Raw genomic sequence first — 72089 nt, 5'->3', positions numbered from 1 at the left:
AGAGAGAGAGAGAGAGAGAGAGAGAGAGGATGCAGATACTAAGCCACTGTTTGTGTAGGGAAAAAAAAAGATATCCTTGTTTGATATCCATTATTTTCAAAATATGTTTTTTCTTACTCTTTTCAACCACACATTCTTCAATTAAATAATATTACACACAAATCAAATTTTTTCTTTTTTCTTTTTTAAGTACACATTTTTCATCAATATACTATTCCAAATGTATTCTTCAATAAAAATGGGGTTCAAATAAGCTCAAATTTCGATAAAAGTTAATCAAAATGTTTAGTTGAAAAATAGTGGATCTCATAAAATATGTGATTAAATTTAATTATTAATCTTGACTTAAATTTTAATTAAGTATTTAAGCTACACCATGTTGGGAATCTACTTAACATGCGTAGCGAAAATTAAAGCAAATTTCGATTCCCATTAGAAATTGCCTTTACGTTTAGATAAAAACTGTGATGGAGGTTGCACATTTTCTAGATCTGTAAACTCTTTTGTCTTATCTTTGTTCCAGCAACTTGGATATGTCTCCCATAGCTATCCAATTGCTCAATCTCCAATGGTGATTCACACTGAGAACAAGATTGCACAATTATGGTTTTCTCCTCTTGTGCTAGCAAGAATGAACTCTCTACAAAATTATAAACCCTAATCAGTTATTTATATAAACCCAAACGGGTTTGATCTGATTCGGTCAAATATTTAATTAATTCATGTCTATAAATAACTAACCCAATTAATTAATTCATCCAACGATTGTTAAATTAATTAATTGACAAAATGCAATCTTCCAATTTTGTTTTGTGTGTGACTCATTAGGTTCTAATCACGATCCTAACGACGTGAAATATTATTTTGATCTAATCAAAATTAAGAAACTAAAACACCATTTTAATTTATCACAAATTCACACTCGCCGTCCCAGATTGACATCTAGCAATATGTCAAGACAATACATGAAACGAAAAATGTCACATGATTTGACAAAATCAAATTCGTTCGTTTACCATAAAACTATAATCCCTTCATAAATATGATTCGATCAATTACGAGATATGAAAGTGTGTCAATCCAAATTATCGATTATATCTTTCACTTCACTATTAAGTCAATATAAGTTGAAAACTCCTTTTCGACTTATGTATACACATTGGCCAAGGATTTCGTTATCGACTTAACTGAATAAAACACAGATCATAATTTCTTACTAAAAATGACGAATTCTCTATTGGTCAATCACAACCTTCATACGATTCTTGACATACCCAAACGATGTCGTATTATGGCCATTGATAGAGCAACATTCAACATCACCAAAACATGACTGTCATCATATAAGATACTATGACGACCTCAAGTCAAAGGACCAATCCCATTACCGAACATTGGAGATTAACCACCGATACTCAAATAGTTATCCATGTGGAATCTCTAGGCGGGTCTCCAATGTTTTATTGAACAAAACATCCACGTGTTCATTCAAGTGTTACCACATTTTAGTTTGTGAGATAAGTTACTTACTTCACAAGTAAGAAATACCACACATGATGATCTATCCGTAATAACGATACATGTATCTTATTATTACTTACGACCATTGACGATTTAAGATTTAATCATATGTAATTTGTATCTCACAATCACAACTCCTTGTGATTAACGAATTACGAATATTTAAATCTACGAACTCTATTATTTAATTTAATTGTCTATAAATAAAATAATAGATCTGTCATTAAATTGTATTAATTATATATCAAAAGTACTTATGTCCAAAGTTAATTGGATTTAGGGCATAACACTTACACACCATACAGGGTTAAACCCTATAGTTAATTAAAAGGAGTTTTAATTCGATTCTAAGTGCTTGCTTGAAAGTTTTTTTTTTTCACTAATTTTGGCTGTTTTCTCATTTTTGGATGACCCTGTTTACGGGAGGTTTGGAAATCAATTGAGACCAGTGTTGTGTAATTTGGGGTGTATTTCTCTACCTATAAAATCAATGATTTGTCTATTTATTAAATTTTCTTCCAATTTTATCTTCTTTAAAACAATTATTTCCAAAACCATTCTAAAAAGGAATGAAGATTGGATAAAAAAAAATAGAAACTAATCTTCAAATAAATCTTCACAATTATATTCGTTTTTCTTCATCTTATAATGCAATGGTAAATGCTAATCTGCAAGAGTTTATTCAAAGTAATAATAATTACTCCATGAATACACAATAGTAAATGACTATATTGAACCGTAAAGAGTAACATATACATTTACTCCATATTGTTTAAACATACCTACATTTATTATATATGGACATATACGTAATTTTAACCTTTTAAAAAAATTTCAAAACCACAAGAAATTAAATTTTGAGCATGGATTTGACTTTTTAAAAAATCCCTACTAAAAAAACTAACCAAAATTATCCCCTCATAAACATTCAAAATCAATACTGTTATAAAAACTCACAACCGGTACCCCAAAATTCCCTAGTAGACCCTAAGGACCCAATGCATGTATCTTCTCTGGGGCTTTCGATTTTCAAAAAGAGAAGTAGAGAAAAATATAGAGAGATTACACATGAAAATTGGCCTTGGAATTTTCTCAGTAGAATTCCTTGAAAGAAAAAGCTCAAAGGAGTATATAGCGTGAATATCTCGGAGGCAAAATGACTAGATTGCTGAAGTGAGGTCAGAAAATTTTAGGTTCGCTAAAGTTCAAGATTTCTGCATGAGCGGTCTTGGTAAGATTTAATTCTGCTAGCTATCAGCCGTATTTCTACCAACACGCAAATTCATAAATTTTGTTACTTTGAATAACTCGTACATCGATCCATCCGTTCATGCTTGTCATCGTTGAACCCAGGGTTGGCCCTAGGACCAAGCCACCTAGGTAATTTGTCTAGGGCCTCCAAAAATGTGGCTTGGGCCCAGGGTCTCAAAATTCATAATAATACCAGTAGTCCATGTTCAAGTCCAGCAGAAACTTAAGCTGTTCAGAAAATTGAACGGACACTGCAGGAAGGAAATTAAAGGGACTGGAAGGAAATTGAATCTGCGTCAGTGACTTAGTGGTCTGCCCAAAAGTTTTCTGTTTTCCTCCAACTGGTGTCCTATAGCTCTTGCTCATCTCGACATCTTCATCCCTGCTCAAGTGCTTATCTATTTAAGTATTAACTATTAAGTATAATTAGTTTATCATATAATAATTTAATCAATAGCAGTCGCCAGAGAGCTCTTTTTGAAATTCTGTCCTTGGATTTTTGGATTTTAGAATGATGATTATGGGTAGATTTATAGATGAGGAAAGAATTACTGAATTTGCCATTTAGAGGGTGTGATGATTTGTGACTAAAGTTGCGTTAAAGACTTAAAGTTGCTAAACCATTAGCAGACAGAGAAAGAATAACAGAATTTTTGTTGGAGCCTGGAAGAATATTGAAATAATGAAATTTATTAATAATCAATCTTTGGTTATCTAATAATTTTTAGTTTTATGATATGTGATTTGTCAAAACCTCATGTACAGTACTGTTGCCCTTTTTTTTAATTTTTGTATGAAAATTGACTTGCAAAATAATTTATTTGAAAGAAGGTTTTGATTCTTTTGAATGTTGTGTTTGATTTTATTGCTCAAGTTCATCATTTATGTTGGTATTGCTCAAGTACTAAATGTTATTTGGTTATTTCTTGCAGGTTGATTATTGGATTCCTTCACTCGGCGATATTTGATAAGCTGGGATATTTTTAATTTTACCTCATCAATTAGGTTCTAACGTTTTAATTTCTTATAATTATGTCCACTAGAAAATTTGAATATGGATATTCTAAAAGAAAACGGAATAAAAAGGTTCAACAATTGATTAAATCTCAAGAGGGAGCCTTTGATAAAAATTTTAGTGGCAGTAAATGGAAACATAATGAAGGCGTGGTTACTGAAGGATAATCCAATAAGAACGATATCAATGATAATACAATTGAAAAACATCATTGTTTGGTGAATGAAGAGGTATCTATTGGGGATGATGTTTGGATGAAAGAAACATTAATGAAAATTATAAACTGGATAGTGAATCATTTTTCCTTGACATTAGTGATCCAGCAAATTGGGAAAATATGAATCGGAATTTAAGAGACTTAATTGTAATGAAAGGTCCAGTATGAGACAATGATGTAATTTTTCCAAAAGATGTAGCTAATCTACACTTCTCCTCTATTCATTACATTGAACGATTACCTAATGGAGAGAAGCATGATAAAAAATGGTTGATATATTCAAAAAGTCTGGCTAAAATATTTTGCTTTTTTTGTAAGCTATTCAAGAATGATGAGATTAGAACCAATTAGCACATGATGGTGCAAATGATTGGAAAAATATTGGTGGAAAACTAAAAATGCATGAAACGAGTTATGACCATATCACAAACCTAGAAATAAGATTTGAAAATAATCAAACAATTGATAAAAGCGTGCAGAAACAAATCAATAGAGATAGAGAACATTGGAAATAAATATTATTGAGAATAACATGTATGGTTAGAACTCTTGCAGACAATAATTTAGCATTTCATGGAGATAATAAGAAGATTTATCAAGGAAATAATGGTATCTTCTTAAACCTAATTCAAAATAACTAGTGAATTTGATTCTGTCATCCAAGAGCATATTCGTCGAATTCAAAATAAAGATATTCATTATCATTACCTTGGATAAAAAATTTAGAATGAGTTGATACTTATGCTAACGGGTGAAATCAAGAAAATAATCATCGAGAAACTCAAAGAATCCAAGTACTTTTTTGTTATACTTTATTGCACTCCAGATTTAGGTTATGAAGAGCAAATGTCTATAGTATTGAGGTGCGTTGATATTTCAGCAAGTCCAATAAAGGTAAAAGAATTCTTTTTAGGATTTCAATTGATGAATGATATATCTGGAAAGGGACATTTCAATGAACTAGTAAATTCGTTGAATAATCTAGAATTTGATATTGATAATATAAGGGGTCAATGATATAATAATAGTGCTAATATAAAAGGAAAATATAAAAGGGGTACAGAACAAACTACTACAAGTAAATCCTAGAGCATTCTATACTCCTTGTGGGTGTTATAGTCTCAATTTTGTACTTTGTGATATGGCCACTTGCTGCACAAAAGTAAAATCTCTTTGGAGTGGTGCAACATACATATACTTTGTTTTCATCATCTACTAAAAGATGGAAAATTTTTAAAGATAATGTAAATGGCCTTACCCTTAAGCCTTTGTCATAAACACGTTGGGAAAAGTCATGTTGAAAGTTTTAGAGCAATAAGATTTCAATCTCCACAGATAAAAAATGCTCTACTTAAATTGGCAATCGTTGATGATCCTGAGACAAAAAGTGAGGCGGAGTGTTTGGCAACATACGAAATAGAAAATTTTGAATTCTTACTTGGGATGGTTTTTTGGTACAAAGTGTTGAATAATGTTAATAAAGTAAGCAAACATTTGCAAACAGAAGACATCTGTATTGATGTTGCTATAGACCATTTAAAAGGGCTCATTTCATTTTTCAAAAGTTATAGAGAAACTAGGTTTGAATTGGCCATGATTGATGCTAAAGAGATTGCAAGTGAATTAGACATTGAACCTATATTTCGTGAAAAAAAGAGTTATATATAGAAAAAAGCATTTTGATGAGATTTCTTGTGAAGAAATAACAGAAACAGTTGAAGAATCTTTCGAGGTCAATTATTTCTTATATATAGTAGATCAAGCTCTATCATCGCAAATGTTTTAAGGGAAGCAATACCTTCAGAAACTAATGGAGCAACTAATGTGTTAGATTACATTAAGAGAATGAATTGTTGTTTTGCAAATGTTTGGGTTGCTTACAAGATATTACTAACTATTCTAGTCACTATTGCATCAGTTGAAAGAAGTTTTTCAAAATTGAAATTGATTAAGTCTTATCTTCGATCAATCATGTCACACAAGAGAGGTTAAATGGATTAACTATGACTTTTATTGAAAAAAAAAAAACATGTTGGAAAAACTTGATTTGAGTTGTTTGATTACTAATTTTGTATCTCAAAACGTGAGAAGACTAAATATGATGCTAGCCTAATTTCTCGGGTTGTAAGTGATATTTTATTTTGCAATTCTATCTTTTAGATTGTACGAAATTTTCATTTCAATATAGATATATCTTTTTATTAAAATATTGTTATATGTGTAAAGACAATATAGGGACTCAAAATAATTTATCACTTAGGGCCTCCAAATTTTCAGGGCCTGCACTACAACCAATCCTTTGCTTCCAATGGATCTATACCAGCCTCAAAGGTTGGGAGTTGTTGTTTCCTGAAAAGTTCTACCATAATAGCAATAGTATTCCTGGTGTCCTCTGTCACCATTGGTGCTGGTGATGGTAGTGGTGGTGGTGCTTGTTGCGACATCTTCGTCTCTTGGACGAATGTGCAAATCATAGTGAGAAATTGTTGGGCAAATTGTGGGTCAATGCCATTAGGTTGGTGTTACAGGGGCAGTTGAGATTGTTTGCTCTCCTACCTCAGGATGTCATACCCTTAACAAACAATATTGCAATAAGTAATAGGCTGAAAGGAAAAACTAGGGTATTTTATTCATAGAATTTTCATAATTTCATAAAGGTACGTAGGGTATGCCCAATGTCCAAGCAAAAGGAAAATCTACTAGGAAAAAAGATCACAAAATATACCAAGCGTCCATGCAAACATAGAAAATCATATACTAGAGCAAGAATCTAAACATAAGACTATAATCTAGTATTTTTCCCAGTGCTCTCATCAAGGCTTGGTTTTGGGTCCTCCAAAGCGTCTTCTTCCTTCCTAGGGTCTTTGGGCACATACTCTGTTATGTTGCCCTCACTGTCTACCTCTGATATTTCCTCATGACTGCTCCCATTAGGCATGATATGTAATACTACGAAATTTTATGCTCGTTTAAATTTCTTTGGGATAGAGATTTAACTTTCAACACTATTTTTGGCCATAAGGTAAAAGGGGACACCACCTTTGTAGTGGTTAATGTTAGAGGTAGTTAATGAATGTAGGCATGAAGAGTCAAAGGTTGTGTATACATGAAGTGATTAATAATTAGTCGAAACTTAAGGCAAGTTTGGATTTAAATGAAGTGGATTATTTTGTTAGGGCTTCAATTGACCAAATGATTAAATTATTTTACAATCTACAATTTTTGAATATGTAAGTTGGGTACAAGTTTAAATTTGGGGTACACTTTGTTAACAATGAAAGTTAGCGGGTTTAGATTATATTAGTTGAAAAAAATGAGAGGTTTCCTTTGTAAATCTAGGTTTTAAGGCCACTTATTACCCTATAATCAACCCACTTGTCATCCATCATCACCATACACTTAGATAATAGACTAAACATGTGTACAAGTAAGAAAAAAAATGTAAAGAAAGAGAGGTGAGGCGGTGGAGATGGAAGAGGGAGGAAAAAAATATCAACCATTTATCCTTATCTTTATATATATATAAATACATCCATATCCATTGCCATAGAAAGATTTCCTTCATTTTACAAAACACTTATACACTTAAAAAGAGAGCAAAAACCGAAAATAAGAAAGGAAAGGGAAGGAAGTAAGACTAGCACTTCTAATTTACATCTCAACCGAAGATCTTCAAGTTTTACGGTAAGATACTTTCCATGCTTAAGAGTTATGATTTTCATGGTAATATTTATGCTTAAGCTATGAATGAAAAACCATAATATGATTATGGTGGACAAGTCCACAAAGTTAGATATCTATTTATGCTTTAGAACAAGTCCGAAGGGCACCGGCAAGTCGGAATATGCAAGTATGAGTTTGATTGTATTCTTTTGTGTGGTATTATCATGATAAAAATCCAAGCATGGTATCTTACTGAGTATTTCTTATACTCATAGTATGTTATGCTAAATTTTCAGATCCATGATCGTTTGGATTGATGGAAATTAGTTGGCTTAAGCGATGATGGATTAAGGACAATGAAGTTTTGTACCGAAAGTTTTCTTTTGTGTGTTTTGTTCGATGACAGTTTTTCCATCTATTTTTCTTATGGTATTATGCAAAAATATGTACATGACATGATGAAATATGGTATTAATAGTAAATTTTTTAATTATATCTTTCATGTTATGTTAAGAGACATTTTTGTAGTTTATTTTTCTTACAAGAGACAAAAGGCAGAAACGGGACAGTTTCTGGAGTCAATTTCAAAACGATGTTTCTAACTCTATAAACGTCCATTTGAGATTCTAAAAATATGTCTGTTTTTTTCTTTGAGTTTTCTAAATATGGCCATAGGAATCATTCAATTTTTATATCTATGGCCTGATTTATCAAGGTTTTAACGTCTAAAGGTCAATCTGGATTTCCTGTGTAATACTTCACTGTTTTCAGTAAAACGTCTATATCATATGATCTTGGAAAATTTTCATATTTTAACCTAGAAAACTACTTGAAATTATCTTTCTAATGCCGCAAATTTCATAGAAAACGGAGTTGGGATGAATCTTATAAAAATTGTCAAACTTGCTGCCTCAACTAATCTTGACAGTGCCGAGGCCGTATATGTAAAGCATAATTCCTTGTCGACATGCACTTCTATCGGCCATCAAATTTTATAAGAATTATTTTACCAAGTTGAAAATAAGTTTTTCACATGTAATACTTCTATTTAAGAGTATTTACATGTACCAAAGGTAGAAGCTATTATGTTTAGTACGTGACCCTCGAAGCGTAAGTTCGGGGCGTCACATGATACGAGGCTAACGCGTACCCTTCAGGCCTCTCAATAAATTTATAATCCTCACTATCGATCTTCCATCTTTCTCTATAGCTCTTAATAAGGTGTTTATCGGTCATACATTTCATCGAGTCATTCCGCGAAGTCTTTTCAATATCTGGTAAGGGTTCTAAGTAGAGGAAAAAATGCCTCATCTATGCTAAACTCGTGTCCATTTAGTTGAGGCCCTCGGTAAATGGACTCAATACTTCCAAACTTACTCAATTTAGAAGTTTTGAAGTTTTCTTTGGGCTTGGGCTTCATGTATAAAACCTAACGAGGTTGTGGCTTGGGCTCCATGTATAAAACCTAAGGAGGTGCAAGAGCCTTTATCGATTCTGTTTCTTAATCATCTCTCTTCTTGTCTGGGTTGGACCTCTAGTCATCTACGAAAGGCACAAAAGTCTTACTTAATATCAATATTTGTATTCAGGATTTCAAGGGAATAAATTTACTCAATTTAGAAGTTTTGAAGTTCTCCTAAAATGGAAGTTTCTAAAAATGTATATATATTTGACGGGTTTTTTAACAATAGGAGTTTCATAAGATAGGAATTTCTTGAAACATATGATTTTTAAAGTGGAATGTTTTCAAGAGTTTCTGAAAATAAGTTTTATAAAGATGGAGTTGTAATATTATTTTTCATTCTATTAATTTAAAATATCGCTTAAATGAATGGCTTCCAAGGAAGGAGGAGAGTCACAACGGACCACTTAAATTTCAAGCTTGTCTTAGACAGTTTTGGTCTTTTGTACAAAGCCCTTTAATTTTTATGAATACCCAAACCAAGAAAACTCAAACGATAAAATGGATGGAAGTAATTAAAGGCAATTATTATTATTATTATTATTATTATTATTATTATTATTATTATTCAAGAGATATTCTAAGGTCAACTATTCTCATGGGTTGAAAACTTTTCTAACAAAATCATTAGTCTAAAATCATATAATATCATAAAATTTTCAATTTCTTAACTTTCAATATTAAAAAGAAACATATATTTATAAATTTACAATTTTCTTATCCATGCTTTGCTATATTATTATATGTTCTTTGCTATGCAAAGAACATATACTTATTCATTCATGATAATCACATAAATTCTTAACAATTTAGCAAGACATTTAGGCCCCATTTGATTAGATAAATTTTCCATGGAAAATGAAATTTTTTTTCCACTTTCCAACTTTTTTCATGTTTGATTAGCAAGATTTTCCTGGCAATTCGTTTTTTACATTTATCCTCACATGTAGGGATGGCAATTCGAACTGTCAAAACCGAAAATCGTGGTTAACCGAATCGAATGGGGCGAAAAAAACCGAACCGATGGTGCAATGGGGCGGGTATGGTATTTACACCTTTGCCCCGAAACCGAACCGATTACCCGTAAAAAAAAATTAATAATAATTATTGGATTTCCACTATTTTTATCCAGCCCAAAATAAAATTCTGCCCAGCCCAATACATTCACTATACCAGTCGTCCAGCCCAACTCCCCACAGCCCAGTTACCATAACCCATAAGAAATTATAGAATCGGGTTCGGCCTATATGACTTATGAGAGTGTGATTGTAACCCTACTCCTTACCCTTACTTCACAAATCAGTGAAATCAAACAGACAAACACAAACCACACTCACGCAGCCGGCAACCACAGCTCTAGCCTCCACGCCTGACGCCTCACTGCCTCCAGAGTCCAGACAGTTAACTACTTAACTTCACGACATCACCGGTTCAACGCACACAGCCACGAGCTTCATTGCTCCTGCCTCCGACAGTCCGACAGTCCGACAGTCCGACCACTATTTGAGGTAAATGAAATACCGAATCATCTTCTTCTGCTTTCGCTGTATTTGAGTTTTTCTATATTTGAAGGAACTAAAGTGCACGCCCATGTTGAAGTATGGATTTAATTCATTGCATTAGTATTATGGGACATTAGGGAAAATGGGTTTTGCAAAGAAAGTGTTTGATGAAATGATTGAAAGAAGTTAGGCTTTGTTTTCTAAGTAGTTAACTAGTTTCTGTTGCATTTTATCTATGTAATTTTAGCCATTATATCATTTGGTTGAAAAGTCAGAAATGCTTTTGTTAATGTAGACAAAGGCATTGCAACTTTGGACTGATTAAAGAATTAAGGCAACTATATGTTCCTGACATTCAAGATTTAATTAATATGTCACGAATTCAATCCTTATTCCCCTAATTCTGCATGTATTTTTGCCTTGTAATGCAATTGAATTCTTAATAATATTGGATATAAACACACACACGCACAGACGCACACACGAAAAATGGGACAAGTCATTTACATGCTCATTTAAATAGATGTCCTCTTCGAGGTCAGAAGGATGTCAAACAGATGTTTTTGAATCAATTTAAAGAACCTAGTGGTAGGATTGCAATGGGAGCATTTGATTTTGATCAAGAGAAAGGTAGGACAGAACTTGCAAATATGATCATCCTACACGAATATCCTCTGTCAATGGTTGAGCATACTGGGTTTAGAAAGTTTTGTAATACAATTCAACCATTATTTAAAGTTGTTTCTCGTAATACCATCAAGGCTGATATCTTGAAAGTTTATGATTATGAGAGAACAAAAGTAATGGGCTTGTTAGAGAGGACCAATAGTAGAATAGCAGTCACCACTGATATGTGGACATCCAATCAAAAGAAGGGATTTATGGCTATCACTGCACATTACATAGATGATTCTTGGAGGCTTCAGAGCCGAATTTTGAGGTACAATAGTTTTATAAAATAGACTTTAAGCTACTATCGTATTTTCTGAAATTTTAAGTTATCTTACGAACTTTTTTTCATATCCATACAGATTTATATATGTCCCTTGTCCCCACACTGCTGAGTCACTGTCTACTGTGTTAATGGATTGTCTATTTGATTGGAATATTGATCAGAAATTGTCCACATTGACTGCTGATAATTGCACCATGAATTACGCTATGATAAACATTATGTTAGATAAGATTTCTCTTGGTTCTTTGCTGTTGAATGGTGAATTTTTCCACTTGCAGTGTTGTACACACATATCGAACCTGATAGTAAAGGATGGTTTGGATGTCATTAGCCCGAGTGTTGAGAGAATTCGCGATAGTGTTTCATATTGGTCAGCAACACCAAAAAGAGTTGAAACTTTTGAGGCAGTTGCACGACAAATGAAAATCCCTTGTGGAAAAAAGTTATTATTAGATTGCAAGACTCGATGGAACTCTACGTATCTAATGATTCATACTGCTTTGCTTTACAAAGAACTTTTTAATGTGTGCTCGAGATTGGCTTTGGTCTGATATTCATGGTAGGATGTATTGTTTTATGTTTGTTATTTATGCACTTTCTTTTATTGCTAATTTTTTCCTCTTTTGTGTGTAGAAAATTCTGGTCCTTCATCATATTCCGGAGCTTGTGCAAAGTTTGATGACGAGGATGTTGACGAATATTTTTTTGTTTAAATATTTAGTTAAAAACATTATGGATTATTGATTTATTACTCTACTTACATTTCTTATATACTATATAGGAATCGACTTTGAGTTTTGACGGATGCCAGTAAGAGTTGTGGAGACGAATGAAGATTGAATATGAATTGAAGTTGAAGCTTTTTGAGTTATTGAATATTGTTTGTTAAATTTGGATTTTGTGTTTGAGAATTGGGATTTTTTTGCATTTTCATTTGGGATGTATTGTTGTTCGTTACATTAACTTAGCATCATGTTTTTGTTTTCATTTTAATTCGACGGATGGACCAATTAAAAATAATTTATTTTCGTGGTTATTAACGACCCGAACCGAGCCGAACCGAGATACGAATCGAAACCGAACCGAACCGACTTTCGTGGTTATGGTGCGGTTATGGTATGACCAAAAAATTGATGGTTCGATGATGGTTTTGGACGAACCGACCCCGAACCGAACCGTTGCCATCCCTACTCACATGACCAGGTTTTCCATCTTTTTAAGGAATTGCAATTCCCATGGTTTAAGGGGAAATACATGGAAATAGCTTTTAGAAAATGGCCACTTTTCCAAAATGACCTTTGGATAGTTTACATACCAAAAATGCCCTCCATTCAGATATTACATAATAAGACACTATAATATAGAAATCCTCTATTTTTAGTCCTTAAAATTAAATATTTGTTGAAATTTGATAGTTTTTATTTGATTTATTTGATTAATACTTTTAATTTGATTTATTTGATTTTTGTTCGCTCTAAGTAGCCACGCCCTATTGGTATTAGAGCAATAGAGATCATGAGAAAACCTATAAAAAAAATATATTACTTGAAGAAGTAAAAATTTTAGATTTAGATTAACACTTAGATTTTATATAAGTTTAATAAATAACAGATTAACTATTAGAAAATTAAAGGAATATTTAGATTATACATCTTTAAAATAATAATTAATTATAGTACACAAATATTCACATCTTGATAAAAGCATAGAGATCATGGAAATTAAAATAAGAAAAATAGATAATTATTGGCGTTTAGAAGAAGAGAGAGGTAGTTATATATTTTTAAAACCTATTCATAATGGATTAAAAATAATGGCACTAACAATAATTAAAGAGTTACCTGGAGAAATAAAGGAACAAATATTAGAAAAATTAATAATAGAAAAAATAAATGATATATATACATATGAAAAAATTATTAATATTTATGAAGATGAAGAAAATAATTTATATTACAAAGAAAAGTATTAGTGCAAGTGATAATACACATTTAAAATTGAATAAATTACTTATAAAAATGGAAAAAATACAAGAGGAAATACGAAATATAATGTTAATACCAAAAAGAATGAGAATATCAAATAATAGACAATTAATAAAATTAAAATGTGAAAGATTAATACTTGAGAGTAGATATTTTACTATAGTAAAAGAAGAATTAGTAGATCCAGATACAGTTGAGATAAGATTTGGAAAAATAATAGATAAAAAGGAAGATAAAAGATGAAAATTAACCTATGAATTAGAAATAAGAAAAAATTAAGATGTTAATAAGTGAATATATGGAAGAATTAAAATCATTAATAAAAATGTTAATAAATGATGTACAAGATTTAAGAAATGAAGTAAAAGAAATAAGAAATGATATAAATATATTAAAAATTGAAATTAGAGAATTAAAAAATAATAATAAAAATAAAGATAAGAAAATAAATTTTAAAAAATTTATAGAAAAAGAAATGACTCAAATAGGAAAGAGACATATAGAAAAAGAGAATATAGTAATAGAAACAAGAAGTATGGATGATGAATTTAGAAAGAATATATTACCAAAAATATTAAAAGATGAAGAAGAATCTAGAGAAAAATTATTAGGAAAATTAAAAGTAAAAGAAAAAGAAGATAAAAATGAATGAAGAATTAGATTTTTACTAATAGAAAATTTTGATCAATTAAGTTTAACTGATATAAGTGAATACCAAGTTTTAATGAATACTAGAGGAGGACCTAATCCAGCAGGAACTTCTAAACAGGAATTACATGATACGGATGAAAGTTATGCACTTATATATAATAAAACATATGAACAATTCTATGATAAAGTAAGAGATAGACAACTATCTAAAGGAAATAAATATAAAGATAGGTTTGAATTAAATGATAATTATGATAAACCAATTAATTATGGAGGAACAAAATTAGATTTAAATTGTAAAATAGATACTAAAAAAACCCTTATTAACTTAGATAGATTCAATGATATTATTCTTTTTATATAATAAAAATGACACATGGAAAAATACTGAAAGAATAATAAATTTATTAATAGCATCCTTTGAAAGAGATGTTAGAAATTGGTGGGAAGGAATAAGCAATGATATAAAAACATTAATAAAAAGAAATGTACAAATAGAAATAATAAATTCAGATAGAGAAGTTAGTAGAATATATTTCAGATGAATTTTTAGGAGAAAATTGGATAAGAAATGCTGAAAGAGAATCAATAAGAGAAAAAAATAATGCTAGAATAAAATTAATAAATTTAATAATATGTGATATGTGTGAAATTAAAGAATATAATTGCAAATTTAAAAATTACAGTTTTGTTCAATTTTATAGTAATGAAAATGAAAAAGTATACCAAGACATATACTATGATAAGTTACCAGGTTCATGGGGATTATATTTTAAAATAGAATTTGAAAAATATGTTAAAGATAATATTGGAATACCTAGACCTTTAGGTTTAAGAATTAATTTTTTATTTGAAAGACTTGCATATATATGTCAACAAAGACAATTAATAAAAAAATCAGGAAAATTAACTAAAATATATTGTGAAAATATGGAAACCCATGTGCAATGGGGATGTAATCCTGAAAGAAGAATTAATAAAAGAGAGTATAAAAATAAAATATTTAAAAATTTTAGGAATTTTAATAAAAAAATATAAAATCTAGAAGAAGATATTACAAATGAAAAAATAACTCATATAATCAACAGAAGAATAAAAAGAAAAATAAAAGCCAATGTTAATGTTGGAATTGTGGAGAAAAGATTATATAAGCCCTGATTGTGATAAAAAAAAGTTAGAATATTACAAAAAGAATATTTAGAAATAAAAGATAAATTAAGTGAAGTATTATATATTGAAGAATACTATAATCAAAAAGTATATATAAGTGAAATAGAGAATCATGATCTGAATAGAGAAATTGAAGAAATAGAATGTAATAATATAAATATACAAGAATATGAAGGAATAGAAAGATATGGATTAAAAGTCACTTTTGATAATAATAAGTTTAGAAAATTGCAAAAATTATCTTTAGACTTAAAAATAGGAAAATGGAAAGTTTTTGATAGAATTTAGAAAAGAGAAAGAATAGCAATAAATGAATATCACAAAATAGAAAAAATCATAGATATAAGAACAACTTATAGGCAACATAAATTAAATCTTTTAACAAAAAATACAGTTGAAAAACTACTAATAAAGATAAGTAAAAAAACAAAGTGAAAAATCCAATATATTTATTTAGCAGGAATACAAATAATATTTAAATTACTATTCAGAGAAGGGATAGACTCACCTTTAACTATAACTTTACATGATGGAAGAATAATAAATTTAAAAGATAGTCATATAGGAATAATAGAAGGAAATTTAGCATATCAAAAAATTATGTTTATATGTTATCCAAAATATTGTGTATCATTAAAAGATATAAACTTTAATGAAGTTTTAGGACTACATTTTAAGTTTCATAGAGATGACATCATGCAATCAGGTGATCAAATCATGACTATAGAATATAGAGTTTTATATACATTTACTAATTCTAGTTATGAGAATATTTATTCCAATAAACCATATATTGAAGTTCATAAAGAATGTAAAGATATTAATAAAATAATAGAACCAAATAAACAAATAAACTTAATTTCAGAAGAATATGAATTTAGCGTAACAAGAAATAAGCCTGAAATAACAGAATTAAATGAAAGAGAATGTTCTAAAAATATAATATTTAAGGATAGAAAATTAATTAAAAGATCAAAAAGTTTTAAAATACCTAATAAAAACCAGTTAGAAGAAATCAACAAAATAAAAGAAGTAAAATTATATAGAAATGCTGGAAATATGAAAATAGAAGGAGAATATAGTTTCGATTAGAAATAAAGGTTTAGTAACTCATAAAACTGAGCCATATAAGTGTGTAAATTTTGATGGACAAGTACACATTACAGATTTAGAAGTTAAGGTACTAATAAAAATAGGAGAAATAAATCTTTTAGTATCATGTTACATAGATAATAGTATGGATATAAACCCCCCATATACTTTTAGAAATGAGTTTTCTAAATGGATTAGAAAATTATGGTATAAAAAGAAAATAATTATATATTGTTCATAATGAACAAACTATATTATGTAAAAAGAATTAGATGAATAATCAGATAAGTTTTTCATTAGCTGTGTATATACAATTTACTATTGTAGAAACAAATATAACAACTCGTGCTTTAATAGATACAGGAAGTAATATAACAATATTTAAAAGTTTTTTAATAAAATCATGGAATAATAATAGTAACATAAAGATAACTGGAGTCACAGAAAAGAGCATTTAAATAATTAATAGTGCTGATAAAGTTAATATAATTCTTGGAAGTAAACAAGTTATAATAAATAAAGTATATAAAAATGATAAATTAGAATGTGATATATTATTAGGAAATGATTTTATATAACAATTTCAATATTATAAACAAAATAATTATATGATAATGCTACAAACACCTTGTAGACACTTATTAAAAATCCCTAGAGAATTTAAATCTTATAGAGTTCGGCCAATACAGCGTGGTGATAAATGGGAGATAAAACCAATCATATATAATGAAATAAAAAATAAATCAATATTGTATAAAAAGTTCTAAAAACAGGAATAAAAATAAATATAGAAAAAATAATTGAACAACTAGAAAAAAGTTTATGGAGAAAATCCATTATTATTTTGGAAATCACATCACCCAAAAGCTAAAATAGAATTAACAGAAAATGTTATAATAAGAGTTAGACTAATGATGTATACTATAGAAGATACACAATAATTTAAAAATCAGATAAAAGAATTGTTAAAACAAAAACTTATTAAACCCAATAACGGACCTCATAATAGTCCAGCCTTTATGGTTATGAAACATTCTGAACAAGTTAGAGGAAAAGTTAGGAATGGTCATAAATTATAAAGAATTAAACAAATATACTAAATTTGAATGTTACTTTCCACCAAATAAAGAAGTGTTAATAAATCTTGCAAGAGGAAAATAATATTATTCTAAATTTGATTGTAAATCAAGATTTTGGCAAATAAAAATAGAACAAGATAGCATACAATATACTGCATTTAGCACATCTCAAGGAAAATATGAATGGTTAGTTATGTCATTTGGCTTTAAAAATGCACCACAAATATGTCAAAGAAAGATGGATAATATATTTAAAAAGTTTAATGAATTTCTAATTGTTTATATAGATTATATATTAATATATTCTAATAGTAAAGAAGACCATAGAAATCACTTAATCCAATTTATTAACGAATGTAAAAAAGAAGGAATTGTACTATCTAAAAAGAAATCTATAATAGAAAAATAAGATATAGACTTTCTTGGATTATCTATATAAAAGAAGAATAAAATTACAGACTCATATATCTAAAAAGATGAAAAGTTTTCCATATGAATTAGAATCAAATAACAAATACAAAATTTTTTAAGATATTTAAATTATGCAGAAAGATTTATTGAAAATCTTTCTAAGAAAAGATATAAAATCCAAGTATTACTTAGAAAAATAAATACTAGATGATGGAATGAAGAATATACAGAAATAATTAAATTATTAAAAAAAGAATGCAAAAATTTACCAAAATTAAGGTTACCAGATGAAAAAGATAATTTGATTATTAATACAGATGTTTCAGATAAATATTGGATAGCAATGTTAAAAACAGATCCAAATGAAATTTGTAGATATTCAAGTGGAAACTTTAAACAAACAGAAATAAATTATACTACTCATGAGAAAGAATTACTAGCAATTATTAGAGGAATAAAAAAGTTCTCATTATTTTTATTATCCAAGAAATTTATTGTTGAGACTGATAATTTTTAAGTTGCAGGATTAGTCAGGAATAAACTACCATCAGAACCTCAATACTTCTGGCTCCATAGATGACAAGTTTATTTAGCATTTTATAACTTTGATATTGTCCATATTAAAGAAGTTAATAATTTTCTTTCAAATTTTTTCAACAGAAATATAGAATTTGCTAATGGATAAAGTCAAAATCACGGAATTATACCAATCTATCCTACATATACAAAAAATGACGGATTTTCTTCAAGAAGAATCCAAAGATATAAACTCTGGAGCAATTCAGATCTCAAAGATATTCAACTCAAATATAAAATATTACTGAATATCACTACTGAGCATCATAAATATGCCATAAAACTCAAAAATCAAGTTAATACTATTGCAACATAACTAAAAGATATACTGTCTAAGACAGATATACTAAAGAGCTCAGAAATAAGTTTTCCAAACCAATACCAAATAAGGACAGTTGGAAGCAGTAGCGGACCCAGACGTGACAATATACCAACTGATAATAAAGGAGATTCCATTTCAGTATCATCAATAAAAAAAGTTATGATACATGGAGATAAAAGAGATATCAAAACAATCAGCATCACAGACCAAGAATATAAAAGCCCTTTAGATCTAAAAGAATAAAAATATGTTGAAATAGTCAAAATTGCTTATGAAATAAAAATGAGTGATTCATATTTCATTTCTCCGGGAAATAGTGTTTATTCTAGAATAATAGCCATGGAAGGAGGAGACCCTTCACTTATAAAAATTATGGCAGAGTATGGATTCATGGATTTGATATATCCAGGAAAAGATTTGATTGACATTTCGAAATTTGATGACATATTCATAAAAGAAGTATCCAAATTTGCTAAGGAACAAAAAATATATTTGAAATTCTATTCAATAAGTCCAGAATATGATGTAGTTGTTTACTGTCCAATTGAACACATAATTTCAATTGGATATGTTGCAGTCAATTTTCAAATAGATGTTACATAAAAATAATAAAAAAAGTTCCGACAGTGACAAAATCATGGATTAAACATAGGAGAGCACTTTGAATTGAAGTCATCTACAACATAGTCAAAAATTTGTTTGATAAAAAATTCCTATGCTTGTGCCAATATGAAAATTGGATACTGGTATCCAATGGAGGATATGAAAAATCAGAAATTTGAAAGGACTATATTACAAGATTCGATATACATCAATTTTCAGGATATCTTACCACTATAAAAGAATCCTGCTAGTTAAGGGAGTGCCCTAACTGCATGTGAAGATATAAAGGAAGAGGACAATAATAGAGCACCTTTGACAAAAGTATATGGAGAACAAGAATACAGCTGCATGTAAAGACATTGAAGAAAAAGAGCAATAATAGAAAAAGATACTATTTGGATAAAAAGTTGAAGCGGGATGTGAAGATGTAGGCCCAATAAGGAAAATAATAGAGAGGCAAGTGTACCTTTACTGATGTACTCAATGATGTAATAGAGTCTCATCAACTTGTATAAATAGAAACATTGTCATAGATAGAGGACATCTCATTTTATCTTGAAATCTCGAGTTGTAAGCAATAGTTACTCTTAAAACCATTCCCAGTATGAAAAATCAGTTTTTCTGAAAATCACTTTGTACTAAATAGAAGTTTTGTATAAATAGAAATAAAACTCCAATATTTTGATATCAATATGAGTTTCTAAATATTTATTCTCATAGATTCTTGAAAGATTTAATAAAAAGTAGTCTTCTTATTTTAGCAAAAAGAAAATTTTTCTTTAACAGAAGTTTAGAATTTTATTCTTTAAAAATTAATACAGTGAGAACAAGTAGCTAAAATAGTAACATTTTCGTGAAGGTAGGAGCCCGTTAAAGGAAGCAATTTACATATTCAGAGCTCGAAGGTCACTCGGTTCTAATAATAAAAGTCCAGATCAAATCAAAGGTAAAACTATTAAACTTTTGCTAAAATTAGAATGAATCTTTTTAAAATCTTAAAGAATCGTAGGGATTAATCGATAATTATTTGTATAAATAAATGTCAGGATATACAATTGAAGGATTAGATAATCTATTATAAAGAATATTAGAAAAAATAAAGAATATTATTTCTCAATTAGAAAATATAAATTTACCATTTGAATAATATAATATTTTAATTAGAAAATATGAAATATATGTTGCAGATTATTCTTATTTATTAGATTATAGAATGGATTTATATTCAAATATTCAAAATAGAAGATAAAATGTTTAAAAGATTATGATATATGTTGCAATATAGAAAGAAACATTTCATTAAGGGTAATATAAACCCTTCAATAAAAAGGAATAGTGATAGGCCAAACAGAAAAATCTCCCTTATTTAGGTGGGAAAATGGGTTTTTCAGCCCCCTTTTTTTTATTTTTTATTTTTGGATAATGGAAACAAAGTATATTCACAATTGTAACAAACTTTATCCTTTTAATTGAGAATTTTCATAGAAAACAAAGTCAAATGAGTACCAAAATTTTCAAAATTTCAACATTTTTCAGGTGAAAAATTATACCAATCAAATACATTTAATTGACAATTTCCAGTAAAATAAGTTTTAGAAAATTCAATTTCCCGGAATTCATTTTCTTTCCATCCAAATTTCATTCTTGCAATCAAAAGGACCCTTAATGTAAATAGCTAAATAAATTACGCATATTTTTCTACCTGATTGGGAGACTGAAGTTTAGATGATTGTCGTTGCTCGTGGTGAACTTTTTAAACTTGTAACCAATGAATCTTTATCTTAATATTAGTTATTTTAATGCAATAACTAAAATAATAACTTATTTGTTAAAAATAATAAATATAACTTAAAAATAATTTTTTTCATTTATTTAATAATATATTTTTTTGATAAACAGTGATCGTGTTACTATTCATTGATCGAGCTATGGGAACTTAGCTAAAATTTAGTATGACTTTTCATCCCCAAACAGATGATCAGTCCGAGCGAACGATTCAAACGCTTGAGGATATGCTTCGAACATATATCCTCGAGTTTGTGGGACATTGGGAGAAACATTTACCCTTGATGAGTTTGCATACAACAACAGCTATCACGTCTCTATTAACATGGCACCATATGAGGTATTGTATGGGAGGCAGTGTAGATCACCAATTCATTGGGATGAGGTCGGAGAGTGAAAAATCTTAAGGACAGAGGTCATTAAATAGGCAGCGCAGGCTATTGAGAAAATTCGAGCTAGCATGAAAATGGCTCAGGATAGACAGAAGAGTTATGCAGATAGAAGAAGAAAATATTTAGAATTTATAATAGGTGACAAGGTATTCCTTAAGGTTGCACTAATAAAAGAAGCGTTACATTTTGGCAAGAAGGGTAAGCTCAGACCAAGGTACATTGGTACGTTCTAAATTTTAAAGCGAATTGAAAATGTTGCGTACCAATTAGCTTTGCCACTAGAGCTTTTAGCGGTACACGATGTCTTTCATGTATCAATGCCCAGAAAGTATGTTCATGACCTAACTCATGTGATCAGACACCAACCATTAGATATTCAGCCGGATTTGAGTTACAAAGAAGTACCAATATGCATCATGGCTCAAAAAGTACAAAAGTTTCGTAGCAAAGAAATACCACTAGTTAAAGTGTTATGGCAACACCATTCAGTAGAATAAGCCACTTGGGAATGTGAAGGGGAAATACGATCCAAGTATCCCCAACTTTTTGCCGACGACAATTGAGGTAAATTTCAAGGACAAAATTTATTATAAGGAGGGTAGATTGTGGCCCCTCATACCTCAAATTAGTCATTATATTAAAATGTAGGGCCTCTTCATATAGAAAGTATAGTCTAGGGACCTAATTAATTAATGTCTAATATTTTAGGGATTAAGCACAAATATTTGAATTTCAAAGTGATAGAATCTTTTTGTGATAATTTTAAATAAATAAATTTGATTAGATGTTATGATTATTTTTAAATATTTAACATTTTCACAGATTTTGTTATATGTTATGATTATTTTCAAGTATTCAACATTATCTAAATTTTATTAGATATTATGGTTGTCTTTAATTATTCAACATTATCACAAATTATGCTGGATATTATGATTATTTTTAATTATTCAACATTATCAAAAATTTTGTCGGAAATTAAGATTATCTTTAAGTATTTAAATTTATTCAAATAAATTATGAGATTTATCTCATGCATCATCAGTATACTATAAATACGTGCATGATTTTCAAGAAATTCACACTTCACTTTTTCTCTTCTCTCTCACAACCCGTCTTACACATAAACATATTTCACATTACAAAAATCTTTAGTACTCAGACTATTTAAGAGACTTTGGAGTGGAAACCAAGCAAGCCAGTTTCTTTGATTGCCTTTATTTTCTCAACACAACAGTAAGTATATATGTGTTGTTATGCTGCACTTTTGGAAATATATTTATGAGTCCATATGTATGTTCTAAGTTTCGGACCGGAGTTCTAGTAGTGCTACGCCTGTAAAACTCATACCACCTAAGTTCGATATAATTTCGTGTTTCCTTTATGCAAGTTCTATGATTCTAAAAGTTATATGATTAGAAACTTATGAATGCATATATGCTTATTGAGATTTTCTCACTCTTATGTTATTCCCCTTTCAGGTAACAAAGCAATGGGAAGATTGGAGCTTGGACTTGGTCGTCTTGGTGGAAATAAATTTTGAAGTTTTATGAATTTTCCTTGCAAATTGATTATTTTAAGTATCGTGAATAAGTTGTTGTTGTTGTTGTTGTTATTATTATTATTATTATTATTATTATTATTATTATTATTATTATTATTATTTATTTTTTTATTTTTTTTGAAAGTTGACTTTCTCAATTTATGAAATGAAATTTAAATAAGTTTTCTTTTATGTATTATCTTTTATGGCCCTCGGGATTTAGGACTCGGGTGTCACATATAAAGTCGTTCTTTTCTCAGGAGTAATGATACGGGATTGAAATAAATTTAGATAATTTTGAGTATTCTTAAGAATATAAATCTAAAATTATATTTTTTCAAAAAATTATTATCTTCGAATCAATTTAAAAATTGCAATAGTTTTCATAATAATTTCTCACAAATAAATTGTTTGATCTTAATCTTAACCATTGGATTTAAAGATCAATGAGTTGTGAACATGCTATCCAAATTTCACTACGATCGGATTAGGGATTCCTGAGATATCACTGTTTGATCACAAACTGCTGATGCAACTGTCCAAATTCTGTGAATTTTCTTTTATTTGTTGATTTCAAATTAATAGTACAATTCTTCCATAACATATACAGTCACATCTTTACACGAGTATCAATCCAATATTTTTCTAGAATATTGATTCATATTTTTATTTAGAAAGCAACAATATTCTTTAACAATTAAGATTGGTGAACAAAGTTTTTTTTGACATTTAAAATATAATATGTTCAAAGATTATAATTTTTCAATAATAAAATACAAAATTAGTTTAAATATTATACGTGTGAATTGGTGCTTCTTCAGAAGAATTAAAATAATAAAAATATATAATTTCTTTTCAAGTAATATAACAACATTCTTCTGAATTACTAATTTGGATTGTTTCTTATGAAATATTGAATGAAAAAAAAAAATTTCAAGCAAATATTTATTTATCATAAATCGGTATAGTCAAATCGATATAACCAGATCGAATGACTATACCGTTTGTTATGTACTTTAAATTTAGAAGATAATTGTTCTTTGAGCATCATAGAAGAGTTTCTTTGTAAACACAATTGTCTAGAACTTTTTGAATTTCTTTAATTAAAGAAAAGATTTTTTTTTTTTTTAAAACCTCAAATGGCTATAGAGTTGTGTGCAAGAAGAGGAACAAATTTTACTAGTTCAATTGGCTAGAACTTCACGTTGATAACGTGTTATAAACTAGAGAGAAAATGAGAAGAAAATAGATGAGTCAATAAATTTGTGTGTATATGATTAAAAATCAAAGTCCCGTATTTAAAGAAAAGAATTATGGTTGCAAAAGATACAATATATGAATAACTAGATTGTAGGGTTATAATGGTCATTCACTAATAAACAATTTTTTATTTTTAGTGAAATGGTGTATCCAATGTAAAAATAATTCTTATGGGAGGTTTCTGTGACGAGTCTTGATAATATTGTCTTGATTAGATTTATGCGTGTTCTTACGACATGCTTTGTATATCGAACTTGTTGTGAATAAAATTAAGAAATATATAAGTTTGTTCATAGTTTTCATAATTTTACGTGCTGAAATTATGCTAACGGATGCACCATATGTTATTATTTTAGGCCTAACCAATTTGATGAATTACTTCTAAAGGTTCACATCAAACTAGCACTATTCAAATTCCATATTGTAATATCTTCAGTTCATCAATGTATTTATGCCCAACTAAACTCATAAATATGTTATACTGAATAATGGGTCATACTACACATATATTAGGGTGTTCATAACGGTGTCCACCCATTCACATGAAAGGGGATTCATTGCAAATAAAATATAATTTATTCGAACTGGGTCACCTTCGTATGAGAGGAGGTGGATATCGTTATGAACACCGCATTATATACAAGTAACAAATTCTTTAAATAATCTACTAGATAGAGGAATAATTTATTTAGGCCCTATTTGAGCGAGATTCTTTCAAAAACGTACATTCTTAAATAGCAATTTAATATCATTTTAACCACACGTTATTTAATAAAATAATATTACAGGCAAATCCAAAACTTTTCCTCATTTTTTAACTATATATTCTTCATCAATCTACTATTTCAAAATACATTCTTTCAAAAGAATGTGACTCAAACACAATTATTTTCCGTGCGGCTATGATTTAAAAATGAAATAAACAAAAAAAAAAAATAATCTGCTAGATAGAGAATTTGTATATTTATTTTCCGCGCAGCTATGATTTAAAAATGAAATAAACAATTTTTTTATTTATTTGGGTGGAATTGGATTGCCGTTGTTGTATATGAACACACGAGAGGGGAACTATATATTACCTAAAAAATTAATGTATTTGTGCCAAATTAAACTCATAAATATGTTCCAATAAATGGGATATACATGAAAATGGCCCAAATAATATATAACCTTTTCCAAATTGGCCTTTGACTTTTTTAGAAATTTGAAACTACCCAAAATATCCTTGAAAAAATTTATCAACCAACCCTTTATATAATAAAAAGTTTTTTTTTTTTTAGTCCTTAAAAAATCTAACAAATTATTTTTCTAAAAATTTGTAAAAATTATTAATGAATAATTATAAAATGGAAAAGCCCAAATATAAGAGAGGACCATATAATATAAAAAAGGTTGTTAAAAATAAAAAAGAAATTAAATTTGAAAAAGAAATTGATAAGATAGGATATCAAGAACAATTATATGCATCACAAAAAATATTAAAATGTTTTAAAGAAAACTTATTAGACAATAAATAATCTTCTAGGTAGAGGAATTTATTTATTTTTATTTTCCGTACGGCTATGATGTAAAAATGAAATAACAATTTTATTTTATTTTTTTAACAAACTTTGATGGAGGAATTGGATTTTCCAACCCCTGTTATAGATATGAAACAAGATTACACGAGAGGAGGGGAACTATACCTTACCTAAAAAAAAATCAACAGAAATAAATATGAATGACAATTAGACTTGAACTACGATATATATTTACTTTTAAGATCTGCTCATCCAAAATTTAAGATGATAGAGTAAAAACACACAAGTATATATATTTTCTTAACCACCTGAATAATTCGATTCCAATCACGGACAAAATCTCAGCTCATCAGTACATTTCTACCCAATTAAACTCATGTAAGTGCGATACATATATATGTATAGAACAAATTAAGCGTGTTCATTTATAGTATATAACAGGCATATTTGCTTTGACATCCCATATACCTCCCTCCTTGACATACTCCATATACCTTGAGAATTCAGGTTTTGCTGTTGCCTTCTTCCTTTTCCTGCTTTCAAAAAGACTGAAAAAGGGATGAACCTTACTGGCCTTCTTAACCTGCTCGGTCGGATTAGTACTTGGCCTTGGAACAAGATTTAGATTCTTGGTTGAACTGAGAAATTTAGCGGGCAAGCTTCTGGCCCTACTCAACTTAGGCAGCAAAGCAGTATTAGAGTGCTTATCTGCATCAGTTAACTGATCATAACCCTTATGGCTTCTTCTCCTTGTACTCAAAGCTCTAAACATTCTTCACAAAGAATTAATGATTTGATGAAAAAAGGGTTGGTGAAGATGATAAAGAGCTTTTTGTTAATATACATATATAAGGATAAATTTCATTCGCAGTTGCTTAACTTTAGGTGAAATTTCAGTTGGGTCACTAGACTTCTATTTAGTTTTTAAATTTCATTATTCTTTAATCGTACTCCGAATTGACTAAAAATTACTTGTTGGTGTCATACCATAACTGATCTTCCACTTAATCGTTACATGAAACCTTAGAAATTAAAATAGTAAAATGAGTTTATACAATCTCTTTAGATTATGTGGAAGATCCATAGTTATCTTTCTTCTTTAGATTACATGGAAGATTTATTGTTGTTTGTTAATTAAGAAATTTTCATGAATTAGGGAGAGGGCACGTGCTAGAGTGATAAAATTTGAAATAAAATTAAAAATTAACGATCCGATTTAAATTGAAGTTCAAGTGACATGATTGAGACATCTTTTAGTGACTTGATTGAGATTTTGTTGAAAGTTTAGTGCCCATAGGTTAAATTTAGCACACACACACACACACACACATATATATATATAACGTCACATTCACATTTTCAATAATTACTGGTTTATTGTTTATTATATAAATTTTTTTTATCGGCTTCAAACTTTGTTATTTTGTGATTGTTTGTTTGGCCCATATTTGAAAATAATTGAAAGTTGATGCTGTCTTTGTTGACTTATCGACCAAGAGCCAACTACCATGAGAAGATTGACGGGGCATGTCTTATGGCTCATGAAACAGACAGATACTGAGGATTCAAAATTTGTGTTTACATGAATTGAGGGTAAAATGACATGAGGATTCAAAATTTGTGTTTAAATGAATTGAGGGTAAAATTCTCATTTTACGAATTTCAACAACACTGAAGGATAATAATATCACACCAAACTTTTTTTTATTATCGACATCACATTGTAATTAGAACTAAGGTCTTCAATATTTGTTCATTATCGTACTTGTATCATTTTTTTATCGCATTCTCATTCTTAACCTTCAATTAAGTTAGCATATCTTATTTGTGGCGATGATTTTTGTCGAAATATTATACTAAACACATATTAAATATTGGGCAAAGATTTTCTCAAACTTTTGTATTGGTTATATTTTGCTTATTTAAAAAACACGAAAGACATAAGTTTTTTATACCTTTCTAATGAATTTTTTAGATGAAAATCATTAAGAGACAAAATGTGCAAATTAATAGAACGTTGAGAATAAAATTATAATGCAAAAAGTTAAGGACATAAATGAAAAATGAGAAAAGATTGAAGACGTTCATTACAATAAAATATGATACAATTAAGAAAAACCATGGTGTTTATATAATTACCAATCTTGAAAATGATCGAGTGTATCGAAAGTTGAAGGTCGAGAAGTCAAATATCTTGAGGCTTCAAATCTTTGACTTTCTTGAATTGAAGGTAAAAGAGTCTTCTTATCAAGTTTAACTGTTGACGAATGGGAACCATAAATAAGGACAAAATGCACTAAAAGTGAAAGGTTGAGAAGTTAAATGTTTAAATAAGAAATAAAAATTAGTATGGATTTACGTTAAACTTCAAATGTTAGAGACTAGAGATTACGTGTGATATTTTCCCTATAAATTTCTAGAGAAACAAGAGGTAGGTTAATTTCCTAGCTGCGAAATATACAACTCACGACAATTAAATCGAGTTCTATTTAATTGATCACGTGTGAAACCTTTCATATATAATTTAAAAAAAAAAAAAACGGAAAAAAAGAATTGAATTCCATCTACACATGATAGGATATTTTGAATATGAAAATATGAGTAAATAAATTTTAATTTGAATTCCATCCACACATAATAGGATATTTTGAATATGAAAAAATATAAGTAAAAAAATTTGTTTATATTTTACCATTTAAGCTTTCAAACAAAATAGTCCAAATTTAGTTAAGTAGTAGCTTTGATGGATTGATAATATAAATGTAAATTATTATCTGGTGTGGAAATTGAACTCTTCTAACGGTCAGATGACTGTATGAAGTGTCCCAACTTTATTTTATTTATTTTTTTAAATTAATTTTTAAATTCTCGTTATAAGGTCATGATTGGAGATAGTAGGTCTTTAAGAAATGAATTTAAATCGATTTATTAATTTTAACCACATGTTTGATGTAAAAGTTAAAATTCGTGTCAAAATCAGTTAGAAAAATTTAACGTATATCGATTGAACCAGAAAAATTTCGAACTCATTTAGATATTGTTGGGAAAAAATGGGTGATTAATTTGTGTGTAGATTGATTTTTCATTGTGATCTAGTAAGATCTTTACAATTAGGTTGTCCATTTGAACATAAACGTTGGGATGTCTAGTCAGCTAGGTTGGATTTCCATTGTATCATCTATTCTTTCATGGGCTTTATTCACATTCTCCTTGATAATTTCTCAATTAACATTCTATTTAACCCTTTTGTTTGTAAATCCGCAATACAATCCTCCAACCTTACATAGTTAATGAAGATAATTCCAGTAGAGATTAGTTGTCTAATGCTATTATGCCTTTGATGTATATGTCTTGACTTATCATTAAATATGTTGCTTTGCGTCTTTCCAATTATCACAATGTATGCATATTGTAGCTACAAGCTTTTACCACCTTGAAATATTCTCTAAGAAATGGCGTAGCCATTCTGTATCTTCCCCATATTTGTCTAGTGTGATTAATTCAGATTCCATTGTGTATCTGACTATAATAGTCTGTTTAGAGGATTTTCAAAATATAGCTACACCTCCTAGTATGAACACATATCTGCTAGTAGACCTTGAGTTTTTTATGTTAGATATCCAGTGTGTAGGAGTGGCAAAAGGGTCGAGTAGTTCGTCTACTCATTGACTCAAGTCATGAAAACTCAATCCATGGACCGCTCGAGCCCGCGAACGACTTGTGGACACGACCCTCGAGCTCAACTCGTAGCTCGTAAAAATGTGAACAAGAAAGTAAAATTAAAAAAAAAAAAAAAAAAAAAACCAAAAAAAAAAAAAAAAAAAAAAAATTTTTTTTTTTTTATAAAAATAAAAAAAAATAAAAATAAAAAAAAAAAAAAAAAAAAGAAAAAAAAAAATAAAAAAAAAAAAATAAAAATAAAAAAAAAAAAAAAAAAAAGAAAAAAAAAAATAAAAAAAAAAAAATAAAAATAAAAAAAAAAAAAAAAAAAAACTTGATCTTGTAGGCTAGGCTCATTATCTCATGAGCTAGTGGGCTGAGTCGAGCTTGGCCCTTGAGCATGAGCTAGGCATGAGCTCGGCTCATGCTTGAACATGACGAGTCGAGCTCCATGCCCGACTCATTCTTGAACATGAGGAGTCGAGCTTGTGGGTAGCTAGCTTGGCCCATTGTCACCACAACCAATTTTCATCACTGTATTCTTCTAGGACAGCTGGATATCATATTTAGTGCAGTTCATAGATATCAGTCTGTCTAGGTATCTCACGTCTTATACAACTCATTGAGTACATTAGACTACCAATCACTGTAGAGTATTCTATTTGAGAATTAATCTCTTTTATTCTTGGATAGATGTACACATATATCTATTGGTGTTATGGAAACACCAGTGTCATCTTTACTAAATTTTTCAAGAGTATTTTCAATATAATGGGACTGATGTAAGACAAGCCCATCTAATATTCTCAAGATCTTTATTCAAGATAACAACGACTAGTTCCACTGTTTTAGTGTCAAATATTGAATTCAACATATCTTTAGTAGATTTGATCACCCTATTATTACTATCAACAATGAGCAAGTCATAAATGTATAGACAAAGAATAACATATCCATTCTTAGTGTCTTTGATAGATAAATACATTTAGTCTAGACCTTCTTGTTGTAATAACCTTTAATTAAAAACCATTCATTGTTTTTATCAATTGATACGTCTGCTTTCATATTCCTCTTGAAAATCCACTTAGATCCAGAGGCTGACACCCATGGGAAAGACCCACTAACTCTTAAGTATGATTTTGCAGTATGGAATCAATTTCGCTATTAATGATCTCTTTTCACAAAGGTCTTTCAATAGAGCTTACTGCCTCTTTTAAAATTCAAGGCTTATTTTCCACTAGATAGGTCAAAAAAATCGGGAATAAAAGATTTTTTTGCCCTTGCTCATTTTACTACTTCTAGGTTATCTTGAATCTTTCATTTTCTTCGTGTTCTTGGTTTTGAATGTTTTCAGTAATAGTCTCAAATGTTAGTTTTGACGAACATTGTCCTTCTTTGGACTTATAAGGAAATATATATTCAAAGAACAATGCACTTCTTGATTCCATTATCATATTTTCGTATATGACTAAAATTTTAGACTCATGCACAAGAAACAGGCATACAATATTGTTATTTGCATAGCCAATAAAAATGCAATCAATTATTTTTGGATCAATTTTCACTTTCTTAAATATAGGTACAACTACGTTAGCAAGACATCTTCACATTTGTAAAAATTTATAAAAAGGCTTCATTTCTTTTCATAATTCATATTGAGTCTTGTATTCCTTTTTCGAAACACCTTATTTAAAATATAATTTTCTGATAGAATAGCTTATCCCACATGTTTTGAGGCAACCCAGAAATTGCATTCATTATCTCTTTCAAGGTATGATTCTTTTGCTGAGCAACACATTTGAAAATTATGTTATTTTCTCAATCATGAAAATATGTTATTTTTTCGAATGAATATATGCTTATTTTTCAAACACAATGGAAATTAAGCTATTTTGAACAACTAAACAGCAGTCTACAGATAATTTTCAAAAAAATAAAAATAGAAGTGTCTTTGCACAGCCTAAACAAGTCTAATCTCCTTAAAAAAATATTCAATCCTCACGTTGGCTACATGGTTAGGTCCCATTAAAAACCCAGGCTCCTAGACAACACTTCTTTGTATGGTAACTTTCAGTTTCCAAGATTTTACAGATTTTAGGAAAGAATATTATTTTTCACAACAATAAATCTCTGAAATCCAGCACTTCATTCGTCTTTTGCAAGGAATCTATTTTAAGATGTTAGGAAAATAAAAAAAATAAAAAAAATGATTAGGAATATTGCTATAATTATAAAATAATGGAAAGAAATGTTACAATAAATAGAGCACCAATAAAATAGAGGAAATCTAATTGTTGATGTAGTAGTAATATTGGAATGAATTGAGGTCTGTGTTGCACACAATTTCCTTAAACCATGTTTGCAGTGTTCTAAATGGCCTGTCTTAATGACTCCATGCGTAAGACCTATATGCTAAATTTTAGTGATCAACAGAAGCGTTGGCCACTTTTCAACGTTTCGACACGCATTATTAATAATTTTTATATTTTTATTTTTTACTACATAACATTTTTTATTTTTAAGTCAATTGGATTGAAAGGCCCAAAAATTAACAATTATAAATTTTTCAAACTTAAGGCCAATAGATTTAGGTCCAGAAACTTACTTACCCACTTATTGGTCCACTAATTTATAGAAGTCAAGTCTAGGAGTTTATTGTATACTTTCGATATGGGACAAGAATCCCCTTGCTTATGTATATTACATTGTATCTTTGATTTGACTGTAATGTATTGTACTATTGGTTTGACTGCATTGTATTGTACTTTTGATTTAGTTGTAATGTATTGTACTATTCTATAGATAGTTATTTATATTTTATTAAGTTAATTAATCATTTTCATATCTTTTACTAATTAATGAAAATTAAAAACTCTTCATCGCGCGCGCGCGCGCGCGCACACATATATATTAACCTTTTAATAATACATTTTGGTACTATAATTTGTATGTATTATTTAACGTTTTTTAAATTGATTAAAAATTTTAAATAATATTAAAATAAGAAAAACATTTTTTTATGTCTTTTAGACCTGGGGATGGCAATAAAACCCTCCCCGAAAGGGGTGGCAAAGCGGAGTGGGGCGAGGCATGGTGAGGCGCCGAACCCCTCCCCCCCGCCCCCGAACCCGTCCCGTAAAGGAAAAAATAAAAACAAAATTAAAAATAATTTTATTTCTAAACAATTCACCTGTTAAAAACTAATTTTGAATTTGTATCTTATTCTTTAATAATAACATAATTCGAAATTTTGAAAATGTAAAAAAAATAAAAAATAAAAAAAATTAAACGGGGCAAAAAGTTGCCCCGTCCCCGTCCCCTTGGGGGAAACGAGCGGGACCGGGTGGGGGTGCCCCGCCTGTTGCCATCACTATTTAGACCTAAGCCTCAATAGGCACGCAACAACAAAAGCTTGGTCTCCACGCATCACTAAGCATTATGTTTTTCAGAGCACTAGTTAAAGGTAGCTAATTAACACCTCGTCATTGCTTTAGAATTTTATTACCGAGCTAGAAAATAATTATCTAAGCCACAAAGAATAAAACTCTTGAAAGCAAAGAGAGGAAAGAGCTCGCAAATTTATTTTTTTATTATTAATTTTTTGGTGTGTGGAATAAGAAGGAAAATACTTCTTTATATAGTACTAGGATGAGGAAAGTGTTTTGTACTAAAACCAAAATATTACAATCGCCAATAGAGCAATATGTTACAATTGTCATCAAGGCTTTATAACTACCAATTCAACCCAAAATTAAGCCGAGAATTGAAATTTGAAATCAAAAGCTCGTTGTTACTAATTCATTATTTTGAATTTTTTCCAACAAGGATGATATATGTAAGTACGTCATTTCTTTAGTTGATTTGGATATTGACAATATTGTTTGTTTGCTACTAGCTAATTTGAATGGGACGGAAACTACAAGATCATCTTATTATTATTATTATTATTATTATTATTATTATTATTATTATTATTATTATTATTATTATTATTATTATTATTAATTTTCTTTGCCATTTATCTTTGTTGTTTCTTTAAGATAAATGTTATGTTTACTATTGTATCTGTGAACGAGCTGTTGCTAAAGTATTGCATATCATCATCTAGTTACATATGTGTAGTCACTTATTTTTTATTGTGATCGATCATCCCTTACCACGTAGTAATGGACTTTGCATACAACATTACAATTGGATTTGGAAATTGCATTATTTCAAGTAACATTATTCAAAAATAGAAGATGTTTTCGTGAATGAAAGGCCTTCGCATACATTTTAGAGAGCAATGACTACCTGAACAAGCTTATTTCTGTTGTAAGATAAACAAACACTAGAAATCTAATGTAAATCCATAAAATTAAAACATAATTCAATGTCCAAATTCTTATTGACTAACACATTCACTTTCGAATTTTCATAAAGGGTGAAAAAAAAAAAACACTCTAAATATGGCAATGTTGATATCGATGTATTTATTACATCTACACAATCATATTTCAATCTACAATTAATAAAAAAAAAATTAGACATCCAACCCTACAAAAGCACAATCTCCACAATCTGATAATGGTGCTCGAACTTGAGAAGAGAGAACAGAATTGAGTGAAGGAATGTATTATTGGGCCATCAAATTAATTAATTTGTATATGGCTATCTTAACACGTCATTAATTAATTTCCTAGACCTCTGTCGAGAAAAAATTAAAGAAAATCGAAGTGCGATTTATGTAATGGTTGGTTCTTAACGAGTTAGTTGTAGGTTTAAATCCTACCTAAAGAGTAAGGAGATTTGATTCATTTTGAATTAGTGAATTAACAATAAAAGAGCTCACTTTGACCTTTAAAGATTACTAGGAGTGTGTTTGATTTATTTTATTTTCCATGAAAAATACTTTTCAAGTGTATGATTGAAAGTATATCATTACTCTCTCTTTCTCTCTCATCTACTATGAAAAAATATAAAATTTTCTGGATTGAAAACTAAATCAGTCAAACACATTGCACCCTAAAACAATTACTTACAAGTCTTTATCTATTTTGCAAAAGAAAACAAATTCCTACTTGTGCAGACAAATGGAAAAAGGTATAAAACAAAATAATCAGCCCAAAATAAAAGAGCATAATAAATAGGGAAAATTAAGACTTGACATTCCAATTTTTATATAGTCTGGAATTGAATCTCCAACTTTTAAAAGTGAGATTTTAACTTCTCGACCTATTCATCCTTATGCAATTCAGTCCACGGTAGAGAGACGGTTAAAAAGTCAATTTATTTTAAATGACTATTATGCCCTAATGGTAAATTAAATTAAAAATAAAAACCAAAAAAAAAATAAAAATGCCCCGCTCGGAAAAAGCTCGAGCCCGCTCAGCTCGAAGCTCGAGCCGAGCCCCATTTTGAGGTGCTGGGAAAAGTTCGAGTTGGCCCGTCTGGCTTGCCAACTCGGGTTCACGAGTTTATATTTAAAAAAAATAAAATCAAAATCGAGTTTGCTCGGCTTGGTTCGGAAAGGGTCGAACCTAATTTTTTTGGCCCCAAAAAAAAGCTTGATCATTTTACTCAAGTTAAGCCAAGCCCGAGCCTCAAATTTCGGCTCACGAGCCGTCTCGACTCAGCTTGTGTTGACATCCCTACCTAAATCGGCCAAGAAATTGCTCCCATTCAACTCAATTTCCGTAACGGGGTTGGGGTGGATATGGGGTCCTAATGGTGTGAATGAAATTAGGGCAAACGGGATGAAACTGAATTTTTTTTTCTTATTTCTATTTTTGTTTTTTTATTCTTTCAATATTTAGTTCATAATATTCATTTTTAGAGAGATTTGAGTTTTTAATGATCAAAGTAACGTTTTTGTCAAGCGAGGATTCAATCTTACAAAGTTGATTAGGTTGAAGAATCGAATTTGAATTTTAAGTTTGGCAGTCAATTTCAAACTAATGAAAGATTGGGAAGTCGATCCTAATTTTCCCAAATAAATAATCCAACATTGATGTAGCATTCGTTCGTCCTACAAATTATTAGACGGGGAGGAATTGAATTCATTGAAGTCGAATCTAAAGAAGAGAAATGGGATCCCATTACAGATTGTGGTGGACACAATGATAGGGGTGCAAATGGAAAAGTTGAAGACAAAAAAGGTCGGGATCAGAGTAAAGTGTGATGGCATTCGTGGATGGGTGCGAAAGGGCAAAAAAGTGGCACCGTCACTGACCCAAATCCCAAAAAATAAACACATAAATCTCACTCAAATCCAAGAAATCCAAAAAGTTCATTCAACAATGCAGACAGATTTGACGTACGGGGAAAAAATTGAATTTTGAACAAAAAAATGAAGACGATGAGACATAAAAGCCTCATAGTCAATTGCGTTGATCTATATCCAGAAAAAATGGTGGAGATATGAACAGGAGAAAATGGTAACCATGGAGTGGTGATGAATATAAAGCTGGAGGAAAATGGTAATCACAAAACTTGTACTGATTCAGCAACCAACAGCCATTGCCACTGTAGATTCTTTAGGCTGTATCTTCTTCGTCTTACCCTTTTATCTAGAAGGTGATTCTTAATTATTCCCTCTTCTTTATTGATTTAAATAAAATAAATTCTAAAATACTACTTATCAATCACACGTTATAATTAGAGTATTTCCAAAATACTCTTTAAATTTTCGTTTTAATTTAATGTGTAAATTTAACTCACTAAATTTGGATAACGAAACTCACTTTCTATAATTAAATACATTCAAAGTGTTTCCAACTTTCAATGTAGGACATAATAAAATAATATAAAGAAAAACTAATTAAAATAAGAGATAGTAAAAACTAATAAATATTTTTCGGAGAAGTAAGATTAAGTGTTAAATATAAATAATTTGTTGGAGTACTTCAAAAATTTAATTCTCTAAATTTATAGATACTCTCTAAATGATATATGCTCTTTAAAAATATAAAATCTCTTGAAAATGCTCTTACGAATATTAACGCAGATAATTGCGAAGATAATGGGGACATATTTCTTGATATTTGTTGGTTGTGCAGCCTTGGTGGTGAAAGCTAACAAGGATAATGTGGTGACAATATCAAGAATTTCAATAGCACAGGGTCTAGTGGTGATGGTTATGGTCGGATATATATCTTTGTGCTCATTTTGGATTTGAATGAGATTTTTATGTTATTATTTGAGATTTGGGTACGCGATGACGGCGATTCGTTGTGGTGGTCGGCGGTAATTGAATTTTTTTAATTTTTGGTTTTAGTGAAGGGATGGGATAGGGGATGTCGAAGATGAACATTTTATTTATTTAATTATAAAAATATGAATTTATTAATTTATAACCCTTTTATTAAGTTGAGTCAACGTTTTAAAATTTTAGGTTGACTAACTGATAGATGGAATGATTCTATCCATTCTCATTGGAAGGTTTGGGACTGTGTATATAAAAATATAAGGTTGGGTATAGTATGTAGTAAATTAAAGGTTTTGGGACCCTGCTGTAATTTTCCCAAAAATTTACGTGGAAAAGTCAACATCAAAGTGCTTTATCATATTTTAATGCTTATCTGTCATTACATATATAAACATTTTTGTATTTGATATATTTATTTAGCAGGTGGTTAGAGGAAAACCAATATAATTGCACCCCGACAGTTGATAAAATTGTCTGGCCAGGGAACAAATTATGTTAAAGGCATCTTCAAAAGATTCTTTATCTTTAAAGAAATTTATGCATTAAAAAAGAGCATATGCAAATTCAAATACTAAATTTTTTTACTTAATCCAACAAATTCCTCTATTTTACTTATTTTTTCACATGTATTTATTATTTTCCTCATTTTAAATTAATATAAATATACTTTTTAAATATCAATCGCAATTAAATTAAGCCCTTGTTTGGTCTAAATTAAAATGTCAAGTCAAAGTCAATTAACTTTAACCACACGTTTTATAAAATTCATAATTTTTCAATCACACATTTCATCAATTTTAAATCTACAAAAAATTTCATTTTAATCTACAACAAACTTGGGCTAGATATGATTTCAAAAATTCAAGAAACAAGGCATTGCAATTTATTAAATTCAATAATTATTTTGGCCTAGTTTGAGCCACATTTTTTTAAAAAAGAAATATATTCTTAAATAGTGATTTGGCATCATTTCAACCATATATTTTACAATAAAATAATATCATACACCAATTCAAAAGTTTTCATCTTTCTTAACCACATATTTTCCATCAATTTACTATTCCAAAATACATTATTTTAGAATAATGTGGCTCAAACACACACAATGTACACAAAAGGAGTGTGTTTTGCAATCCTCATGGACAATAAAATTTTCAAGCCATTCTTATCAAGGATTAATCTATTTGTACAATCAATATGTATATTTTGGATGACATCTCATTAGGTGTAAAAATCAAGGCCATTGATTTACATAAGTTTTTTGGAGAAACTAATGACAAAATTGATTGTAACATCATGAAATGTCATCTAAGATATCAACCAGAATGTAAGTGCAACAAAACTGTTCTTATCAATTAGTATGTCTGCAAACAAAGTTAAAGACTTAAAAGTCACAATTTTGTTGTTTGATAGCAAGACTGTTAAGACAAAGTCAATTCAAGTTTCTATTAGTTCAAGTTCATGTATGACAATATTCACCACTCATTATTGAGAGGAAGAATTGTAGCTGGGGTTTCTAAACCTTTCAAAATATTGTATATTATACCCAATTTTTTATTTTTGCGGTTGCGATCCCAAACAACTCATCTCTATTACAGTTGGATGACATGTGGACGAAATTCATCCATTTGATTGTCAATTGACCAAAGTTAATGGTCTGACCAAAAGTATTTTTATTTATTTTTATATAATTATTTTAGATGGGATAATTTGGTCACATCTTTGAATTTTGGTCAACTAAGGTCAAATAGATAGATCTCATCCACTTGTCTCCCTGCCGTATTCAAGAAGGGTTTGGGATTCCAACTGGAAAAAATAAAAGATTTGAGTTTAGCCTGTAATAATTTAAAGGAATATTCTAAAAGTACATAATGGATACCATAATGGTGTCCATAATGTCAAGGTGGTGCCCACCTATTGGATGGGGCGCCTGTGGGCTCGACACCTCCTCCAATGGAGAGGCTCCACCTCGAGATTATGGACACCATTATGGTGTCCATTATGTACCCTAAGAATGGTTCTAATTTAAAAGATTTGGGACTCCAACTAAAATTCTCCCTTATTGAAATTATTAATCTTGTACCGATCTGTCATTCGCATTATTTAATTTTTTATTTTTTATTTTTGGCATTTTATATGAGAGGCCAGTAGGTAGTCACTAGCGTGGAAGGAAAATATTCTACGATTTCCATAGTTGGCCCACCATTGAAGAAAGACAAAAATAATTATAAAATAACCTGGCCACCCAAGATAAATGAAACTATTTTAAGACTTTCCATTCATGCGGAATCAATATTCCCATCTTGAAGAAGAGATTAGCTGCAATACACATAGAAGTGATTAATCACTTGAAGAAGAGATGATTGACGGTACGGTGACTTTTATACTAGAAAACCTCAAGGAGTTGATTGCTTCCAATAGTAAGCAGATTTCTGAAGTGAATGATAAAGTGAAATCTCTGAGCAATGATCTCGATTTTTTCAAAGGCTTCATCAAAGATGCCACAGACAACCCGATCAAGTATGAGAACATGAAAGAATTGGAGAAACAAATAAGAGACGCAGTATTCAAAGCAGAAGACATTGTGGATCAATATGTTATTGAGGCAACTCAGTACAAATCTAGTAGTGTGTTTAAGAAAATAAAGCATCCATTGGATCATCCCACAAAGCTTTTAAATTTGGCGCAAGAGATTGAGCCCATGAAGGCGACGGTGAATATGATATATGAGAGGAAGATGTTTGGCGCTGGGGCCAGGCAAGATGGGGAGGGATCTAACACTGGCAAAAAACCCAAGGTAGAATATATACTCATTTACTCTTGTTACTGTGAATTACTAGATTTGCTTTATTGATGACTTGATTCTAAGTCAGCTCAATCTTCATGTTGATTTTTTCAGAATAATCTGATTTTGTACATAGTTAAAGATAAGTTTAGAGAAAATAGCTGTAACAATTTCCAAGTTTCTAAAATGAGCAGTTACATCCTTAAGGTTTCATTTTAGTAATGCTTAAATTCTTAGTGGATCAGCTTCCAATATTAAGGGATTCTACTTCTCTAGTGATTGTAGACGGTTTCTCGAGCCACATTTAATTTAATTTGTGTTTTTCTCATTCTTATTTGTTTTTTGTCCACTGTATTCACTATTAACATTATAAAAAGTTATTTCTTTTTTTAAATTATTAAAATTATGCCACATAAGATGTCACATAGAAAGATTACTATAATCGTTGAATATGACTATTACCATTCATTACAATTTTATTAGCTTTGATTTTTCTTTTGTATTTAGATATATAGCACAATCTTATTTATTTATTATTTTTTGAGGAAATTACTTGAAATATCCTCTTTTACATGTCTATTTGCAAAAATGTCTACTTTCACAAATCCTTACAAAAATGTTCATTTTGAAATATTTTGGACCAAAATACCTCTGTAAATAATTTATGATTCCACACAAAGATAAGAAATGAACATTTTTGCAAAAAATTTATTGGTCAATAAATTTTTAACACATAACCTACCATATTTTTTTTTCAAAAGTGCACATGTCAAATCACAATTGATGCTATTTTTCTCATTGACACAGAAATGTTGAGAATTACATTTTAAGTGTAGAGAAATTTCATGTTCAGAATAAAATGTCATTTTAGATATTTAAAATGTCGTAAAACACTATTTGAAATATTGAAAACATTTAATATTATGATTTGACATGTGTACTTTTTAAATATAAACGAGATCCAAATATCGAGAATGACATTTAAAATGTCGATAACATCATTTTAATGTAACTTTTCATGGAAGCTACTTTTCGAAATCCGTAACAAATTGAAAAAATAAATAAATTGCTTTTTTTTTTTTTTTTTTTTTTTTTTTTTTAAGGGATAGATAGTTTAGTGCTAAATTTTAAAAGTGGATATTTTTCAGTTGACACCCATAAAATTAGACATTTTTGAAAATACCCCTTATTTTTTTTGTGACTATTAATTATAAATAATGTTAAAAACTAAATTATTCACGGAAGACCTAATTACTAAAATATATACTCATTTTAAAGGTTAAAAGGTTACTCATTATGCGTAAACGATCCGGTCAAAATTTGGTCAACCCTAAATGGCTTTTTTGACTGGTTCAGATGAGTTCTCAAGGATAAGTTACCATTTAAAGGTTTAACCACGTTTGAACGTTTTAAACCATGGAACTAATGCTTGACAATGAAGCTTTAAACATTCGTTTATTTATCTTAAAAAACAATAGAACCGTTCAAATTTTAATAATTCAATTAATCAATATACTTTTAGCATCTGATGAGAATTAAAATAAGATTTTTAGTAGATTTTGAAATAAGTTAATGAAATGCGTGGTTAAAAAATTGTGGGATTCACAAAATATGTGGTTGAAATGAATTGTTGACTTTGATTTAAAATTATGATATAGAACATGATATTATTATTGATAAGGCTCATTATTTTTTAACAAAATTTTCATTTAACAATAACCCATTGGTTCTACTATGTGCTCAGGAGTAGAGAGTACTTCTGCTAATATCCAATTAGTTTATAGACATGGATCTGTGTATTTCCTTGCTATTCATCTCGTTTTATTATAGCTTGAGTTTCTAACGTCTATTTCATTTATATATTGGCACATCACTTCCGATATGATTATCATTACCACAACATAGGTACCCATCGTAGAGGAAGACCATGTGGTGGGCTTTGATGACGACGCAAAGTATATTATCAATCTTCTTACTGGAGAATCTGAAGATCTAGAAATTCTATCTATAGTTGGTATGCCGGGTATTGGTAAGACAACACTAGCTAAAATGATATTTTGTGATCCTATAATAGAATTCGAGTTTTACAGACGTGCATGGGTTTATTGTTCTCAAGATTGTAATAGAAAGGAAGTTTTCCTTGCAATTCTGGATCAAATCACCAAAGTCACTGATGAGATGCGTAACATGACCGAAGAAAATTTAGCTCAAAAAATTAGTGGATCTTTGGAGAAAGACAAGTATTTGATTGTTTTGGATGATGTGTGGAAATCATATGATTGGTATAATCTCCGAGTTGCTTTTCCTAAGAACAAAAAGAAAAGTAGAATATTATTGACTAGTCGATACACGTCTCTGGGCAGGATTGCCAACCGCAAATTAAAACCCCATGATTTGCGTTTTCTAGATGTCGATGAGAGTTGGAAGTTACTTCAAAGGAAAGCACTTGGCTTGGAGGAATGCCCACGGGAGTTGATAAAACTTGGAAAGCAAATAGCTGCTGAATGTCATGGACTACCACTCGCGCTAGTGGTGATCGGAGGAATTCTACTAGAAAAAGGTACTGAGAGATATATCTGGGAAGATGTTTCCAAAAATGTGAAGAAATATATGGATGAAATGGATCCTGGGAAGAGAATATACAATTTTATATCTTGGAGTTTTAATCACCTGCCTTATCACCTGAAAGCGTGTTTTATGTACTTTGGGATGCTTCCCGAAGACCATCGTATCTCGGCAAAGAAACTAATTCGCTTGTGGATTGCCGAAGGATTCCTACAACAAAAGGGGGAGATAAAATTGGAGAATATTGCAGAGGACTATCTAGAAGATCTTGTAAACAGGAATTTAGTCATGGTTGAAAAATGGAGGTCAAGTGGCAAAATTAAAACTTGCTATGTTCATGACGTGATACATGAGTTTTGCAAGAAGAAAGCAATTGATGAAAATTTTCATCACGAAATCAAACGGTCCGATTATTTGTCTTCCAACGGAGCCTTCAAAATGTACCGTCGCCTGTCTATTCCGCCTCAATTTCTGAACAATATATCTCTGAAACAGTTTGGTTCACATGTTCGGTCTTTCTTGTGTCTCTCCAATGACGAAATTACCTTGACACTTGCAAAAATTTCTTCCATCCCCAAAACATTTAAATTGCTCAGGGTATTAGATGGTGAGCCCATACGTTTCACTCGTTTTCCTGCTGACCTAGGTCAAGCGGTTCATTTGAGGTACCTTGTTCTCTCCATCCAATTCAAGATCCTTCCTAAATGCATTACCAACCTTTGGAACATGCAAACTCTTATAGTCAAGACGTCATCAAATGTCCTTGAAATCAGAGGAGATATATTGAAAATGGTTCGACTGAGACATCTAGAAACAAATGCATCCACGTCTTTTTCGAAATCTTTCCCTAGAAAAAGAAACAATGAAGAAGGTTATTTGATTAACCTAAGAACACTTTCAATTGTGTCACCTGAAACTTGTGCGGAAGCTGTCTTTGACAGGGCTCCTAACCTAAGTAAGTTGGGTATTCGTGGTCGATTGGCTAAACTCTTTGAGGTCAAGGGTGGATCATGTTTGTTTGACAATGTGAAAAAGTTGAATTCCCTTGAAAATTTGAAGCTATTGAATGATGTGCATGATTCTCAAGGCAAAATAGTTAGCCCTCCAGAAAAATTTCCTCCAAACCTAAAGATGCTAACGCTCAATGGCACTGAGCTTGATTGGAAGTACATGTCTACACTGGGAATGTTAGAAAATCTTGAGATTCTCAAGTTGAAAGAAAATGCATTCAAGGGGGAGTGCTGGGAGCCAAAGAATGGAGGTTTTCCTTCTCTTAAATTCTTGTATATTGGAAGGACAGATTTAGTTAATTGGGTTGCTTCTGATACTCACTTCCCAAGTCTCAAGAGTGTTCATCTTAAACACTGCACGAACCTCAATACAGTCCCAATCGGCCTCTCAAATATTGCAACCCTCCAGACAATGGACTTGTACTGGACCAACGAATCAGCAGCTACTTCTGCCAAGAAAATTCAAAGCAAAAAAAACGAAGTTCCGACAAGAAGAAAAGGCATGGGATTTAAACTTTCCATTTATCCTCCTGATCATGCTAAATGATGATTTCCATTTGTTCAATCTCTGAATTCTACATTCCCAGGTATTAAATTTTCATCTTACTTTATGTTTCGATTAGTCATATTGAAAACATGAACAGCAAATATTTTGTTTGAAGACCTAGTTATTGGATTTATTCATCTCAAATTGTAGCATCACAATGAAGCGATTCACCTCTTTTTCCTAAACAAGTAGTTCGATACAATATACGGAAAAAGGTTGGGGTCTTCACGCTTCTTATTCTTCAAGAAATGAAGTGAATTACAAAAATCCGAAAGATGATTTTTATTACGATGCCAAATTATGATTGTACAAAAGATTTTCGTTATTTATATGATGCCAAAAGGTTGTTCTTTTGAATTTCGTTCTCAAATTTTCATCAGTTTAAAGGTTGGAAATGAATATTTTAGATTGTTCAGATAAACATTCCATGAAACAAACTTCAGAAATATGGGTTACAAGACAAACTCGTAATATTGCAGGCAGAAAATTTAATGAAATGAAATTATATCATTAGTTATAAAATTGCTTTCATATATTCTATGATACAATTTGTGCACACAGATGATTCATCGAACAACAATGCCAAGGATGATGACGAAGTATAGATGCATGGAGTGATGGCAGTCTTATTTCACTTGCTTGAATGAAAGATACTACTGAGTTTCATATTATGTTCAACTTTAGAAAAATTGGATCTGATTTTATTCAAATGTGTTGAACTTTTATCCTTTTATTTATTTATGTGGCGTGCCTAGTAAGAACATTGGATTTGAGTATTTGTTAACTTTTGTATCTTATTACTTTCGTGTTGTTGTCTCTCTAACAAGAACGAAGGATTTGAAATTTCTGCTAACTCGTTTGGTAGAACTTGGAAAACTTAGTAGTCATCTTATTTATTTTTACTCACAAGTAGCACTACTGATGCAAAATATACTTTTTCCTTAAAAGTATTTTCCAAATTTTATAATTTTGCCTATTAGTTTAATTATTTGAACCTCGAGTCTTTACTTTATGAGGTCAATATTCCAACAAATTTAGAAAATATTTATATTTTAAATAGTAACAATGCCAGAGTTTTGCATTTGTGAAAAAATTATTATTTATATGTGAAGTTAAAAATTTGGATGACTAACAGATGATACTACACTAAATTAGTCTTCCTACATTAGCAAAAAGATACAGCACAAAACTTAGAAATTTAAAACCCACAAAAATATTCTAAGAATCGACCGGCTTAGGCCCAAAATGCTCCATTCAAAATTTATTTTTATTTCCCTTTACTATCAATTTAATTATTTGAACCAGCTTTGGGGGGCGGCAAGAAAAGGTTGATGGAATTATGTAAGAAGGGATAAACTATCAAATGAAAATAAAAGGTTGGGGGCTAAAAAGTCCATTGCTAAACATTAATGATGTGTTTGCTATAAGTGTTAAAAGTTAAGATCTAATTGTCCATATTTTTTAAAAAATAGGAAAATTAACAATATGGGCCGCCTTATGGCTGCTGAAATTTCAACAAATCATTCTTACAACTACAAACTACTAAATACACAAACATTCATGTACATACACTAAAATTAGGAATTTTTTTTTTTTCCTTTTCTTCCTCAACCTATGCGAAATATAAGAATCTACCCTCAACTATTATTTAGCACAATCTATTCCCAACATTTTCGATTATGTAGTAAAACTCGTTACTCCCTTCATTTTGACATTGAATGAAGGATTCACAATTCTCTTTAAATAAACAAAAAATAAAAAAACAAAAATAAGGAACAATTGCAAATAGAGTGCAATAATTATTTGAAGTATACAAATGAATTCCATTTAAAATAACTGAGTACGTATTGATAAATATAGAAAAAGTAATTTAAAAAAAATTTCATGTTCCACAACTAATCTCACCCATCCCCTCCAATGGCCAAACACGACCTCCAAGATGGTGATTCTTATTAACCAAAAGTTTCTATTTACTGTAAACAAATGGAAGTACACGTATCAAATATAGGTGAAATAGGTAAATGTTCGAACAATTTTCATAAGCGTACAAGATCGTTGACAAGTAATAATTATGATGAGTTAGAATATTGTTCCACGAGAAATACAATTCAAGTGTACTAGTTTGTATCGAATTCGAAGTATGTAATAAAAAAGATAAGTTTGTTATTTATTCTAAAATATATGGAAAAGTTTGGCTTGTATCAAATTATGGAATGATTTTATTGAATTTAGAGTCATCATATTGTTAATCTATTTCAACTCTTAATTATGTAATCTAATTTTATTCATCCATTCTTGGTAATTGATAATCTTATGATATTTACTTCTCTTTTCCAAGATAAATTAAGCCTATCGTTGACACAATCCGATCATATAACTAGTCCAAATTCAAATGAGTAGAATTTATCTTATTACATGATTTTTTGATGACAACTTATCCAATAATAGATTATTGAGGTGATTGTACATGCGATATTGTTATTCCTAACATCTATTGTCGGTATGTTAAGCTTGTAGCGTTCCAAAGTTAATTGTGAACTTTTCAATACTAAAACAAGAAATTAATTATCTAATTAGCGATCAAGCAATTAAATAATTTAACAGGAATGCAAGATTATTCAAGAAATGTAAAAATTAACTAAACTATTAGTCTTGAAAATAAATAAACAATAAGGCTCATCTTCATCCAATACATATATATATATATATATATATATATATATATATATATATATATATATATCTACCCTAAGATAATTCATATAAATTACAAAAGGAATAATGAATAGATATCACCCAGATCATTAATGAATGCAAGATATCTTGATCTTCAATTTACATATATAGGATTGGCCTTCAATTCCTTGCTTGGTTGAACTTTTCCTCCGGAAGCTATAAATTGACCTTGTCCTTGATGAGTTTTGTGATATTAAGTGGTATTAAGAGGCTAGAGAGAGATCCATTCAATAGCCATCTATGTCTTTCATTTATAGGAGTTGAAAGTAACATCGAAATCTCTTTCAAAGTGGGTTTCAAAAGAGTTTTTATCAAAAAAAGGAAAATAGGCTTGTCAGATGAAATTTTGGCCTGAGTGCACACGCCATATACTTCATTGTCCACGAGTTGTTATTGACTTCAGAGAGTTTGAAAAATGAGGACTCGATTGGTTCGGGTAGAATTTTTGATCTTTTGATTACCTGTAAGGGAATGAGATCGTGAATGAGTAATAAAGTGGTGCATAGAGTGTCGAACCCAATAGGATTATATGTTTGATCAAGTTTAAGCTAACCCTATCCTTAATCAAATAGCAAAATCAATTTGTGACTAAACAATATAAAATCTATCAACTAAATAGAAAGCAATGTAAAGGAAATTTATCAAATTTGTAAGAAATATTGCTAAGATGTAGAATCCCCCTTATTATTCCATTTTTAGTGTAACAATTAAATTGACAATTTGAAATCATTCATGTTGGTCAATGTTCCTAATTTAATTGAAAGCCTCTCTCGATAGCAATCAAATCTATTTTCCTCATGTGATCCTCCCATCTCTTGATGAAAGATGTAAATATGATAAATGCATTAATAAGTGCTAGAACACCTATTGAAACAATATAAAGTATAAAGGTATATCTCTATCCTCTATCAAACCTTACAATGTTTATTATATTGTGCTAAAATCCTATTGTCTCTTTCGATAACAATTCAATTGGTGATCAAATTATTAAAAAGAACGACCAAAACGATAATAAACATCCACAAATAAAATCAAACTAAAGTCAAAATAATTAATTAAAAACTAAAAATATCATAACGAGGGTTTATCTCATCCTAACAATGTATAAAACTAGTCTAACATATTGAAATTACAAAAAATCATATATAAGTGGAAAGACATAACCCAGATTTTTGATAAATTGAGAAGATGAAGATAAATCTTTAAATCCTAAATCTCTTCAATGGTTTCTTAATGAATCTGCACTTATGCTCTCTCTTCTTTGTCCAATACCAAGTTTGAATCTTCACTTGATTGAATTCTTGCAAGCCCCCTTTAATTTTCTCACAAAAACAATAAATTCTCCTCATTTGATGATGATAATTTATGAATATTGGAGTATATTATGTATAAGAGATATGTATGAGAGCCCCCTTCATGTATTCTCCTGTTGGGTTTTTGTAGTGGTCGAAAATTGGTGAAAAATCACGACTAAATTGGTTTCCAGAAGAGTTTCAATCGAATAAGAAAGTTACACTCACGCGTGAATTGTTTGTCTCTGCACAGTATTCAGTATTTTGATTATAACTTTGTCTCCCGATATCTGATTAAGTTGATTCATAATGAGTTGGAAATCTAACTAAAATGGCTACAATTTTCATAGAGATATATATTTTCCAATTCGGACGTTTACTATGCCAAAAATTGGTCTCAATCATTGACTAAAAATCTGAAAGATATATCATGTAATTGAAAGTTGATTTATGGTAATATTCTGATAATATTCCATTCCTTTTTGACTTCCAATTGCATCCAATTGACTCCCATCAATCTTTAAAATAGCTCTTATGGTCCAATTCAAACGCTGGATATTTGCAATTTGGTCCTCAACTTTGTACTTCACCATTTTCACCCTTTTTTGCTTCTTTATTTCAATTTAACTTCCAACCATCGAGTTTTACCTAATAAATAAAATATATAATAAATTAGGCTATAATTGCTTTAAAGAACTATTAAATGTGTATATTTTTAGGTCTTCTACATAAGTGTACAAAAAATACTTATCAAACACCCACAAATTTAAACATTTGTTTGTCCTCAAACAAAACCATAACCTAACTTAATAAACACACAAACATGCAAAATATTTTGGTTGGATAATCTAGCTTTTTACCTTGGGATATGAAATTATAAAATTAAATCTGTGAACAGCTTCTAGGTTGCAATACCAAAATTAATGTCTACTTTACTAAATGCAAAATTGACGTATGTGTGAAGAATTAAGTAATCAATCATGAATACACAAGTTGTTTCAGTTCCCGACCCTCTTGGTCAAATATATCATTTTCATCTCTCGTAAGATTCACATACAAGCAAATTTATTCTTTTTCACTCTTTTCCCAGCATTAATCTAAGGTTGAATTTTTCATTACTATCCTCACTCTCTCCAATTCAGGTGGACGTTACTAGTTGCAAGTCAACAAATCAATGAATAAGGTTTCTTCAATAATTTGATTGCTTCGACCATCAAGACTCAACTAGGAATTATCTTTCATCGAAAGTCAAATTCACTCGAACAAGTGTTAAGACTTAATAAGGCATTTAGTGTATTTATTTTTTATTTTTTCTTGTTTTTTTTTCCTATTGCACTCCCCCTTAAGATTTCTAGATGACTGATATAGCAGACTTTAGACCGATGACTCCCAAATCAAACGACTTTAAGGCACCAGGTTTTTAAACACCCTTTAGGCTTAATAACCTGAGTCATAAAAGTTTCGAAGAGAACAATTTTTTTTTCTTTCAAGGGCAACTTCATCTTTGATTGCTTTCTAAATGACCCCTATAGTGAGTTTTTGGCTGATGACTCCCAAATCAGATGACTTTAGGGCATCAGGTTTTAAGATACCCTTACAGACTTAATTACTCGAGTCATAAAGGCTTTAAAGAGAGGTTTTAAATTTTAAAATATATGCCTTGATTAATGCAATGCCCCTTATCATACACCTATTCAAGAAAACTGACTTCCAACTCAGGACTTTCACCCAATTTTATCCTGTTCATCTCAGACAATCCACACAATTTTTTTTTCACACAAGGAATCCCTAGCCACATCCTTATCTTTCTACAATAGTAAAATCGCTCCAAACTGTACTAAATTTGGTCTAAGAATAATTAGTTTAGTATAGTTTGGGTAAAGCATCTATGTCCAACTAAATCAACCTATCAAGAGCATGAAACAACTCATTTCATCATAATGTCTAACTCACTTCTAGTGTGCGTATAATATCAAGTTTTGAAATGTTATCTAGCATGCAACATATCCACAATTTATAAATTAACACTAAATCTCAATTTAGATCATCAATGCTGGTCAGGCTATCCAACCCACACAAGCACACAACCTAATAAATTATTTTTTTGTTTTTTTGTTTTTAAGTAGTACTAAAAACAAACGCACCAAAACACATAAGCATACGAAAACAAAACAAAAAAAAAATCATTTTTTCACTCCCAAACTTGAACCCTACATCGTCCTCAATGTCATGAAGCAAAAGTAAGAGTATAAGGGAATGGGGAAGAAAAGGAACAAAATACTCCCTGAAGTTTTTCTATTGAATATGTGAGACACCATAGATGACAGCTCGACAATCTCTGTCATTATACTTTTCCTTTGATTTATATTGGTTTGAGTGTTCCACGACATCATGTTACTACACATAGCAGTTAAATCAAACATTAACAATAAGTAATTTAGAACATGTGTTACTTAGCCCAAACAATCAAAATACCAACAATAAATTCAATAGCCTAATGGAAGTATTAAGGATGGTGATACCCTACAAATTAAAACGTGCTTAAATCTAATGCAATCTAGTAATAAAAACAAATCTATATGCTGTGCGATGCAGAAAGCAAAATTGACTAAAAGGGTTAGGAGATTGGATTGCCTCCCAATAATTGCTTAATTTATAGTCTTTAGCTAGACTATACGGAGGAATTGATCAAGGTGGTTTAAACATGTATTTTGAGTTTTTGCACTTCTTGTAATTTTTGGCTTTGCATCCTCGTTTTGCCTTCCAAACTCGTCCAAGGCTTCCTAAGTTTTTAGACTTTGTCTCCTTCGATCCTTGCTACACCTTTGCAGCAATATAATTGCACTCTTCCTTAGCCTTTTTTGTTGATCTCTTCATGTAATGGATTCTTGATAGTGTTGTAGATTTTGAACTTTTCTTGCTTATCTTCTACTCTCAATGTTAGTTCACCACTTTTAAAGTCCATGATAGCTCGGCTTGTTGATAGAAAAGATCTGCTCAAGATAAGTAATGCTGCATTCCATGGCTCCTCTATATCTAGGACAACGAAATCAACTAGGATTATGAATTTGCCCATTTTAATGAGCACGTTCTCAACTACTCCACTTGGGTATTTGATTGATCTGTCCGCCAATTGAAGGGAGATGGAGTGTCTTTTACCTCTTCCAAACCTAAGTTTCTATATACAGAAGAAGGCATTAGGTTAATACTTGCACAAGAATCACATAAGCAATTAAAATTTAAATATTTTCCTATTGAGCAAGGTATTTTACGACTCCCTAGATCTTGTAGTTTAGGAGGTAATTTATTCTGCAAGATGGCACTATAGTCTTCATTTAACTTGATAGTCTCAAAATCTGTAAGATTTCTCTTTTTTGATAGGATCTCCTTAAATTTTTTTGCATAGTTTGGTATTTGAAATAAAGCTTCAATCAATGGGATATTGACATGAAGTTTCCTGAAGATATCCAAGAACTTTGCAAAATTGTTCTTCTAACTTCTTCTTTTGTAATCTCTGGGGAAATGGGACTGAAGTAACATAAGGTTTGATAGAAGCGGTTGCCTTGACCTATAGATTTTCTAGCTCTTGAGATGGAACTATTTTATCTAGTTGTTCAGATTTATCCACCTGTTCCTCATCTGTAAAAGGTGACTTTTTATTTTCTGTCACCCGTCTCTCAACTGTAATTTCTGGAAGTTTAACCCCACTGCATGTAGTGATTGCCTCAATCTTCTCACTCTCTATAACTTTTACTGTCATTACCTGCTGTTTAGGATTTGATTCTGTGTCGCTTGGTAGTGTTCCTTGCTATCTTTTGGAGAGGTTTTTGCTATTTATCCCATCTGATTTTCTAAATTCTTGATAGCAACTCTCTGAACTTGTAAAGTCTTATCTGTTCTTTGCATGTGTTGAGTAGAGATCTCCACCAATTTAGTAATAAGATCTTCTAATGAAGACTTATTTTCAGTCTGCTGAAAACTTGGCGTTGCAGTCTGCTGTGACGAAATCTGAGCTCCCTGATTGTTGCTTTTGCTGAAAACCTGGGTGATTTCTCCAGCCTAGGTAATATGTGTTAGGATTTGGATTGTGTTTGTTGCCTTTGAAAATTCTGAGTGTAGTTCACGTCTTCTACTATTTGAGCAAAAAGAGATCCTACGTTACAATCAACACTCTCATGGTTCCCTCCACAATGTTTGCATTTCGGTCCCATTGTTTGGGCTACACTAATCTAATCTACCTTCTGTGCCAATGGTCCTAAAAGTGCTGGTAAAGAATTAACTTCAAATACCCCAGCAGCTTTCTTTCCACACGTTCTTTTAGTAGGTCAAAGTGCACTAGTGAATGCCAAATCCTCCATGATTTGGGAAACTTGGTCCGCGGCTCTTTTTGTGATAGAATCATCGCACGCAAAGTCTATGTTAGTCCTGCTAATCGGGTTCAAACCAATGTAGAAATATTGCTCTTGAAGTCACTTCTGCAATCCGTGCTGTGGGCATTGGCGAAGTAAACTCTTAAATCGTTTCCAAGCCACTGAATAACATTCTGAGTCCATTTGCTGAAAAGTAGTGATTGCGTCCCTTAGCTTTGCAATCTTTTTTGGTGGGAAATATTTGCTAAGAAATTTCTGACTCAATTGGTTCCATGTTGTGATGCTCTGTGGTGGGCAAGTGTCTAACCATTCCCTTGCTGAATCTCTCAATGTGTATGGGAAGAGCCTTAATCTAATTGCTTCGCTTAAAACCCTCGGATACTCAGTTGTTGCACACATGTCCAAAAATCTTAATATATGAACGTTGGGATTCTCTGTAGCTTTCCCAAAAAATTGTAGCGCATTTTGGAACATGTTGATGACATCTGTTCTCAAGTGGAAGTTTGCCTGACCAAACGCCAGATATATGATACTAGACTGGCTTTCCACTACTGATGGAACCATATACTCTCACATGAGCCTTGCATTTTCATTGGCTGTAGCTATGTTCGGTTGTGCTATTTCTAGATTAGCCCTGATGGCTACGTGATTTGGATTTCCGTTTGTCATGTCTCCCTCTTTTTTTGGGTCAAATTGAGCAAGATCACCAGTTCTCGAACTTCATATACAAAGTCTTGAACAAAAAAACAAGAAACACTGTAAAAAAAATTTAAATTAATGAACTAAAATAAAAATAAAAAAATTTAGATTAAAGTTAAAATTAACTAAACTAGTAAAAAACAATAATTCCTGAGAACGGTGCCAAAAATTTGATCGTTTGATTACCCGCAAGTGAATGAGATCGTTAACAAGTAATAAAGTGGAGTGTAGAGTATCGAACCCATGAGAACTATGTGTTTGATTAAGTTTCAGCTAACCCCACCCTTAATCGAATAGCAAAATCAATTTGTGACTAAACAATATAAAATCTATCAACTAAATAGAAAGCAATGTAAAGGAAATTTATCAAATTTGTAAGAAATATTGTTAAGATGTAGAATCCCCCTTGTTATTCCATTTTTAGTATAATAATTAAATTGACAATTTTAAATCATTCATGTTGGTCAATGTTCCTAATTTAATTGAAAGTCTCTCTCGATAGTAATCAAATCTGCCCTAAACACTTATTTTAAAGGATTAGGCCTTTGATAAGGGATTAGTAACTTGGGTGATTCTTGAAGCCTGAGGTAGTAAAAAATAGGGAGAATCCTCATTTTTTAATATGTTGAACTATAATTAATAAAAATATAACCAAATTGGAGAGCATAAAGAGTAGTGATTTGTAAATCAACCTTAAAAATATACCCATGATAAGTCAATAAAAAGAAAACAAGTTTGGAAGTATGTAAATCTCACGAGCAAAGTAAGGAAATATTTGATTTTTAAGGTAAGAAAGTGGATCAACTTGTCATTGTACTGTATTGCAATTGATTCTTCACAAACACACCTTTTGCAATGAATATTTAAGAAGTTAGCTTATGCATTATAACTTTGAAGTGATTCACGAAGTTGATTTAATGTTTTCAACTTTGAGCCATGAAGGCAAGATATCTTGCTAGATTTGTTTTAATTGATTTTGTTTTATTTTAATTGTGTTTGCGTGTTTGTTATTTATTTTCTAGTGTTTATGTTTGCTTGAGGACAAGCATAGTATTAAGTTTGGGGGTGTTTGATTAGTGTATCCCGCTCGCTGTTTTCATACCATTTTAGCCCCCGTTTGGCCCCCATTCTATAGAAATGAAAATTATTGGAATAGTATTTTTTTGAAAAATGAGTGGTTGAAAAAGAAGAAAATGTTTTCGATTTACGTGTAATATTATTTTATGGAAGATTGTATGGTTGAAAATAAGAGAGAAAAATGAAATGTAATGGAATGGAAATTAATGGGGGCCAAACGGGAGCTTAGTTTGTTATTTAGCTATTCTTGAGACTTTTCTAGAACCTATTTATGTATGTTTTGATATTATAATCTAGTTCATTGAAGCAAAAAAAAAAAAAAAAAAAAAAAAAAGAAAGGTGCAAAAGAATGGAAGAAAAGGAGAAGAAAGAGTCTAAAAATCGTGCACCTAGAGGAAAACGCAAGGCCAGTGTCGAGGCGTTGCCGTATGGATATACTGTTTTGAATTTTTTGGACTATTCTCTTGGCCCAATCCGACCCTAACCCTAAAGACCACTTTTCGGAAAAAAAAAAATCAAAGAGAATTGATGAGGGTACAATTCAAGAAATCAAGGAGGAGGCAAAGGAAACTTGACGAAGAAGATTGATTCAACCATCCAAAGAAATAGTTTTATTTTTTTTCTCTTCATGTTATTTTTTTATGAATTATATAGATTTTATAACACCCCCAAATTTTGATACCTAAATTTGGAGATTAATCCATTTAACTTCCTCTTGAAAACATAAATACAAAAGCTATTACATTCTTCTTTGACCAAAATGAATATCATTGACTTATATTTCAAAATAATTTTTTCAGCTTAATAAAATATAGAAATTAAAAATAAATTTTCACTTTATTTCAAAATGAAATCAAATCTAAACTATATTGGTGCCGAGTCTGTGACACCCCAAGTCGTCATCTCACATCATCTTCCCTTCATCATCTGAAAATGGGAAGGGATAACGTGGGATGAGCTAATGCTCAGTAGGCAAACTTCATGCATATGATGCATGCTCATGATATGCATATGAGTTACTTTAAAATAGAAACATTTCTCATTATGTATCTTCGTTCTTTCATTTCTTTAAAAACGTAAACATTGACATCATGAGCTCACTTGATGTATTGCCTATAGTCAATCAAATTGCCAATTATTATTTGGAACCCGGTCGAGTCCTACTGGTAGCATCGTAAAGTGATTAACATTAACATTAACATTCATCATTCAACTGCAAACCAGTTAACATTAACATTGAACATTCATCATTGAACATTAGTTGGGTGCTCCGGTCACCCACGCCCCATTTCTCACTCACACCTTCATGGTATAGGCATACATCTCGTAACAAAAATATTCGGGATACATAACTTTGAACATTCATTCAGTCATGACATTTGGAAACATTTTATTCCTTAAAACTTTATGTATGCATGTGAATGCATTGATGTTCATGATTATGCACGAAACATTCATGACTTAAAACGTAATAATTAAACATCATGTTCACATTAGGGCAATTTAGATAACACATTGATACATTTAATAATATAACGTGTGCATGAAAAATAAGTGGAGGTTTACTTACCTGAGTCCTTAGCTAATCACTTTTGGTTGCAAGTGAAAATGTCGTTGATCGTCCACTGGTCTACGTGTTAATAATCCTAAGTCGTTATCATCTAATCATTAAGAACCTTCAACATGTGTATAATGATTTATGATATTTTTCTTTTAAATCATCAATGATTAATCACCCAACTTAAAATGCATGGTAAGAATATAATTAACTTATGGAGAATATTTCTTTTTATTCCATAGTCAATGTTGTAATCACTAAGACTAAATGGTAAACGAATCAGTAACGGCCCCACTTTGACTGACTTAAACTATGCATGTGATTATTTGTGTTTTTTTGTTTTTGTTGTGAAATGACAGAGATTGTGAAAATGATGTCATATAAAATATAATTACCTTATTGTGCACTAAAGTACTACAATATTTAGAAATTAATGCACAAGAACCAAGCAGTAGCTATAGAACATGTTAATCCAAGGTGCTTTTGGTAATTTACCTTATTTGTTTTGGCAAAGGAACAATGATGAGTGCATATTGTTTTCAGACCGTTAATTTAAATAGTACTATAACTTCAAAATGATAATATTATAAACAACATTGAAAATCATATTAACACCGCTCTTTTAATATTATTGGATTTGCCACTGCCTATAATAGACAAAGAATGGCTGCACTTATAAAGGTTATCATCTGAAAACTAATCTTACAAATCTAATTATCAAATAAAAAAATTAACGTATAATGATAATAAAGTTTAAATTGTAGATATTTAGAACAATATAGAGATGGAGCACAGAATTTTGTTGAACGAGCTCGTGAAAATTGCAATTCAGAAATGATAGCATGCCCTTGTGATAAGTGTAGGAATCTAATGCATAATCATTATGATACAGTCTATGAAAATTTGGTAATTAAAGGCATGGATCCTACATATATTGCTTGGGTATTTATGGAGAGCAACCAAGTGAATCAAATTTGGTCGACATAGAAATGTCTGAATCAAGGAGGATGTTTAAGGATATCTATGCACAACATGATGTAGATCCTAAAAACTATCACGATGGAAGAGACAAAGAGATCGAAAGTTTAGTTGATGATCCTGAAACTCCTTTATATCCTAGTTGCAGGGTATTTATGAAGATGTCTGCTTCGGTTGCTATGTTTAAGCATAAAGCTTTGCATAAATCACACAATGGTTTCGATGAACTTATAAATCTTGTTCAAAACATGCTGCCAGAAAATAATACATTTCTAAACTCATTTTTTGAGAAGAAAAAACTTGTTAATACATTTGTTCTTAGCTATGAAAAGATATATGCTTGCTTAAATGATTGTTTTCTATATTAGAGAAGGACATTTTTGAACTTTATGCATATTGGAAAGGTATTTCCTACCTTCCTTTTTTGATATAATGGTTCATTTGACAATTCATGTTGGGAGAGAATTTTGTCTATGTAGATCAGTACAATATCATTGGAGGTACCCATTTGAGAAATATATGAAAGTGTTGAAAGGATATGCTATGAACGCAATGAAGAATATGAGACGATTTCCTAGTTGCAGGGCGTACAATTTCTAAATGGAAGGCAATTGTATTATCTAATGAGATGTTGAAAGTTGCTCATCGCTACGTGTTATTGAATAGTACAGAAGTTCAACTATACATAGAGTACATTTGTTAAATATCGAATTCGATAAATTTTAAGTAGTTCAACCATATTTACTTTTTGATATATTGTATTTACCTTAGGATGCATATGGATGAACTTAAGAGTGTTGACAGATGATTGGAAAGAAATGAGACATTATTGCATAAGAAACAAACACATTGATGGTTTTGCTGCCTAGTTGGATGATAAGGTTAGAATACACATCAAAAAATAAATGCCTAGTTTTGCTATTTATTCTTTTATTTCTAACATTTTTAAATTAATAATAGATTAAAGTTCAGCTATTGACGGACAAAGTATCAAACAATTTAAAGTGGCGTCCTAGATGTCAATCCATGTCATATTCTAGTTTTGTCATAAATGGTCTTCAATTTCACATTAAAGATGCAAAAAAAATCTTGCCAAAACAGTGGCATTTTAGTTGATATTGAACGACCATATGTAGATCTAGTGCCAAATATAATGCACAAATAGTGGGGCAAGCTCTTTACTATGGAGTTTTGCGTGATGCTATAGTGCTTGATTATTATGGAGTTTTTGTGTGATGTTATAGTACTCTTTAAATTTTTACAATAGCGTGCCATTGTATGTGGTGACTAAAAGGATTACAGCCTTACTTGATATTAGTATTATAGGACTATTTGCCTAAATTGTCATGTTACCATTTTTGTGGCTTTATATCATGTTGCGTAATTTCACAGTACTGCTAAACCGCTAAAAATCGGTGTGCTTTGCATCTTTTTTTATTTTACTTTGTTTATAATAGCTAGGGAACCGATTTTACTTTTTGTTACTTTGTTTATGGTTGCGGAGGCTCCAAGCTAGCAGATTAATAGCTGTGCAGGAGAAATTGGTGCAATAGAAGATGAGAATACTAAAAGCAACAAAGAAGTGTGTACAGCAGCCATTTTAGTGTGTTGTTTAATATTGAATATACAATGCTCATTTCCTTTTGAAAATCTCTTTGGCAGTGCTCGTTTTGTGGTCTTGTAATTATATTTTGGTGGTACATGTTTTAATTTTATTTTGGGAAATAGAATGTCTTGAACATGTTACAAGTCTGTTATGCGAATTGTTAGTTTATTATTATAATTGTTGGATCAAAGAACAGAATTTTAAGTAGCGTAGTAAGCATGTATAAAAAATGTAAAAATGACCAATGACAACGTTTGCAAAATGTTGCCAAAACCTAAGAATAAGAGAAGGCAACGCAAAAAAAGCTTTGCAAAAAAGTAAATGGCAACACTGGAAAAATGTTGCAAAAAAGTTAACGACAACGCTGGAAAATTATTGCGAAACATCTTTTGCAATAGTTTTTGAACGTTGCAAAAAATGGCATTTTGCAACGGTGAATAAACGTTGTTGTTTATGTTCCCTCAACGATAATATTGTCCTCGTAACACACGCTAAAATGCTGCAAATGACATTTTGGGGCGTTTTTTGACAGCTGCAAAAGCTCTTTTTTGATGTAGTGTTACTGAAAATATGCCAAAATACCCATCTTTTGTTAACTGTAATAATGCTATCATTTTATATTATTTAGATGCATATCGGATGTGCATATATTCTTTTGTTTTTTTAATCCAAACAAACTTCATTAAGTGAAGTCACCACAAGCCGAGCATGGAAAAAAGACAGCCCAATTTTGACAAATTCAATGAAAAGAAATTAATTGTTCACATGAGTTCATATTGACCTAAATTTCGTTCAAAATTGGGCAAATTGTAGTTAGTAACAAATTTCTCAAAATTATTTATTTATTCTGTTATGAACATTCAGAAAATTAATGTTCTTCCAAATTAGATCATTGTAATATTCTTTCAATGGTATTTAATACTGATTACTACATTCTTGAGTCACTTAATGTGGAAAGAAATAAAGCAAGTGGATGGTGTTGAAGATGGATTACAATCCAGAGCCACCATATTAAAGAGATCCAGCAGCTTTACTAGGGCTTTTCTCTTGTCACAAAGTTGGGAAGCCGGAAGTGTTTGTTGCTCTGGATTATATTATATGATGAACAAATTGCATATCTGGTATACAATATTAAAACTCTAGTCATATTATATTATCTTAATGTAGTACAATTTTTCTAATTCACCCCCACAAAAATATGCCTAAATACTTTCATGGCATGCTTTTCTTTTGTTATCTGTAATAATGATATTATTTAAAAGCATTTAGGTGCATAATGGATGTATATATATCTTCTATTTTAAATCCAAGCAAACATCATTAATTGAAGTAACCACAAGCCGAAGATGGAAAAACCAAGGGATACTACGACTAATCCAATCAAAAGAAATTAAATGATGAGGTTAGTAAATATAGACTTAGATTTCATTCAATATATGTATTCAGTTTTGTATTATTGATCTTATACGAATTTTTTTGTATGACTAAAACAAGGACAGGATTTTGGGCTCAAAGAAATTGAATATGAATGGATAATTGGAGTGAGAACAAATCAGATTATATCAGAAAGGGATATGGCAAAATTTAATTTCTTTGACCAGACTTTGAGAATTTGTCTTGACTTCTAGTTCAACTTTCTTTTAGACTTCTTAGCACGTGCATTCATCACTCACTCCATGTCTAAATTTAGTATAATTAGTAATAAATTTCTCAAAATTATTTATTTATTCTATTTCAAACATTCAGAAAATTAACGTTCTTACTAATTAGAACTTTGTAATATTCTTTTCTGTGGTATTTAATAATAGTTACTGTAAGTATTATGCCCTATGTCCAATCAACTTTGGACATAAATACTTTTATATATAATTAATGCAATTAAATGATAAATCTATTATTTAGCCCCCATTATTTCTCATTAAATTAAATTAAAATTTTCTCTCTTCTATTTTCAACCACACAATCTTCAATAAAATAATATTACACGTAAATCAAAATCTTTTCTTTTCTTTTCTTTTCAACCACTCATTTTTCAAAAAAACACTATTCAAAACATTATAATCTCCAAGAAATGGAGCTCAAACGGGGGCTTAATTAATAGACAATTAAATAAATAATAGAGTCCGTAGATTCAAATCTTTGTAATTTGTTAATCACAAGGAGTTGTGATTGTGAGATACAAATTACATCTGATTGAATCTTAAATCATCATTGGTCGTAAGTAATAACGAGATACGGATATCGTTATTACGGATAGACCATCACGTGTGGCATTTCTTACTTGTGAAGTAAGTAACTGATCTCATAAGCTAAAGTGTGGAGACACTTAAATGAACACGTTGATGTTTTGTTATAGAACAAAACATTGGAGACCCGTCGAGAGATTCCATATGGATAACTATCTGAGTGTCAATGGTTAATCTCTAACGTTCGGTAGTGGAATTGGTCATTTGACTTGAGGTCATCATGGTACCTTATATGAGGACAGTCATACTTTGGCGGTGTTTGATGTTGCTCTGAAAAGGGCCGCTAATACGACATCGTTTGGGTACGTCAAGAATCGTATGAAGGTTGTGATTGATCAATAAATGATTCGTCACTCTTAGATAGTAGGAGATTATGATCTGCGTTTCATTCAATTAAGTCGATGATGAAATCTTTGGCCAAGGTGTACTCATAAGTCGAAAAGGAGTTTTCGACTTATATTGACTTAATAGTGGAGTGAAAGATATGATCGATGATCGAGATTGACACACTTTCATATCTCGTAATTGATCGGATCATATTCACGAAAGGATTATAGTTTCACGGTAAACGAACGAATTTGGTTTTTTCATACCACGTGACATTTCCCGTCACATGTATTGCCCTGACACATTGCTAGATGTCAATCAGGGACGGCGAGTGTGAATTGACGATAAATTAAAATAGTGTTTTAATTTATCAATTTTGATTAGATCAAAATAATATTTTACGTCGTTAGGCATCGTGGTCGGGAACCTAATGAGTCGCACATAAAAGAGAATTGAAAGATTACAAATTGCCAATTGGTTAATTTAACAATCGTTGGATAAACTAATTAATTGAATTTGTTATTTATATTCCCGAATTAATTAATTGGATTAATTAATTCACGAACCGAGTTTAATTAATTGGATTAATTAATTATTGGACCGGACCGGGCCGAGCCCGTTTGGATTTATATAAATACATAGTTAGGGTTTGAGATCCATATGATTTTCATTATTCTTGCTGGCACAAGAGAAAATCCTAGAAGTTGCAATCTTATTCTCTGTGTGGATCACCGTTGGAGGCTGGACAATTGGACAGCTGTGGTGGCGAATCAAGGTTGATGGAACTAAAAGAAAAACAAAAGGATTGCAGAATTCTTTAAAGGTACAATCCTTATCACAATTTCTATCTAAACACAAAGGCGATTTTTGGTGGGAATCGAAAATTATTTTAAATTCCGCTGTGCAGTATAAGTAGATTCCTAACAGTTACTACTTTCTTGAGTCACTTAATTTCGAAATATATGAAACTAGTGGATAGTGTTGGAGATATATTACAATCTAGAGCCAGTTTATTAACGATATGGTAACATTAGGATTAGTAAAATTTACTGAGACGAATTATAGCCAAGAATGTTGTCATGTCATCGATTTGGGTTGACTGAAAAAACCCATTCCCCTGTCATTGGTCGTGGTGCTACCGGTGGTGTTGTTCCAAAAGCTGGTGTTTGAGTCTGAAGATGTTGTGGCATTGCTGATGAAGTTTTGAGTCCAAGAACCAAGCTACCATGGTAGAAACACATATTGCTCTGATGGGAAATTTTCATACTCAAGTTGAATTTGTCCCAATGAACGATCTTACTCTTGCAAAGTGCCATTTTCGCACCACCTTCAAAATGTGGCCACCTCTTCACCAGCACCTGTTTCATGCATGAAAGCTAAAGTGGACAAGAACTCCAGACCAGTAGTTCCCTAGTAGAATTGATATTTTCTTTGACGTGTTGGAGGAAAGATTCTTGATTCAGTGCTTCTCAACATGAAAATTCATCACTGAATTCAGATGTTCACAACTTATTCTCACAACTTAGTTAATCTGTATTGAAGGTTTTTTAAGTTTACAATACTCTATCAGAGGTGTCGTAAGACCATTTGACCAATATAAAAGAAGCCAGAATTACGCATAGAGAAGAAATAGTTGACGGTCTTGAAAGTGCATCAGCTTCTCTGCTAGGCTTTTCTCTTGGCGAAAAGTTGGGAAACAAGTGGTGTTTGTTACCCAGGAATAAATTATACGACACACAAATTGCATGAATGGTATACAATATTACAACTCTGGTTGTCTTATATACCTTCATGTAGTCCAATATTACCAATCGACCTTACCAAAAATATGCCTAAATAGTTTTAACCTAAATAGTTTTAAGGTGCGCTTCAACTTTTCTTAACTGTAACGATGCTATTATTTTAGTGGATATAGGTGCATACTGTATAAATACATCTTTTTTTAAAAATATAATAATAAACTTCATTAACCAAAGTAACCGCAAGCTGAGGATAAAAAAAACCAAGGAATAAAGTCAGTAACACTACGACTAATTCAATCAAAAGAAATTAACCGTTGAGATTAGTACATATAGAGCTATATGTCGTTCAATATATGTATTCAATTTTATATTATTGATCTCATATGGTTTTTTTTTTTTTGGGTATTACTAAAATGAGGAAATGATTTTGGGACGGAGAAATTGTATACGAATGGATAATTGGTGTGAGAACTAATGAGACTATATCAAAAAGGGATATGGCAGAAGTTATTCTCTTTGACCAGACTTCAGCATAATTAGCAATACATTTCTTGAAATGATTAATTTGTTTTATTTCAAACATTCCAAAAAGTAATGAACTTACTAATTAGATCATTGTAATATTCATTTCGACGTTATTAAATAGTAATTACTACTTTCTAGAGTCATTTAATATCGAAAGAAATGAAACAAACGGATAGTGTTGGTAATTGATTATAATCTAGAGACAATAGATTAATGTGATGGTATCATTAGGATTAATAAAATTGATGGATTATAGCCAGGAAAGTTATCAGGCCATCAAATTCGATTAATCGAAAAATCTACTCTACAGCTGTTGGTTACAGTGCCAACAGTGGTGTTGTTTCAGAAATTGGGGTTTGAGGTAGAAGTTGTGGCATTGTTGACGAAGTTTTGAGTCCACAACCTCCTCGGTTAAACCACACGTTTCTTTGATGGAAAAGTTTCATTCTGAGGTCGGATTGGTCCCATTGGAAGATTCATCTCTTACAGAAGTGCCGTGTTCGTTCCATCCCCAAAATGGTGGTCAGCACCCAAATTCACTGATACCTGATTTATTCTTGGCTGCTACTTTACGGTTTGCATGGATGCTAAAGTGGATTTCTCATGATTGATTCACAACATCTTGCTTAACTTCTTCAAGACTAGTTGGCACGTGCATTTTTCGTGCGCTTGACATCTAAATTTAGCATAATTAGTAATACATTTCTCGAATTGATTCATTTATTCTATTTCAAACATTCAGTAAATTAATGAACTTAATAATTAGATCATTTTAATACTCATTTCAAAAGTATTAAATAGTAATTACTTCTTTCCGGAGTGTAATTATATAAGAAATGAAACAAATAAATAGTGTTGGAGATGGGTTATAATCTAAAGCCAATGTATTAAGGAGATGGTATCATTCGGATTAATAAAACTTATTGTGATGGAATATAGCCGAGAAGTTTATTAGACCATTGATTTGGGTTGAACAAAAAAATCCATTCCGCAAATGTTGGTGATGGTGCCAAAGATGTTCCAGAAATCGGGGTTTAAGGCTGAAGCGGCGTTCGCGTTGCTGTTGAAGTTCTGATTCCAAGAACCAAGAGACCTTGGTAGAACCACATATTGCTGTGATTGGAAAGTTTCATCCTTGCAAAAGTACTTTGATCACATCACCACCAAAATGGTGATCGAAACCCGAATTCATCTGATTGTCTCTTGGCTGCTAGTTTAGGAATTTGCAAGGAAGCCAAAGTGGATTTCTTGTAAACGGCCCGAGAAATTGGACTGATATAGGTGAGCAAGCTTTGGAATTTAAACAAGTGCTGGACATAAAATTAACCCGCACCAGGGGCAATTTTGTCATTTGTCGCGACGGTATCCGAATGGGCTGAAATTCGGCAGGTTGATTGGAAACGGCCCAAGAAATTAGATTGATATAGGACAGCTAGCTTTGGAGTTTGAAGAAGTGCGGGACAAAATATTACCCCGCACTAGGGGTAATTTCGTCATTTGTCGCGACGGTGTCGGAATGGGCTGAAATTTGGCAGGTTGATTGGAACGGCACGAGAAATTGGACTGATATAGGACAGCTAGCTTTAGAGTTTGAAGAAGCGCTTGACAGAAAATTAACCCGCACTAGGGACAATTTCGTCATTTGTCGCGAAAGTGTCGGAATGGGCTGAAATTTGGCTGGTTGATTAGAAACAGTCTGAAAAATTGGACTGATATGGGACAGCTAGCCTTGGAGTTCGAAGAAGTGCTGGACAGAAAATTAACCCGCACTAGGGGCAATTTCGTCATTTGTCGCGACGGTGTCGGATTGCCCAGAAATTTGGCAGGTTGATTGTAAACGGTTCGAGAAATTGGACTAATATAGGACAACTGGCTTTGGAATTTGAAGAAGTGTTGGACAGAAAATTAACCCGCACCAGGGAAAAGTTCGTCATTTGTCGCGACAGTGCCGAAATGGGCTGAAATTCGATAGGTTGATTGGAAACGGCTTTAGAAATTGGATTGATATAGGTCAGTTAGCTTTGGAGTTTGAAGAAGTGTTGAACAGAAAATTAACCCGCACTAGGGGCAATTTAGTCATTTGTCGCAACGATATCGAAATCGGATGAAATTTGGCAGGTTGATTGGAAACGGCCTGAGAAATTGGACTGATACATGACAGTTAGCGTTGGAGTTTGAAGAAGTGCTGGACAAAAAATTAACCTGCACCAGGGGCAATTTCACCTTTTGTCGCGACGGTGTCGAAATGGGCTGAAATTTGGCAGGTTGATTGGAAACGGCACGAGAAATTGGACTGATATAGGACAGCAAGGTTTGGAGTTTGAAGAAGTGATGGACAGAAAATTAACCTGCACCGGGGGCAATTTCGTCATTTGTCGCGACGGCGTCGAAATGAGTTGAAATTTGGCAGGTTGATTGGAAATGGCCCGAGAAATTGGACTAATATTGGACAGCTAGCTTTGGAGTTTGAAGAAGTGCTGGATAGAAAATTAACCAGCACCAAGGGCAATTTCGTCATTTGTCGCGACAGTGTCGGAATGGGCTGAAATTTGGCAAGTTGACTGAAAACGGCCTGAGAAATCGGACTGATATGGGACAACTAGCTTTGAAGTTTGAAGAAGTGTTGGACAGAAAATTAACCCGCACCGGGGACAATTTAGTCATTTGTCGCGACAGTGTCAAAATGGGCTGAATTTGGTAGGTTGATTGAAAACGGCACGAGAGCTAACTTTGGAGTTTGAAGAAATGTTAGACAGAAAATTAACCTGCACCAGGGGCACTTTCGTTATTTGTCGCGACGGTGTCGGAACGGGCTGAAATTTGGCAGGTTGATTGGAAACAGTCTGAGAAATTGGACTGATATAGGACAATTAGCTTTGAAATTTGAAGAAGTGTTGGAAAGAAAATTAACCCGCACCTGGGACAATTTCATCATTTGTCGCGATGGTGTCGGGATGAGCTGAAATTCTGCAGGTTGATTAGAAACGGCCCGAGAAATTGGACTGATATAGGATAGCTAGTTTTGGAGTTTGAAGAAGTACTGGACAAAAAATTATCCCGCACCAGGGGCAATTTCGTCATTTGTCGAGACGGTGTTGGAATGGGCTGAAATTTGGCAGGTCGATTGGAAACAGCCTGAGAAATTGGACTGATATATAACAGCTACCTTTGGTTTTGGAGAAGTGCTGGACAGAAAATTAACCCGCACCAGGGGTAATTTCGTCATTTGTCGCGACGGTGTCGGAATGGGCTGAAATTTGGCAGGTTGATTGGAAACGTCCCGAGAAATATGACTGATATAGGACAGCTAGCTTTGAAGTTTGAAGAAGTGTTGGACAGAAAATTAACCCGTACTAGGGGCAATTTCGTCATTTGTCGCGTCAGTGTCGGAATGGGCTGAAATTTAGCACGTTGATTGGAAACAGCTCGAGAAATTGGACTGATATAGGATAGCTAGCTTTGGAGTTTGAAGAAGTGTTAGACAGAAAATTAACCTGCACCAGGGGCAATTTCATCATTTGTGGCGACGGTGTCGGAATGCGATGAAATTTGGCAGGTTGATTGGAAACGGCCCGAGAAATAGGACTGATACAGGACAGTTAGTGTTGGAGTTTGAAGAAGTGTTGGACAGAAAATCAACAAGAACCCAGGGCAATTTAGTCGTTTGTCGCGACTGTGTCGGAACGGGATGAAATTTGACAGATTGATTGGAAACGGCCTGAGAAATTGGACTGATACAGGACAGTTATCGTTGGAGTTTGAAGAAGTACTGGACAAAAAATTTACCTGCACCAGGGGCAATTTCGTCTTTTGTCGAGACAGTGTCGAAATGGGCTGAAATTCGGCAGGTTGAATGGAAACGGCCCGAGAAATTGGACTGATATAGGACTGCAAGGTTTGGAGTTTGAATAAGTGATGGACAGAAAATTAACCCGCACCAGGGGCAATTTCGTCATTTGTCGCGACGGTATCGGGATGTGTTGAAATTTAGCAGGTTGATTGGAAATGGATCTAGAAATAGGACTGATATAGGGCAGCTAGCTTTGGAGTTTGAAAAAGTGCTGGATAGAAAATTAACCCGTACCAGGGGCAATTTCATCATTTGTCGCGACGGTGTCGAAATTGGCTGAAATTTGGCAGGTTGATTGGAAACGGCCCTAAAAATTGAACTGGTATTTGACAGCTAGCATTGGAGTTTGAAGAAGTGCCAGAAAATTAACCCGCGCCAGGGTCTATTTCGTCATTTGTTGCGACGGTGTCGAAATGGACTGAAATTTGGCAGGTTGGTTGGAAACGGCCCGAGAAATTGGACTGATATAAGACAACTAGCTTTGGAGTTTGAAGAAGTGCTTGAAAGAAAATTAACCCGCACCAAGGGCTATTTCGTCATTTGTCGCGATGGTGTCGAAATGGGTTGAAATTTGGCAGGTTGGTTTGAAACGGCCCGAGAAATTGGACTGATATAAGACAACTAGCTTTGGAGTTTGAAGAAGTGCTGGAAAGAAAATTAACTCGCACCAAGGGCAATTTCGTCATTTGTCGCGACGGTATCGGAACGGGATGATATTTGGCAGGTTGATTGGAAACGGCTCGAGAAATTGGACTGATATAGGAGAGCTAGCTTTGGAATTTGAAGAAGTGTTGGACAGAAAATTAACCCGCACAAAGGGCAATTTCGTCATTTGTTACGATAGTTTCTGAACGGGCTGAAATTTGGTAGGTTGATTGGAAACGGCCCGAGAAATTGGACTGATATAGGACCGCTAGCTTTGGAGTTTGAAGAAGTGCTAGACAGAAAATTAACCCGCAACAGGGACAATTTCGTCATTTGTCGTGACAATGTCAAAATGGCCTGAAATTTGCCAAGTAAATTAGAAACGACCCGAGAAATTAGACTGATTTAGGACAGCTAGCTTTGGTGTTTGAAAAAGTGCTGGACAGAGAATTATCCCGCACCAGGGGCAATTTCGTCATTTGTCATGATGGTGTGGGAATGGGTTGAAATTTGGCAGGTTGATTGGAAACGACCCTAGAAATTGGACTGGTATTTGACAGCTAGCTTTGGAGTTTGAAGAAGTGCCAGAAAATTAACCCGCACCAGGGGTTATTTCGTCATTTGTTGCGACGGTGCCAAAATGGGCTGAAATTTGGCAGTTTGGTCGGAAACGGCCCGAGAAATTGGACTGATATAAGACAACTAGCTTTGGAGTTTGAAAAAGTGCTGGAAAGAAAATTAACCCGCACCAAGGGCAATTTCGTCATTTGTCGCGACGGTATCGGAACGGGATGATATTTGGCAGGTTGATTGGAAATGGCCCGAGAAATTGGACTAATATTGGACAGCTAGCTTTGGAGTTTGAAGAAGTGCTGGACAGAAAATTAACCCGCACCAAGGGCAATTTCGTCATTTGTCACGATAGTTTCGGAACGGGCTGAAATTTGGCAGGTCGATTGGAAACGGCCCGAGAAATTGGACTGATATAGGACCGCTAGTTTTGGGGTTTGAAGAAGTGCCGGACAGAAAATTAACCCGCAACAGGGACAATTTTGTCATTTGTCGCGACAATGTCGAAATGGCCTGAAATTTGGCAGGTTAATTAGAAACGACCCGAGAAATTAGATTGATATAGGACAGCTAGCTTTGGTGTTCAAAAAAGTGCTGGACAGAAAATTATCCCGCACCAGGGGCAATTTCGTCATTTGTCCTGATGGTGTGGGAATGGGTTGAAATTTGGCAGGTTGATTGGAAACGACACGAGAAATTGGACCGATATAGGACAGCTAGCTTTGGAGATTGAAGAAGTGTTGGGGAGAAAATTAACCCGCACCAAGGGCGATTTCGTCATTTGTCGCGATGGTGTCGGAATGGGCTGAAATTTGTTAGATTGATTGAAAACAACCCGAGAAATTGAACTGATATAGGATAGCTAGCTTTGGAGTTTGAAGAAGTTCTTGACAGAAAATTAACCCGCACCAGGGGCAATTTAGTCATTTGTCGTGACGGTGTCGAAATGGGCTGAAATTCGGCAAGTTGATTGGAAACGGCCCGAGAAATTTGACTGATCTAGGACGGCTAGTTTTGGAGTTTGAAGAAGTGTTGGACAGAAAATTAACCCGCACCAGAGGCAATTTCGTCATTTATCGCGACGGTGTCGGAATGTGCTGAAATTTGGCAGGTTGATTGGAAACGGCTCGAGAAATGGAACAAATATAGGACAGCTAGCTTTGGAGATTGAAAAAGTGTTGGACAGAAAATTAACCCGCACTAGGTGTAATTTCGTCATTTGTCGCGTCAGTGTCGGAATGGGCTGAAATTTGGCAAGTTGATTGGAAACGACTCTAGAAATTGGACTGATATAAGACAGCTAGCTTTGGAGTTTGAAGAAGTGTTAGACAGAAAATTAACCTGCACCAGGGGCAATTTTGTCATTTGTTGCGACGGTGTCGGAATGGGATGAAATTTGGCTGGTTTATTGGAAATGGCCCGAGAAATAGGAATGATATAGGACAGTTAGCGTTGGAGTTTGAAAAAGTGTTGGACAAAAAATTAACCCGCACCCGGGGCAATTTAGTCATTTGTCGCGACAGTGTCGGAATGGGATGAAATTTGACAGGTTGATTGGAAACGGCCCGAGAAATTGGACTGATACATGACAGTTAGCGTTGGAGTTTGAAGAAGTGCTGGACAAAAAATTAACCTACACCAGGGGCAATTTCATCTTTTGTCGCGACGGTGTCGAAATGGGCTGAAATTCGACAGGTTGATTGGAAACGACATGAGAAATTAGACTGATATAGGACAACTAGCTTTGGAGTTTGAAGAAGTGCTGGACAGAAAATTTACACGCACCAGGGGCAATTTCGTAATTTGTCGCGATGGTACCGGAATATCAGGAATTTGGTAGGTTGATTGGAAACGGCCCGAGAAATTGGACTGATTTAGGACAGCTAGCTTTGGAGTTTGAAGAAGCGGTGGACAAAAAATTAACTCGCACCAGGGGCAATTTTGTCATTTGTCGCGACGGTGTCGAATTGGGCAGAAATTCGACAGGTTGATTGGTAACGGCCCGAGAAACTTGACCGATATAGGACAGCTAGCTTTGGAGTTTGAAGAAGTGTTGGACCGAAAATTAACCCGCACCAGGGGCAATTTAGTCATTTATCGCGACGATATCAGAATGGGATGAAATTTGGCAGGTTGATTGGAAACGGCCCGAGAAATTGGTCTGATAAAGGACAGTTAGCGTTGGAGTTTGAAGAAGTGCTGGACAAAAAATTAACCTGCACCAGGGCCAATTTCGTCTTTTGTCGCAACGGTGCCGAAATGGGCTGAAATTCGACAGGTTTATTGGAAACGGCACGAGAAATTGGACCGATATAGGACAGCAAGGTTTGGAGTTTGAAGAAGTGATGGACAGAAAATTAACCCGCACCAGGGGCAATTTCATCATTTGTCGCAACGGTGTTGGAATGGGTTGAAATTTGACAGGTTGATTAGAAATGGCCCGAGAAATTGGACTAATATTGGACAGCTAGCTTTGGAGTTTGAAGAAGTGTTGGATAAAAATTTAGCTGCTGTAGGGACAATTTCGTCTTTTGTCGCAACGGCGTCGAAATGGGCTGAAATTCGGCAGATTGATTGGAAATGGCCCGAGAAATTGGACTGATATAGGACAGCAAGGTTTGGAGTTTGAAGAAGTGATGGACAGAAAATTAACCCGCACCAGGGGCAATTTTGTCATTTGTCGCGACGGTGTCGAGACTGGTTGAAATTTAGCAGGTTGATTGGTAATGGCCCTAGAAATAGGACTGATATAGGGCAGCTAGCTTTGGAGTTTGAAGAAGTGCTGGATAGAAATTAACCCCGCACCAGGGGCAATTTCGTCATTTGTCGCGACGGTGTCGAAATTGGTTGAAATTTGGTAGGTTGATTAGAAACGGCCCTAGAAATTGGATTGGTATTTGACAGCTATTTTTGGAGTTTGAAGAAGTGCCAGAAAATTAACCCGCACCAAGGGCTATTTCGTCATTTGTTGCGACAGTGCAGAAATGGGCTGAAATTTGGCAGGTTGGTCGGAAACGGCCCGAGAAATTGGACTGATATAAGACAACTAGCCTTGGAGTTTGAAGAAATACTGGACAGAAAATTATCCCGCACCGGGGGCAATTTCGTCATTTGTCGAGACGGTGTTGGAATGGGCTGAAATTTGGCAGGCCGATTGGAAACAGCCTGAGAAATTAGACTGATATAGAACCGCTACCTTTGGTGTTGGAGAAGTGCTGGACAGAAAATTAACCCGCACCAGGGGTAATTTCGTCATTTGTCGCGACGGTGTCGAAATGGGCTGAAATTTGACAGGTTGATTGGAAACAGCCCGAGAAATAGGACTGATAGAGGACAACTAGCTTTGGAGTTTGAGGAAGTGTTGGACAGAAAATTAACCCGCACCCGGGGCAATTTAGTCGTTTGTCGCGATAGTGTCGGAATGGGATGAAATTTGACAGGTTGATTGGAAACGGCTTGAGAAATTGGACTGAGACAGGACAGTTAGCGTTGGAGTTTGAAGAAGTTCTGGACAAAAAATTTACCTGCTGTAGGGGCAATTTCGTCTTTTGTCGCGACGACGTCGAAATGGGCTGAAATTCAGCAGGTTGATTGGAAATGGCCCGAGAAATTGGACTGATATAGGACAGTAAGGTTTGGAGTTTGAAGAAGTGATGGACAGAAAATTAACCCGCACCAGGGGCAATTTCGTCATTTGTCGCGACGGTGTCGGGACTGGTTGAAATTTAGCAGGTTGATTGGAAATGGCCCTAGAAATAGGACTGATATAGGGCAGCTAGCTTTGGAGTTTGAAGAAGTGCTGGATTGAAAATTAACCCGCACCAGGGGCAATTTCATCATTTGTCGCGACGGTGTCGAAATTGCTTGAAATTTGGCAGGTTGATTGGAAACTGCCCTAGAAATTGGACTGGTATTTGACAGCTAGCTTTGGAGTTTGAAGAAGTGCTAGAAAATAAAGCCGCACTAGGGGCTATTTCGTCATTTGTTGCGTCAGTGCCGAAATGGGCTGAAATTCGGCAGGTTGGTCGGAAATGGCCCGAGAAATTGGACTGATACAGGACATTTAGCGTTGGAGTTTGAAGAAGTGCTGGACAAAAAATTTACCTGCTGCAAGGGCAATTTCGTCTTTTGTCGCGACGG

General features: G+C 32.1%; 3 protein-coding genes across 4 annotated transcripts; 2 read left to right on the top strand and 1 right to left on the bottom strand.

Annotated features, from left to right (window-relative positions):
- Nucleotides 1–11120: 11120 nt before the first annotated feature.
- On the top strand, nucleotides 11121–12009 carry LOC111365696 (zinc finger BED domain-containing protein DAYSLEEPER-like). The gene is made up of 3 exons (XM_022986232.1): nucleotides 11121–11571; nucleotides 11663–11844; nucleotides 11918–12009. The coding sequence occupies exons 1-3, from the start codon at nucleotides 11189–11191 to the stop codon at nucleotides 12007–12009; spliced, it is 657 nt and encodes a 218-aa protein (XP_022842000.1). The 5' UTR covers nucleotides 11121–11188.
- Nucleotides 12010–26182: 14173 nt separating this feature from the next.
- Nucleotides 26183–26777, bottom strand: LOC111365839. The gene has a single exon (XM_022986351.1). It carries the CDS (start codon nucleotides 26745–26747, stop codon nucleotides 26397–26399), a length of 351 nt encoding a protein of 116 aa, XP_022842119.1. The 5' UTR covers nucleotides 26748–26777; the 3' UTR covers nucleotides 26183–26396.
- A 12334-nt stretch (nucleotides 26778–39111) lies between these two features.
- On the top strand, nucleotides 39112–44501 carry LOC111365368 (putative late blight resistance protein homolog R1B-17). 2 transcript variants are annotated; one of them, XM_022985857.1, is made up of 3 exons: nucleotides 39112–39618; nucleotides 41512–43768; nucleotides 44290–44501. In XM_022985857.1, exons 1-2 carry the CDS (start codon nucleotides 39181–39183, stop codon nucleotides 43726–43728), a joined length of 2655 nt encoding a protein of 884 aa, XP_022841625.1. In that variant the 5' UTR covers nucleotides 39112–39180; the 3' UTR covers nucleotides 43729–43768; nucleotides 44290–44501. The 2 variants fall into 2 exon arrangements, with proteins under 2 accessions (XP_022841625.1, XP_022841626.1); XM_022985858.1 differs by having other exon boundaries at nucleotides 44286–44501.
- Nucleotides 44502–72089: the final 27588 nt, after the last annotated feature.

Source organism: Olea europaea, chromosome 17, assembly GCF_002742605.1.
Source record: "Olea europaea var. sylvestris chromosome 17, O_europaea_v1, whole genome shotgun sequence".
Taxonomy (NCBI): Eukaryota; Viridiplantae; Streptophyta; class Magnoliopsida; order Lamiales; family Oleaceae; genus Olea; species Olea europaea.
This window is presented reverse-complemented; position numbering and strand designations above follow the sequence as displayed.

Bases quoted from the DNA above. Each gene is read 5' to 3' on its own strand.
- LOC111365696 (XM_022986232.1), top strand. From the start codon at position 11,189: ATGTTTTTGAATCAATTTAAAGAACCTAGTGGTAGGATTGCAATGGGA. The intron at 11,572-11,662 runs GTACAATAGTTT...ATATCCATACAG, and splicing joins CTTCAGAGCCGAATTTTGAG to ATTTATATATGTCCCTTGTC. The intron at 11,845-11,917 runs GTGAATTTTTCC...GGATGTCATTAG, and splicing joins TGGTTCTTTGCTGTTGAATG to CCCGAGTGTTGAGAGAATTC.
- LOC111365839 (XM_022986351.1), bottom strand. From the start codon at position 26,747: ATGTTTAGAGCTTTGAGTACAAGGAGAAGAAGCCATAAGGGTTATGAT.
- LOC111365368 (XM_022985857.1), top strand. From the start codon at position 39,181: ATGATTGACGGTACGGTGACTTTTATACTAGAAAACCTCAAGGAGTTG. The intron at 39,619-41,511 runs GTAGAATATATA...ACCACAACATAG, and splicing joins ACACTGGCAAAAAACCCAAG to GTACCCATCGTAGAGGAAGA.